The sequence below is a fragment of the Xiphophorus couchianus genome, chromosome 4, assembly GCF_001444195.1.
Source record: "Xiphophorus couchianus chromosome 4, X_couchianus-1.0, whole genome shotgun sequence".
NCBI classification, from domain to species: domain Eukaryota; kingdom Metazoa; phylum Chordata; class Actinopteri; order Cyprinodontiformes; family Poeciliidae; genus Xiphophorus; species Xiphophorus couchianus.
The window spans coordinates 33,681,944-33,754,032 of NC_040231.1; the positions used below are offsets into that span (position 1 = coordinate 33,681,944).

A 72,089-nucleotide genomic window follows, 5' to 3' on the forward strand; every position below is an offset into this window, starting at 1 on the left:
CGAATTAAGTCGCATTTAACCTATTTTTATTGGCGGTTGGCAAAAAACATTTAGTACCATTACCGCCACCTACTGCTATGGAGTGTACTTCTTCTTCTTCTTCTTTAGATTTTAACGGCAGCTTGCATCCAATGATGTTGCACTACTGCCCTCTATTGACTCCTACCACCTACTCCTCAAAGACTCTTAAAAATCCCAGTGTCTTTTAAAAAACGAAAAATCTTCTTTTTCCCCTCAATATTATTCAGCTGATCGATCACCTTGTCAAATTTCAATTCCCTACTAACACCTAGTTCTGTTTTTAATAATCTTCTGTGACTTTCGTATTTCCTACATTTAATCAAAACATGTTCCACTGTTTCTACTTCATCACACCATCTACATAAACCAGTAAGATGTTTCCCCATCTTAAAAAGAGTTCCGTTTAGGAAACTATGCCCAGTTCGTATTCTATTTATAATTATCTGCTATGGAGTGTAATTCATAAGGATTTAATTCATACTATATCAGTGGTGCCCAAAGTGGGTGCTGGAGGGCCACCCGGCATCCTGAATGTTTTAGTTCAGTAGCTTTAGTAGCCCCTGCATCCAATGATGGCTCATTAGAAGCCCTAAGAACACTGACATGCTGAGCAGGTTGTTACTACCACCAGGGAGAGAACTGAACATGCAGGATGCCCCACTGATCTATACGTATACTTAAATCCATCTATCCATCCATCCATCCATCCATCCATCCATCCATCCATCCATCCATCCATCCATCCATCCATCCATCCATCCATCCATCCATCCATCCATCCATCCATCCATCTCTGTCTGTCTGTCTGTATCTCTTTATATCTGTATATCTATATACATATATAGAAATATATCTCTCTATATATCAATATGATATTGTTATCATTTTGATGAGCTTTTGCCCATTTACGTGGATATGCAATATGCCTATATTGGTTATTATATAGCATGTGCCTAGATTGATCTCGTTGGTAGAAGTGCTGTGGGACTCAAATTTGGAGCCACTAGCAACTAATTCATTATTTTAATTATTTTCCAATTTCTTTCAATTTTTGTTTCTCTCCCTAATGTACAACAAAAAAAACTCCAGTATTCTCTTTTTGCATTCTTAATAGTTCTCCTTACTATTGCATGATTTATTTTATAATCCATTAAATTCTTATAAATTGAATTACCTTTTAGTACTTTAAATTCTTTATTTCTTAACTTTACTGCTTCTTTACATTTGTTCGTCCACCATGGTACCATTTTCTTATCATTTTTACATCTTCTTTCTTTATTGAATATTTAGCTGCTTCCACTATTACTTTACAAATTTCAAAATTTACATCATTTATATTCATTGTCATATCTATTTCTCCTAAGTTAATCCTACTCTTGTTGTAATGATCACTACCTATTATTGAATTTTTATTAATGAACCACTCACAAACAACAGTTAGAAAATTTGAAACAATTGTTAAATCAATTATTAACTCATGTTCTTATATTAATTCTTGTTCCACTCTCATCATTAATACATGCAGTACAAGATTTTTCATTTCCATTAATTCTTCTATAACTTGTCCATCTTAACCATTACATTTACCCAATAGTGTACTACTTGCATTCAAATCCCCACACCATATAGCTTTCCCTTTCAAATATCCCATCAATTCCTCCATCTTTTCAAATGTCATTAATTTACATGGATTATAAAAATTAATTATCTTCGATTTTCCTTTTACTCATCATAGTTCAACTACAATATATTCCAGTTCTACTTTCCCTAAAATCTCATATTGTATTCTCTGCTTTACAAAAACCCCACACCCTCCTCCACTTCCCTCTTCTCTGTCCCTTCTTATACTATCATATCCTTTTATAACAAAATCTAGATTTGGTTTTAGCCACGTTTTCTGTATACATATAATCTCTGGGTTTTCTTCAAGTCCATTTATATATCTTTTAAATTCCTGTCGTTTGCAATTAAACTTCTGCAATATTATATGTTTTTATCACCGGGGGCTCCTGGTATCCCATCTGATCCCAACCTTTTATTAATATCTTCCAAAGATCTTTCCCTAAACCCCAAAAACTTTTCAGCTCCTCTTACTATTATTTTAATCTTTTCTGTTTTGTGCTTAGCTTGATATGTGCAATTAATCACATATGCTATAAATAATATACATTTTTCCACAAACATGGTGAGCAGCCGCTGCTGCTTCTTCCTGCTGTTTATCTGCAGTTGGAAAACAACAGCTTGGCTTACCACCGCCTACAGTTGGACTACATTGTCATAGAAGTCCCTTAAATCTAAGTTACGGAAATATTGTCTGCTAATAATTTTAATCTCTTAAAGGATTTATGACTAAATCAATTAAAGCTAGTTTTGTCTGGTTTCTGTTTAGGTTCTGAATCCATTGTTTCATTTGTTCCTCATACTTCTATCAGTCTAATTGTTCTGTATTGTATCTTTACAAATGTGTGTCTTTCCTTAAAATGAACAGAGTCCTGTTTAGCTCAGTGTGTCCAGATCCCAGATGTGAAATGATCTCTTTCTCTCTCTCTGTTTTAATGGGTATTTTATTTCTGTTTTCCCACATGTAAGGATTATCACACATTTGTCATTTAAATTCCCTTAAATTGAGTTTTGTATTTCTACCTGTGAACAACTGACTGAGATCAATTGTTCAAGGACAACTGATCAGTTGTTTATTCCATACCCATTTCCATATTAACTCCTTTGCTCCTCCCATCATTTACACAGGTAATATTTTTATTGTCTATTAATGTATTACTGTTCCATTCTGATTAATATTAGCATCCCATAATGAGTTGTGTTTATTAAACTTACACACCAAAATATTTTCCAATTAAGTTGATTTCAAGTCTATCTTTTGATTCATATAAGAGCATTTTGCATGGATTGTAGTAATAATAATTAATAATTCGGATGATTTCCTTCCTATTCCAATCTTCAACAACTTTTCTAAAAGCCTAAACTGAATTTGCCTTTTTAAAATTGTTACACATCCTTCTACTCCATGTCTGTGACTTTTAGAGCTGACTCAGGGCTGATTGTCTAATTCAACCCCAACAGCAACATTTAACACCTTGGAACATCTAGTTACACATTTTAAACAGAAAACATAGTTTATTTTACTTTTATAATAATTCCTATGGAACATCACTTCAACTGGTTTTCTTATGTCCCAGTTGTAAAGTGAACTTGAAGAAGGCTTTTCTTCTTGAACAATCAGAAGAACTTCCCATCAACCAACTAGAAACTCTAACCTCAGAGCAGGTTAGACTCATAAACAGAGTCTCAGTCTGGGTCTAATTAAATCAAGAGACAACATTCAACATGAGGCTACACTCTTAGAGGACAAGGCTCTGTTGACCATGCTGGTCCACTGACTCTTTACATCTTAATTCCAAATGGAAAAACACAAACAGCAAGTTGTCACATTTGGAACAGTGGTCAGACAGCTTGTAGTTCTTAAAGCAGAGCACAGGAATGTCTTACAGGACACGGCAATAAGAGCAAATATTCTAGAGTCAAGTCAATGGTTCGTGATGCTACAACCTGAGCATCTTCACTCACTTTATGCAGAAAACTATTTTCTTTTTGTGCATGTGATACAGTAACTAAAGACTGAAATTCAACTGACTGAATTTCACACAGAAAACTCCAGTGCAGCTCTATTAAAGAACAAGACATAAGGAAAAATGCTTCTCCTGGTTTATTAGCATCAGCATTATCAAAAGTTTTTTTTTAATCAGTGTACAAAACCATTATTAGAAAATATTCTTACATACATATGTTGAGACATATTTAAAATTGTTTTCTGGTAAGAATGTACTGAATAGAAATGTATCTGTTTAGATTATGATGGAAGAAATTGTTCATAAATTTCATTTTTATGAAGGACTAAACTATAAAATGGGTTAAAGTGAGCTTTGCTCTGTGCAAAGTACAATACCAGTACAAAAATATATATTACTGTTAAAAACTGATCCCTTTATGTGAAACAGAAACATTTTTATTTGCATTATTCATGTAGTTAGTCTGAACACTCCTGAGCTATATAGGTGCATTTTAATTCCACTATCAACAATAAAACATATGCTGCAGAAAAATGATCAAGTATATACATCATACACTCCCTCAAATAAACAGTGTATGTATCTGAAAGAAAAGCTAAGGTTCCCAGAGGAAATCATAACATTTTTCTTAATTTGCTGTTAAAAGAAATCTTCTTTTCTTTCAGGTTATGATTTAGCAAAATGAACTGAAGCAGTAAATGTGCAAAGAATGGTACTGTATTGATTATAAGAAGCTGCATGGGATGCTCTATCTGTTAAAAAAGAGATACATTTGCCCACTAAAGGACTACTTCCTCCAACCTGACCTATGCTAGTTTACCAAACTGTCTTCAGTAAAATACAAACACATCCAGTAAGAACCATCTTTAACTTGTTTTTTTTCCATTAGGGCTTATTTATTTCATATCTAAGTAGACTGAATGAGTTTAACCCAACTTCAGAAGACTGTCAGCCAATATTTGACAGCAAAATATACAGGTCAATCTCAGTTCCATAGAAAGACCAGAGTTTTATGCTCCCAAACCAACTTAATCCTTTTTAAATGTTTTGGGTGCGTTTGGGTTTGCATCCTTTGACCAGAGAATAACTGTCCAATCAGTTAATTCCTAGTTGATTGGCTGTTACTTATTTACCAGCTCATCCTCTTCTTTGTAATTTTCAATTTCTTGACCTCTCTGAGGACGCAGTCAGCCCTCTGGAGCTTCTCCAGAGCTTTAGCAAGCAGATCCTCCGGCATTACCTCAGCGTAACTTCTCTCTTGAGCCTGACTGAGGAGCTCACTTGTATTTTTCATCTCCAGAGCCACTTCGGTCTCAAGCTTTGTTACAGAATTTTGAAAGGGTGATATGCTCCATTCATTTTCAGCTTTGCAGGTGGTTTTCAGCTGACCGGAGCCCAGGGAGTCGGACAGTAGATCTCCGATTGATGCAGACCTGGCCTTGATTGACGATTTGAGAGGTTTCTGGAAAGGCTCTGAGCGCCGACAGGGAGTGACATCTGGTTTAACCTGAAGACTGGCTGATGGCCTTAAGTTAACAGAGATTTCCCTTTCATCTTCAGTGCCATCCAACACATCCAGGCCAGCATGGCTTCCATGGAGAGCAGCCGTGGAAGCTGCCAGCGTGTCTTCACTCACCGAGCCTTCACTCTCATCGTCAGAGTGCTGACCACTGTCTACAGATTTCTCCTCGGCCTTCTTTTTTTTTTCTCCTGGCAGGTGGTGGAGAAGCGGACTCAGGTTGAGGGTCTCAGTGAGTGGGTTGTCTGTGCAGACAACTACTGAGGGGACGCTCTGCAGTGAAGCCTCCTCTCCTTTAAGAGAACGTGCTGAGGTATCAGAAGCAGTGGAGTGTGATCCCTCTGGCTGAGTGACAGTTGACAGATCTTCTGCCAGAACTTTGGGTTTGTTAGAGGTCATTTTGGGTTCACGATTTTGGACAGTTTCCTCAGACTGGTCTACCTCATCATTGATCATTGCTGTTTCGTCCTCACTTTGTTCAGTAGCTGTATCTTGTGTCTGTTGTTTGGGCTCCACAACCATTTGCGAAGGTTTCATGTCCTTGGACGGTGGTGTTGGGGGTTGGTGGTTTGGTGAGGTTGGTAACACTTCTACAGGGTTGCTCAATGACCCACCAGAGCTGGGCTTATTGGGAGGTGTTGGTGGTGGGTTTGTGTTTTTCTTATCATCAGTAGTTTCATCTTGTAAAATCACCTCCCAAGGTGTAACACTGGGTTTATATTCTTTTGATGGAGGCATTGGCGGTTTCACGACCTTGAAAAACATGAAATCGGTTTTATAGACCATTATATTCAAATTTACTTTGAGACAATTGTATGTAGTAGTATTATATGGTATAGATACATAGTATATAGTATTTCTGCTTGGAACATATGAACAAACCTTTTCTTTTTCATCTTTTTTATTAGGCTCATTCTCAGGTACAACACTGGATTTAGCCTCCTTCGTGGGAGGCATGGGAGGTTTGATGGGTTTCTTCTCCTCATCTGTTGTCAACACTGTTTCAGGACTTTCAGTACTGTCTGTTTTAGCAGTATCTGTCCCATTAGGCATCACAGCATCCTCAAGATTAAGATCCAAACGCAGGAGACCATCGGAGGACACCTCTGCCACCTAGAGCAGGACACAATACAAGCTTTAAGAACACTGCAAATTCTAAACTATGTGCTATAAATATTTCCAAAGAGTGAAATATCAGGAGGAAATATCACATTAACAGGCAAATGAATACCTCAACGGTTTCAGGAGTAGAGATACGTTTTTTTCATGGATTTAGTGTCCTTGTGAATTCAAAACATATAATGGGCTGCACAGTGGCACAGTTGGTAGTACTGTTGCCATACAGCAAGAAGGTCTTGGGTTCGATTACTGGTCTAGGGTCTTTCTGCATGGAGTTTGTATGTTCTGCGTGTGCATGCGTGGGTTCTCTCCGGGTACTCCGGCTTCCTCCCACAGTCCAAAAACATGACTGTATAAATTATCCTTAGATGTGAGTGTGGGCGTGCATGGTTGTTTGTCCTGTCTGTCTCTGTGTTGCCCTGCGATAAACTGGCAACCTGTCCAGGGTGTACCCCGCCTCTCACCCATTGACCGCTAACGATAGGCACCAGCACCTCTCCCCATCCCATTGGGATAAGGGTGTAAGAAAATACATAGATGGATGGCATTCATGACTTTGGTATGTTCTCAGTATGTTAAATAGCTATGTGCAGGATCAGGCCCAAACCTTTTGGCAGAGACCAGCTATGTGGTCTAAACCTTTTTTTTAATTTATGTCTTATGATTCTAGAAAACACTGGAGAACAAGAATTTCATTTGCACTTTGATGAAAGAGTCCATCTTTACAGTGCGAGTCCATACCTCTTTCATGTGAATCCTGGTTGGTGGGCGCCGGTTGCGGTTTCCTTGAGGTCTTGTTCGGGTAATATGCTCTAAATTGCTGCTTTCATCAACTTTCACCTATAATAAACATGCCAAATTCTAAATTTTCGAAGACAAATAGAAGGTAAATAAAAAGATATGTGAATAAGAGCAACAGAGAAGTGGGATAGCGAAGCAACAAGATGCATGGTGGATGAGTTTAAGCAGCAGGGGTCAACGGAGTGGAAGAAGAACGGGTAGTGAGGGTGGAGTGGATGGAGACAAAATATTTGTGACAGAAGGACTGGTGCAAGAACATTTTACTAAAACAAAACAAAAACAAACAAACAAAAATCAACTAATAATAAAGCTATAACAATGTTAGCTTTTCTTACATTACTTAGCAGTAGTAATGCTATATTATTTGATCAGTAATTTTAACATTACCTTCCTTTTTCCTTTATCATATCAACAACACTACAAGTACCTAAGTGCCATACTGGACTCTTCTCCTATTTCTCTTTTTCTTTTTTCTTTTCTCTATTATTGTTGTACACCCATTTCCAACCCGTGTATTTTTTATATATCACAATACAAAAAATAACATTTTACTATGTAGTTATGATTAGGAAAGTGTATCCTTCTTTCTGTTTCTAACTAACAGAAAGAAGGCAGAAGTGGAGATGCTTTGGTGACAAAATGAACAGGACTAGAAATGATGTGAGAGACAGCTCAGTTGGAGCAGCTTGAGAGGCAAGTTAGAGATGACTGGGCAATAGATGAAGAAGATAGTGTTTATGGAGTAGTTGAGAAGGATATGCATCCATCAGCTGCGATTACAGATAAGTGGGAATGGGAACAGATTGCTAGGAGGCAAAGCTAAAAGATAAAGATGGAGGTACTGTAAATAAGCATCCCTCACAAGAGATTTCTGTTTACCTCATCAAAGACTTTGTTTTTAGCTCGGCTGATGCAATCACTGAGCGCTTTGATCCAGGCCTCCTTCTCCTCTACAGTCTGAGTCTGGAACTTCACATCATGGATCTGCCAGTGGCATAAAGCAGGCACCTCTTTACATTTAATTCCAAAGCTATTCCACTGTTTCTTAGAAGGGGAATTGGAACTGCACAGCAGCATGATGTAAGGAACACACTGCTGCAGCTGGGACACTTCCAGGAGGGTTTTTCTACTGCCACCATTCAGCCCTACAACACAGAAGGGTTACCCTGGAGAAAGGTACAGGCAGCCAAGTAGCTCTTCACATCCTGATCATTCAGATGAAACAACAGAAGCCTTGGTTGCATTCACTCACTTTCAGTATTCTAGCAAGAACACAAATGAGACAACCAGCTGTATTAAGTTTGATATTTGCCAATTTTGCATCTTCATCTACCGAGCAGGTAACCCAGCAGTGATTAGAAACTACATAGTAGCATCATTAATTTGTGGAAAATGCATTTTCAGCAGCCTCTATCCACAACAACTGTTTTTATTGATCATAAGCTAATTCAGGTTGATACCATTTACATTTATTTGAGGTAACAGACAATATGGAGCTGCCCATTGGGTCAGACTTGCAGCAACACACACTCTGATTGTGTCAATCAGATATTCGGCCAAGTTTGGATAGTTGGGTAGAGCCATGGGATGAAATACGGACTGAACTACACAGAGAACATGAAGGAGGAATCACATGAACAATGATGTCATATGCAATGTCTTTCTCTTTGCCTGCAGTTCTCCACTGGCTGCACTGGGAGTGTGCACCCAGAATATCTCGATCTTGCTGGCTGAGTAAAAACACTGCATTTTCAAAGAAAAAACACTGGCTTCATTTCTGCCAGATGAATCTTGGCAGAAAATATTCTCTGAGACAAGACAGGTTGTCTCTAATCCTAAAAGACTTTTCCTTCCACTGCCTGACGAAAACGCCATGTGAAGAGTTCATGAGAAGCTACTGATCTCAATGTGCTCCTGTTCATCACAAGGGTTCACTGTAAGAGGTTGTGTCTGGGCAGAGAATATTAGTTTAGGATAAAACAGGTTATTGTTTCATTGTGTTTTGCTATGTTTTGATGTTGAAGCTGTATCTCCAGGTGTAGCTGAGGCTGCAGGTGTTTCTAGCTTTAGCTCAGCGATTGGCTTGACAACAGATAATTCAGTGGTGTCAGATTGTTCCATTTTATCTGTGCTTTCCCTTCCTCTCTTCTCAACCTGCATAACAAACATTTAATAAATCAATTAAATGTTGATTTGTTAAATGTTTTCCTAAACTTCATAAAACTTCGCCGGGTCAGTGAGGAGGAAAATACTCTCCAAACCATATGTAGTGCAATATACAATAAAGGAGAGAACAATATGACAACAGGGATGAACAATGGTTATCGTAAAGACAAAAAGAAATTCCATCCATCCATCCATCCATTTTCTGTTCACCCTTGTCCCTAATGGGGTCGGGAGGGTTGCCGGTGCCTATCTCCAGCTACGTTCCGGGCGAGAGGCGGGGTACACCCCGGACAGGTCGCCAGTCTGTCGCAGGGCAACACAGAGACATACAGGACAAACAACCATGCACACACACACTCACACCTAGGGAGAATTTAGAGAAACCAATTGACCTTACAGTCATGTTTTTGGACTGTGGGAGGAAGCCGGAGTACCCGGAGAGAACCCACGCATGCACAGGGAGAACATGCAAACTCCATGCAGAAAGACCCCGGCCGGGAATCGAACCCAGGACCTTCTTGCTGCAAGGCAACAGTGCTACCAACTGCGCCACTGTGCAGCCCCAAAAAGAAATTAATGAATTAATTCAAAAATGAAACATTCATAGGTTTTAACATCTTTCTAGATTTATTTTGCCTATTTCCAATAGGGTAAAAATTAAATTTGTTGAATTTTCAAAATAATATAATTAAATAAGTTTTAAACACAGTGACACAGATTTAGAGGTGACCTTGATGTTGTTGATTAGATGAGAATAAATGTATTTTCTTTAAAGACTAAACTCTACCTTGGGGCAAAAGAACTGAGAATTGATTTAGACTTGGAAGAAATGACGTGTCATATTGTATACATATTTAGCCAATAATAATTGAACATTTTAATATGTTGAATGATTCAAATGTTCAATAATTTATTGTAATACTATATCTTTAAGTTCTAAATCATTTATAACTTAAAGATATAAAGACTTTATATCTTTAATTTAATTAAATAAAATGTTGAACGATGTCATAATTTACAAACTGTTGCCGTTATTACAATTGTCTCATTCATTTTAAATCACAATACATCATTGTTGTTTCTGTCTAATAGTTGACTGTTATTGTTCTAACAGTCAACTATCAGCTGACTGATCATGCTTCAGTTCATCACCATTCTAGATACACTAAATACCATGAACCAATACAGATCGTCATCAACTATTGGTGAAGAGGCCTACACAACATTGAAGCAACACTGAAGCAGTTGCAGGAATTTGACAACAATTCCATGTGTTCTTAATATGTCTGGACTAAGGACCAGTTGCTAGATAGAATCAGTCTCTTAAAAAGTAAATATGGAGGCACCACCAAGATCTCCTCACCTAAGGTTTTGGAACAGAATTCAAACTGGATGCTTTAAATATGCCACACCCAATGAAAATGGCCTACCCAACATGTTAGAGAACTTATTACCATGTTAACTGGTGCTCTGAATAAATAAATGAACCGGTCTTTCTTCCATTGAACATCCTCTTAAAGTGTGTCTTAGCTCACCTTGTTTCCAGACTTTGGAGACCGTATCAGAACCAGTCTATGCTTCTTCTTGAAGGTACTCTTCAATTCATGGCATGTTTCATAGTTTTCCAAGTCCAGCCGCTCCAGGCAGTTCTGCAGATCCTGGAACACAAAGTAAAGTTCTGTATGGACCAATCTGGAGCAGGGTCACCCAAAGCATAATGACATCTTTGGGGTCATGTGACAACACTGAAGCAGGCCACTGCTGTATTGTACCTCATTTTCATATACCACAACCTCGGTCTTCTCCACATGGAGGTAACGGTCTTTGTAGCTCGTCAGCAGGCGGCCATGGGCCTTCTTCACCCAACCAGCCTTACTCAGGAACTTTGGCTTATTTTGCTGGGCAGTGTCCTCCTTTGTACCCTGCAATGATACAGAGGAAGGAAGTCACACATGCACATCAGATGACTAGCAGAGTGCAAATGCAGCTAAACATAGAGGCAGAACGCACTCTATTCCTGTTGTGTGACTAAAGAGCTGAATATTTCACAATTAAATCAACCTCTTACAACTGCATTTTTGGTTTGCTCCAGATTTCAAGCATGAACCTCTTGGATTTCCTAGACCCAATCTGGAGGATCTTCATGTTGGAAAATGGAAACTATTATTTAAAACCATTGTTGATACACCTGGGGCATTGAGTTACAGTTAAACTCAGATTAATGCCAAAAATGTATTGGCAAGATTGTTTAAGACTGTTTATGTCAATTATGATTTCAGATGCAAACAACAAAATTATGGAGGAAATGACTTGAGATGTGACATTTGATTCATATATATATAATAAATATATATAAATTTCAAAATTCAAAAAGACACTGTGATGAACAGTGATAAATAGATAAATGCACAGTGCATTTACTGTACGTTTTAATTAATTCACCTTCCAGTGAATTCACCGTAAATTCACTGGATTTTCACTGGAATATGCAGTGAACTTTCACTGGAGCCGCAGTGGAATTTCACTGGAATCGCAGTGAAATTTCACCAGAGCCACAGTGCAATTTCAGTGAAATCGCAGTGAACTTTCACTGGAATTGCAGTGGAATTTCACTGGAATTGCAGTGCACTTTTACTGGAGCCACAGTGGAATTTCACTGGAATTGCAGTGAACTTTTATTGGAATTGCAGTGAAGTCACCAAAAGTGTTGCACTGTAAAGATGGCTTATAGTGTGTTTTGTTGCAACCTGAAGTGTGAAATACACTTCAGTGGAGTTTGAAAACAACTCCATGGAGTTGTTCACCATGTATATATATATATACTATTCAGGGTATCTTTAAATAGAGTTTAGTTAAAATACATTTTCCTGAAAATCTCCCTGATCCTTTATATCCAAGCGGGACAAGTAAAAAATATAAAGCTCTACAGTTCCAGTCAGAATACTTTGGATGACAAGTTAGAGCAGGACAGCTTAATACAAGCTAATGGTTTCATTCCAACCTGGTAAATAACAGAAGCAATGAGTGGACAAACTGAACACAGCTACAGTTGTGTTAGTGGCTTGATGTGGTCCAATGTCTGGAACTCTATTAGCTTTATATCTCCATCTATGTTTATTAAGCAATGCTATTATAAGTATTTGTGAGCAGCAAATATCTGTTAGTAACTATGCAATGCTGTGGTTTAGCCACATGCTGACAAACCTTCTCAGGAAATTAAATGTAGTGTCTCCTGTACACCACTATCTAAGTCTTCAGGGCAAATGAGCTATGGTGTAGATTAGATATTACAGTGAATTATAAGATGGGCTTGAAATTTTGAAAGGTTCTGGGAACCATATTTAAACAGTTTAGGACTCACCCTGATACTGGGACTTTCATGCTGAAGCACAAAGGAGAAACAGAACAGCCAGAATGTAGACTGGTGGACTGAGCCACTGAGCTGGCTGACCAACAGCGACCCTCAATGCTGGAAGTATGAGGAAGCAAAGAGCTCTCTGACCAGATCATTGGGTCATATAACAGGTAGATAAAGATTTTCTGCATTTCTAATTCAATTTAATTCAGTGCAGTTATTTTATATATGTAATTCCTATTTTAGCCACACACTCCTTCTCTTTGATGACTACCCCACCAGTAGGTGCAGATGTCTGCGAATCTTCAGACTTTGCTTCTCCTTTAGGAACTTCCAAAGGGTATATATCTTTTTGGCATTAGGTCGTCTTACAATTTTCCACTTTTACTGCAAGTATGAGTGTTCCTCAGCGTGGTGAACAGCATTGCAGCCGCAGCAGAGAGGGACACCAAGCAGGGAGGAGAGGCATCCCAAAACTAGAGCTGGAGGATCCAGAAGAGCCTCCGGTCAGTAAGGAAGGACACTGCATCAGTCCTGGACATGCTGACCATGCAACCTACTAAGTCATCATAGCGAACACAGTGGTGCAAAACAGCAACCATTAGTCAAACTCTGGTTGATTACCAAAACTCTTCAGAAGTGATATCACACATCACATTTTTGGTCAAAACACAGGAAGTCCACTCTGCGCTCAAGCATTAACCAACCTCTAGATATACAGGTAGCCACAGACGTTTTTCTGTCTTGTCTGTGGTGTTGTGGTGAGTACTAAAATGAGCGCCGAAGCAGTTGTGCAGTGAAACCGTGAAGCAAATCTAACGGGTGTAACCCTTTCTAAAGGAGGAGCAAACAGAGAGCAGGGTTCAGCAGCGGACATGTGTTTCTAATGAAGGTTTAGGTCAGCAAACATCTGGAGCTCATTGATCCTCCTGCTGACCTGCCCAGCTCACTGTAGCAGACTCCCCTCCAGAATGCCTTGAAGTGTTGAGAAGCCTCACCAATAATGCTGGTAAAATGTTAATAACATAATGTGGAACACAAGCTGCTGGTCATCCAGGAGTTTTGACAATTCCTGCCAGACAAAAGCTTCAGATGCAGTAAAAACTGAAAATAAATAACAACAACAATGCGTTTTAAATTTATGGGTATGTAGGTTACTTCAAGAACCAGATTTTACATCAATCCACTATTTTAGATACACTAAAAACATGGCAAAATGAGATTGTAATTAATAGCTAATAACCAGAAATAGAGTGCCTATCCATTCATCATTTTCTATAAACTAACCCTACACTTAAAAATGTGTAGGGTGTTGTTTTTCAACCCATTTTCTGTTATCATCAAGTTCACACATCTGGTGTTGTTTTATTTCAACAAGTGGACACAGAATATCTTAAACCATTGACCAATCACTTCTTGGATGCCTGTTTGTAGATGAGGATCTGCAGAATAATACAAAGCTGGTGAATGTATTACACTTGCCACTGGGTGTCCATCATGACATAGAGTGGACCTCCAGCAGGAACAGAGGGAGGGTACCACCTGGACCAGCCTATTACAGCCCAGCATAGAAATAAACGGCACCGGCAATCCTGCTGGCAGACACCTGACAGAAGTCTGACCAATTAACCCAAAATGACAGTAACAGAACCCATGCATGAACAGAAAAAACATGCAAACCTGAGGCAGTCAGGCAGGATTTAAACACTAGACCTACTGTATATGTTACAACACTGTTCCAGTGACTGCATTTCTTTAGTAGAAACACAATAGAAAATTCATAAAGTGGGAAGATGCTAAACTTATTTTTTTATATTGACTTCCTGTTTTGTAGAGATGTTACAGTTCATCTTTCAGATCAACTTCCTGCTTTGTGTCAGTGATGTGTATTAATGTAGCCAAATGTGCAGCAATAAATACTAAACAATTCCAGGGAGAAAGAACATGGCTCCCAATCAGAGAAAAGACACTGAGGTCACCAGAAATGATGCTCGACCCACACACAATATAAAGAAATAGAATGCATCATCAAAAATTCCCCTTTCATTCGCAATGAAACCGTGTGTGTGTGCGTGCATGTGGGGGCGTGTGTGTGTGAAATATGGCCTCGGCCTCTTCCTGACCAGTAAAACTTTGTGACGTGGTAAAATATTCAAAGCAAAAGCACTAACCTCATCAGGTAGTTGGTGTTGTGGTTTGTCACAGATCAACTAGTCAGGAAGGAAATCTATTTTTGGAACAGTGCAACATCAGTGAAGAAACATTTAAGAAGAGCAGCGGTGCACTGGGGGCTCTGATCCTCCCTCCCAAACATCCTGGTAAAGGCTGCAGTTCTTTAGTCACCTGACTGAGATGTGAAGTGAATGTAAAGATGGGATGAATGAGGCTGGATGATGGCCTGGTTGTGTTGGTGACAGATAGAGACACTTTCAGTCAGCTGATAGGAACCAGCACTAACTGTCTAAATGACAAACAGTAGCATGTCCTGTCAGCAGAGTTGAAAATTACTCAGTTACACTTATGTGAGTAAGTTATTTGGGGGAAAATTTGCTTTTAGGAATATTTTTACTACGCTGTACTTATCCTTTCTACTTAAGTTCACTGAATGAAAAACAAGCTTGTTCTAACCAAAGATTCACCTGACAGATACACACCTGCAGGTTTTGTTTGGGTTTTTTTTAATGAACTGGATTTGGAAAAATATTTATTTTGCATAATTTTATTATTTTGTAAATATTTATATTAATTATTTGTATTTCTGTCCTGAAAATACCAAAATTCCCACATAATTTTGCTCTATCTGATGATGTAATTTTTAAACATTAAATAACTGATGTTTTGATCATTTACTCAGTACTTGAGTTGACTATTTGCCAAATACGTTTTTTTACTCTTACATCAGTAATTATCCATCCATCCATCCATCCATCTTCTGTGCACCCTTGTCCCTAATGGGGTCGGGAGGGATGCTGGTGCCCATCTCCAGCTACGTTCCGGGCGAGAGGCGGGGTACACCCCGGACAGGTCGCCAGTCTGTCGCAGGGCAACACAGAGACATACAGGACAAACAACCATTCACACACACACTCACACCTAGGGAGAATTTAGAGAAACCAATTGACCTGACAGTCATGTTTTCGGACTGTGGGAGGAAGCCGGAGCACCCGGAGAGAACCCACGCATGCACAGGGAGAACATGCAAACTCCATGCAGAAAGACCCCGGCCGGGAATCGAACCCAGGACCTTCTTGCTGCAAGGCAACAGTGCTACCAACTGCGCCACTGTGCAGCCCTCATCAGTAATTACTTAAGCAAAACTATGCTAAAGTAGTGCTACTCTTACTTGAGTATAATCTTTGGGTCCTCTACTCTCCTATGCCAGTCAGAGTAAGTCTGACAACGTAGGTAACTTTTTAACCATATTTAGCTGTTTTTCTGATGCCATAAGCCTTTTTCAAGGCTGGGAGGCAGAATGGACAGCTGAGTCTTAGTGAGCACATCAGATATTCTGTAACTCATCCAAGGTGGTTCAGCGGTGGTGAAGGGGTGAGTGGGGGGTGGGGGGTTGGTGGAGTGACTGTCAAACAACCTTGAAATTATCAATACAGGAAACCAACAAAGCAACAACAAGCTCACAGAAACCCTCCACTGAGCTTCTTTTCAGACAAAAACTTCATGACAGACAAACAGGAAAGAGAACAGAGGTGTCAAAGGTCAGCACAATGCTGAGTTCTTCAGGAACATGAAAACCAGTGGATGACATCATAACCACTAGCTTCAGTTACTGGAGCAGAAAGAGAGCCACCAGAAGCTGACCGGCTCAAATCCAATCATATTCCAAAACATTGTGTTAATAATCCCTGAGGTTCTTCAGAGAGAGAAGGTTCTGGGTTCGGTTCTGTCCTCACAGCTGTGGGTTTTCAGCTGGGGCTGCACTGAAAAAACACAAAAACGCACTGAATTGTCCTAGCATGGCAGAGCGGCTATGGATGGCATGTAAAAGAACAGTCTTTTTGCCCTCCATCGTTGTGTACACGTGCAAAATTTCTAGATTTAAACATGAACATGCAAGTGGTCACTATTATTCAGTCAAAATGCAAGTGTTTATTTTAATAACTTCTGTTAGCAAAATGTATTATGCAATATTGTGAAGCTCCTTTTGGTTCTAAATCAACTATCACAACATATTGCTTTTACAAACAATATTATAAGCACAAATAAATAAAAACAGAACTTTTCCCTGTCAGAGTTTAATAATAAGTATTTTTTGTTGACTTGGCCTAAATTGGAACAAGCTTGATTTGATCTGTCGAATATTTATAGATAGGTAAGCACTGGGGCAGAAAGCAACATGTTGATTTCACCATTACTCCATAAACGCATCTAAGAAACACTTCTTAAAAACATCTCCAAAAGTGTGCTCCAACTTTTGGAGATGTTGCAGGAGAAGGCTGTCAGACAGCCAAACAGGAGGTTGAAAAAGGTATTATGTGCAGGACTAGCAATAACTGTCTCACTGCTGATTTTATTTAAAGCTGATTTTGCACAATGTATTTTCCCCCACTGGATGAGAGAGTTGTAATTGGAGGTTTAGATGACAAGTTTTTCAGTGTCTGATTATTCTACAGCAATCCAAAACCTGTTTCTTTTAGTATTTTGTATTTTCTAACAAATCTTTACCAGGAGATCTGCGTTTTCAGAATTTGAGCTGCTGATCACTGTTCAGAAATTATCAAGGGACATTTGTATCGCTAATTAACTGGTGTATTCATACTCCAGTGTTTAACTCTCCATCAACTAAACATTACAGGAACTAAAGCATTCCTTGCCTGCACCATTCAACCCAGGACTAGAATCAAAGACTCTGACACAGATCGTTCATGTTGCTCATCCTCTTGTTTTTCCCAGAAACTGGAAGCAGAGTCTCAATCAGACCTCTTGCACACACACTTCCATTGTGCGGTAGAGGCTGATCCCAAGAGAGGGTTAATTGTTTTCTGGCCAACACATAGAGTGGCAGTCTGTTGGCTCTTTTCTAACGAGTGAGGCAGACACGTCACACCATGCACTGCAGGTCAGCGCGCTGCAGAGACGAGACAAAGAGTAGCCTGGAAGGGTCGCATCGCGATTGGTGGGAAAAAGTAAAGCAGAGTTGGGGGAAAGGGAACCACCACAGTGTATCAGTTAGACTTGCCACATTCCAAAGATCAATTAAGTGTTATGGAGACATGCACTGAATGAATAGTCCAACATTCAAACCGTAACAGTCTCAAAGTGAGAAGCCAAGATATTAATAAATAATAAATGAACTTCTGGGTAAAACACACTTCCAAATCAATGTTCCTCTTCTTCAGAACCAACATACCTGTCACTAGTTCCTTTTCACACAGTTTCAATTCAGGCTCATTGTGAGTAGTCAAATGTCAAATCAAGCAAAGTTGGACTTTGGATTGCTATTTTGATTTTTATTCATTCTGTTTGGAATGTGTTGCTGTATTTTCGATTATTATCCAGCTATCAACCCAGTTTGGGCCGAGTTTCAGCTGTTAGGTTCTGTTTCTGCACAAACAGGCCCAGATCATCAGCCCTCCACCTCCATGCTTCACAAGGTGTTTTTACTGATGTGCATTGTCTGCCTACTCTGGTACCGTCTGTCCAAACCTCACTGTTCAATATGTCATGTGTCTCAGTGCTGCTGTCATGTTCTTTTTAAAGAGACCAGAGCAGAAATACAGGTTCAGGCTTTTTCTGATCGTTAACGGTTATTTTTTGATACATGTAATGTTAATTACATCACATGTAATTAACTTCAGGTTCCCTCTGAGTGGAAACCTCTCAGAGGGAACCTCAAGGTTTTTTTAAAAATCATTTCTTTAACTTTTCTAGAACAGCCACTCCTGGGAAGATTTGTAGCTATCTTGAATGTTTCCAACTTGTAAATAATCTTCCTGATATTAGAATATAAAACTCAAAAATGTTTGGAAATGGCTTTATAGCTTTTCTCAGAAAGAAGGGCAGCCTTTCAAAATGTCGTGTCTATGCCTCTGTGCTCAAAGCTCTTCAAAGGTTTTACCACAGAGGCCAAAATAGTGAAGCAAAAAGCTTTTTGTTTGTTTTTCTTTATGTACTAAAGAATAAAATAAATTTTACTGTAATATTTTTCTTTTTTCTTTATTTACCTGTTTTTTCTGAGGTAAATAAACTTGCTTTATTTTGCCAAGTTTATTACATGCTTGAGCCCAAGGGTTTTATTTAATATCATATTAAACTGAAAGCAAAAGCTAGGGTTAATAATAGATGAATAGCTTTTGTTTTCATTTTAGGAGCGTCTTAATTACAAGTATTTTGAAACACCTGGCCTTATTTAAAATTTTCCCCCAATTAAAAATAAAGGTATGTCTGTCACCTCGCTGTAGAGCACCAAATCTGAACTGTTCTTGAAATGTTCTCCACAGAACTATCATTCTGAGGAACACAAATAGCCCCTTAGGCACACTTTGGACACACCTGCTCTAAATAGAACATCTCCTTTTATAGAGGTGTTTATGCCTACTAGTGATCATTTGATCAGTTCATCAGAACAAAATGCTGGTGTCACATGAGGGTGGGGCTAGTTTTCCCAGTTTTCTTGCTGATATTTTCATTTCTGTCAAATGGCTTTTAAGCTACAAGATAAAATGTTACTGTCACCATTCAGTCCTTGCTAGCACAGCAGTGTGCATAATAGAAAATAGTTGCTGAATAAGAACTGTGCCTGGGTTTGAAATGTGGGAGCTCCATGCTGTTGGAGTTGGTTTCTGTCTGTACTTTTCATCTCAGGGTGCGGTTCTGCACATGAAAGTGGATGAAAGCAGCCCACTGTATACGCTAAATGAACCTAGTACGTCTCTGCATGACTTCCCGTTTTTAATAAGTTGCTTCCTCAAAATGTCATGTTGCTGTGTGGCCTGCAGCTCATCAGTTTCTATTCAACAGAACAAACCCACAAGTTCTCTGCTCTTCTGCAGATATCGTCCCAAAACACATCAAATCTCAGTTTGGCTGTTCACTAATAAAACACGGAGCTTTATTTAAAAACTTGTCCAACTCTTCCGGATATATGTGCTTATCATCACGGTGTCTGATGAAGGGTAATCTAGGAAGTATTTGGCACCAACTGTAACCGAGGTTCCCCATCTTGTGCAGGAACAAAACTTCCCCTAAGTTCACCTGATGAAATAAATCGCTGGGCTTTGAAAATGGCAGTTTGCATGCCAACTCAATCGGAGTTTAACTCAAGCCGAAAGTGCAAAAGATTCTAGTTTTTCCATTCTCACACGGCGACACAGTAAAAATGCTCCCTTTTTAAACGGGCATTCCTCCGATCCTGCTGCCTGTCTGGAAGTTTACCAGTGAACTGATGCAACAGGTTGACAGGTGGGCAGCTCCCTCTGTGACACAAAGTGAGTCGGTTTAAATAAAGGAAACAGCCGACTGCAAACAACACTGGGATACATGGTTCCTATTAGAATTCACTTCTCTGGGCCCCAACTTTACAGCTATAAGTTGGTCGCGCCCTGATGTGTGTGCGTGCGTTTAACTTTTGAGGTGTCTATCATCCCAACACAAATTCTTTCAAATCTCTCCAAAGTGCGTCAAAGTCTCAGCCCGGATGATTACACGCTAAAGCAGCGAGATCACTACATGGTAGAGGAGGCGAGTACTCACATCTTCCATGATAAAGCAGCAGGGTCCGTTATGTGGCTGCAGACTAGCCCAAAAATCACACGACGTCGCTCTCAGTGTCCTGCTCAGAAACGCTGTGAAACGGTTGCCTGCTGGTGAGCAGCTGACACATTTCCAGCAGTAGTCGTAAATGCTGAAAAGGGGGAACTGTGCAGTCTATGACACCAAGGGTTTTCCTCTTTTGCCTCGGAGAAAAAAGTTTCAAGAAAGAAGTTTGGTTTCCGGTTCAAGTCCGGTTTTTACGCTCGTGAATCTGTGAGGAGGGGCAACATGGCCAGCAGCCTGTATCTGGTTGCTAGGGCACCCCGTCCCATCGCAGCACGTTAACAGGCGACTTGTTTCCTTTCTCATCTAAATGAACGACGGCTTGATTGTTTCAGACAACAGCCATAACAACAGCACCAACCACCAGGGACTTTCTAGAAAACACTCCTCTCAAAGATAGCTTACTAGAAGTGAGCATTCTAGCTAAAAGTTTTATTTACTTATATATTTATTTATTTATAGAAGTCTGTATTTTAATAATATCCATAAGATCAAGATAATATAGAAGAAAATAATATAAGATGAGATGCTATTAGCTCTGGTTTAATTAACTTCCTGATAGAATTGACTGGCCTTGACATATAAAAATTGATAGTTACTTAACCGATCAGTTATTCCGTTTAAACACATGCAGCTTTTACATATTACAGAGACCAGCATGTGATAACCAGGTGTTATCCTTTCATAAATGGAACAAAATGCAGATTATAAAAATAAAGCTTGAAAGCAACATAGGAATGTTAGCTACAATTATTTGATTACTTCATGGACTGTAGAAATAAGATTAATGAAAAATGCTTTTTATATTTTTTTGATATATATCGATCTGTTGGTTAAAAGCATCCAATGTATTTTTATAACTCCTAGGACAAATATGAACAAATCCAGCCTAGATGAATTTAACAGGTTATGGATTTGTCTTAACATACCGTGTTTGGTTTTCAGCCCCAAAAATGGGTTAAAGTGAATAATATACAAAAGCGTATGTGTGATGAGTAGAATAACCATTAACCTGGAATTACATTTTTTTTTAATTTGTCCTTTTTAAAAAGGGAAATAGGCAGGATGCAGAGAAGTCCATCACAGAATGAAAACCTTGAACACACCCTCTGAAATTCTGTGAACTGCAAATATAACGTAACACTATAGCAACCTCTTCCTCACATTTATTGGAAGGATGGTAGTAATTAAGATGGTCCTCCACAAAATCAACTTTATATATCACTGATCCCAGACAAACCTCCCTAACTGGTTCAAACCTTTTATAATGTCTTTATGAAAGAGTTTGTGGTGTGGGGCTAAGTTTCAAATTCAAGCCCACTGCATTTGGTTTGGAAGAGAACTACTCTTCACACTGAACTGCAATGGGTCCAATAACATTTTACATTCAAAGACTCATTATTTATTATGAAAATGTATTTTCTGAAAATGTTTGCATGCAGCATAATACCTATAATCTTATTCAGAGTAGTGGTAAACCTTAAACTGGTGAACTTAATTTCATAACCTTCAATAAAAGAATATTGTTAGATCGAATGCTTAGAACAGATAAATGTCTGGATGTGCCATAACTTTTGTCAGTTGATCAGAAACAAAACTGAAGTTATTATATTTGGACCTAAAGAGGAACGATGTACAGTTAATGCAGAACTTCAGTTATTACCACTTTGAATGTTCCTTAACAATCTGATTAAATTATTAGCGTCAAAAATGTCTACAATGTCTGTGACTCATCCTGAGGAAAAAACAACACTCTTTCCCCAACCCCAAGTTAGAAAATAGTAAAATTGTAAATGGCTTGTATTTGTACAGCATTTTATAAATTCCAAAGGACCCCAAAGCACTTCACACTAGTCAGTCATTCACGCACGCATTCACACGCTGATGCCACCACCAAGCTATTGTGTAGCTTGGTGGTGGCTACTGGTTAGTAACCACAGCTGCCTGTTGAAGCAGTGCTGCTCTTACTTGAGAACAGTTTTTGAGTACTCTCCCACCTTTGTTCTAAACTGAGTAAAACTTAGTTCTCTTTATTACTGCAGTTCTTTCAAATTGCTTTTTTGTGATGCTCAGAATTTCAATAAGCATCTTTCTATATTAATATTTAGGATGTAGCAAACAGGCACAGTGATGGGGAAACAGGGATTCTGTACTGTAAGGTTTCAGGTCCTCTGCTTGAATTTACAAGCAGGGAGGAAGTTTGTTTTGGCTGAGATACAATTTAGCAATATGAACCATTTCAAATGTATTTGTAAAAAGCTTCTTGCAACCAGGTTGCTATGTATTGCAAAGTTTTTGCTCAGGTCCCTCTTGAAAATGAGATCTAGATCTCAACGGGGTTTACCTGATTAAATAAAGGAATAATAAAAAAAAAAATATGTATGCCTCTGCGAACAGATACATTTTATTGGGATAATGATGGTGACTGTAGTAGGAATTTGCCCTGCAATTGGCGGGTTGCCAGGTCAACACCCACTTCTGCGTTGTGTCATTGGGGAATACACTTCACCTGCCTTGTCTACTGGTGGTGGTCAGAAGGCCTGGTGGTCAGAGGACCTGTTGGCAATGGTGAATGGCAACCTCGCTTCTGTCAGATTGCCCCAAATAAAAATAAAAACAAAAAACAAACAAACAAAAAAAAAAAACAAGTAAAAATAAAAATCAACCAAGTAGGAAGTTACTCAAGTAAGAACTTTATGTAAAAATGTATTTGGTAAAAAACAAGCTACTTAGGTACTGAGCAACTGATCATTAAATTGATGCAATCAGACAGACTAAATTATAATATAACAGCAAACAGTCTCATTTGAACATAAACTGCAGGTGTGTATATGTCCGGTGCATTTTTGCCTAAAACATGTTTGTTTTTCACTCTGTGAAGTTATTCCAGAAATTTTACTTAAGCAACAGTAGCAACTCTTCATAATAATATTACTCAAGTAAAAGCAAAAAATAATAATAATAAAAAACATGATGCATATTAATCACACTGAGTACCTCCAACATAACAGCACAGAAACACTCTAAAGGCTTGGAAATGCATATATAAATGTAAGAAAGTTTTTGAAAAGTGCTCTTCAAAAAGTCTTATTTACAGTCACTGGAATTGTTCTGGACTGAATTTGTGTGTTTGTGAGGCAATGTTGAAACAACAGACAAAGCAATTCCCCATTGGATACAAAGCTATGTTTCATGTAGCAAAGGTTTGATGTAAGGAGGTTAGGGTTAAGGTAGGGCTACCACAGAATTTTACACCACAGAATGTAAAATTCTCTATATTCCAGGCGTTTAGTCAACACAGAGAAGCCCTGATTCAATTAGACACCCCAATTTACTTTGCATGGATTGATGAAAGTATCAAATATTTTAGACCCTGAATAAATATGCAGTGTTCATCTACTTTGTAATTTAAGAACAAACAAAACTTATGGTTAATTTTGTCAAATGATATTTAGCATTTAAAACACATCCAAACTGGTGAGTTGTCTTTTATTTCCTTCAATGAATATATTGATATTAAATCAATATATTAAATCAGTACGTCCCCGACTTTTGTAAGACATTTTTCCCACACAATATTACAATTGCCCATTCTGTAGTATTACGTTTAGAGTAGGGCGTCACCGAGGACAGCTATTTGGGGTCCTTTGGTTCTGCAACGTCAGGGATAAGCATAACCAGCATCAGCCACCAAAGTTAAAGGAATCTGGTTACCAGTAACACTGAAACAACTCAATTCATTAAACCGGACAGTAATGAGAAGCGAACGTGAGCAAAAAATGTTTTAAAAAATTCACCAATCGAATGTAGTGCTTTAAAATATGGGGTATTTATGAAGCTGCTGAGGGCGACAGAGCGTGTGAACGTTGATCATGTCGGACGCAGCTATTGAGGAAGTTTCAGTTTTATCGTCCATTTACTGCAGAGACGGAGAGTTCCAAATTGTTCAACAGTCTGGTACGTTGGTTGTTCTTGCTCTGATGGTATGGCAGGCTGTTTTAACATAAATTCGGTTTTGTCTGATCATCCCTAATTACATTCTAGATATCTAAAAATGTATTTTGACTACACAAAACTGCATTTTGACTCTCCGGAATAGGAATTTAAAATATCTGCATTTACACTCTGAGTGGTAAGAATAATAACTCAAAATGTCTTCAAATACAAAATTAATTTCAAGATATCTCAATTACTTCACCGGATCTGACGGGACACATGTCCGTAATTACAATTTAAGTCATCTCGAACGTAATTATGACTAGATAAATGTACAATTTTAGATATCTGAATTAAGAATTCTGTATAAACCCCTTTGTGCTGCCACTGAGCTGCCCAAACAGTTGCCTGCATAATTTTATGTTTTCTGCGCAAAATTATATGCACAATGTAGAAAGGGCAATGTTGGATATGAAGAGACAGAAAACTTCATGGACTTTAAGACTATTTTGGTTTAACCAAGTAGGAGGGACGGCCTGCCGTATCTCTTATCTAAAAATACATTTAAGATATCTATATGGTGTCTTTCAAGATATCCTTAATTAGAATTATGATGACTAGTCAAAACTACAATCGAGATATCTTGTATTTACTTGGACTTTATGCATTATGTCATAATTTAATTGTAGATATCTGACATGTATGTTTCAGATAATCAGCTATTCATTATATACCTTGAATTGAAGTCTCCATGCAACAATGGCAAATATGACGCAATTTCGACTAGTCAGAATGTAATTAGAGAAATAGAAATAGGTATTTTGTCTAGTTAGAGACAAATATAGTTGGAGGTTTCTTAATTTAAGTATTATCATAAACCAATTTCAGATATCTGGGGGGTAAAACAGAAGTTATGTTAAAACGGCCTGCCATAGTTGCTTCGTTCGGGTTGACGTTGTTACTGCAAACTCGGGTGTGCCTTTCACGTCACGCCCGAGAAAGGCAGAATCAGCACGAGCCACGAATTGAAAGTGCTAATTCTCAACTTGAGAAGGTTGTAGAAGTGGGAAAAATGTGGGTTGGCAAACGGCTATTTGCAAAAGAAGCTGACGATATATTTTTTAAATAATATTTGTTGAAGTACAAGAAATGAAAGGGACATACTTAGAAATATTTATTTTGGAACACAATGTGCCCCACTAACAGAAGTGTAAATAATAGTGCATTACATGTTCATTACATGTATTCGTTTACGAATTCTGCTGTGGTAGATTAAATGGTAATGAGGGAAAATACAGGTTCTGAAGGGTAGGCCACATTTTTATCAAAAATGCTAACTTTTAAAAATGTATTTATTTTTTTTAATTTGAAGTAACTAAACAGTTTGGCGGTTGACAAAAAGCCAAACCGCCAACTTGGAGTTACTAGGCTACTAGTTATTGGTGAATACCGTTCCAACATTATATTCTTTTAAAAATATAAAAATATCAACAAAAATTATATTCCATGATACCTATGATTCCTTAACCTTAAATCATTATCTGACTCAAAGATTGCATACTAATAGTACTCTCCCATATGAGCATTTATTATAATCTAAAAGTATCTGCTCTTCCTGTTTGTCTACAATAGTTGCAGTAAATTGTTGCATGTATGTTAATTTTTGAGCTGTTTTCAATTTTATTTTTCATTTTCTCTTCAAAGCCGTTATATTGAAAAGCAAAGCTGATGTTCTGTGTATTTTTTGTGTTGTATTTGTTGTTTCCTCGTTTACTCTGTTACAAAGAGGTTTTTAATCTCAATGGGTTTTTATTTTGGTAAAATAAAGGTTAAATAAAAAAATAGAATCCAAGTCTGACAGCCTTGTCTTTTTGTAGCACAGGATGGGCTGGTGGTCCAGCTCAACTGCACTGGTGGGAGAGGCGGGAAGCTGAATGTGAGTGCAGTGTTCCATCTAGACCCCAGCTACCCTTCCTGTCCTCCTCATATTTCTATCTCCACCACCGGCCTGTCTAAGATTCAGTGTCACAACATCAGGCAGAAGCTGATGACTCGAGCTGCAGAACTTCCCCCAGAACCAATGCTGCTCCAGCTGGTGGAATACTTGCAGGTAAAGGCTCATAAAAGTAAATAATACCTGAATGTTTTTAGCGATAGTGTCCAGATGTATTGTGGTCACAGCAGGAATGTGTGGAACAGACAGAGGACCAGACAGAAGAACAGGACGGAACAGGGGAAGAGAAAAACAACCAGCAGGAATGGACAGCGGTTCTGCTGCTTGACCACATCAGATCTCGAAACCGATATATCGGACTCCTGGAGCGCTGGAGCCAGCAGCTGCAGCTCACCTGTAGACTTTTACTAGGACGCAATCCATTGATTATTCTGCTGGGGGAGAGACCCAACATCAAGGTACATGGTATTTTTTTCCTGAATCGACTTTAAATGTAGACTGACACTATGCCATATTATATTATTTATTCAACAAATTAAAGATAAACTGAGAAACAGTGGGAGAAAATTAAACTTATGCTTTGAATTTCTGAAGGAATTCTAGATCATTTGAGTAGCCAGGTGCTGGTATTCAGCATTTGGAAGTGAGAGATCCTCTCTAAAAGAACCAAATTGTTGAGAGATTGCAGACCTGGAGCCTCATGCATAAAGCGTGTGTGCGCACAAAAAATGTGTGGCGCCATATTTTACGCACAAGTTGGCTTGTATAAAAATTAACTTTGCATCAAAGTTTGAGTAAATATACACACAGGATTCAGAGGGAGTGATTGATCAGAGATCAGATTGATCTCCTGGGAAATGTTGATGATGGTTTATTAGCGTTTAGATTGCCTGGACTGATCATCCTGGAGCTCCGAGCAGAACTTAAAGATGGAGTCATGCGGTACCAGTACCGGTCCAGCTGCAGTCATCCTTCAGTTGAGCCGCCCGCTTTTTGAATGCGCCTTTATGGACAGAAATCTTCTCTATTCTGTAAATGTACAACTTATGTACATGATTCTACTATTTAGAATAAAATAAATAGTAGAGAGACAGTCCTTCCCACTCAAAGGACTCTCTGACACGCTGTCATTCTTTAAATCCCTGTTCTACTGTTCTAACAGGCATTTGCACAATTTCTTTATTTCTTTTTTTAATTTGGATTTTTTTTCTTTAAAATGTATTATTTTTGTCTTTGTGAGGTTACCTTATGTTACCTGAAAGCACCTTTTAAATAAAATATATATTTATTATTATTATAAATACTTGTACTGCTACAAACAAGGACGTTGCCATGGTCATTGCTTCACGTGGTGGCAGACTTCTGGGTATTTTTACTAATTTACATATATATTTAAGGGTGGCAACAGGGCGGACCAGCAGCTGCGCTCTATTTCCCTCATTTTAGGATTTGTAAAGGAAAGTTGTGCAGCCACATGCGTGCGCACGACTTTGTGGATCCAATTTTCTTTGTGCGCCGCATTTTCATAAATTTTTTCGTACGCCAAGTGTTATTGTGAAAACTGCCCACTCTTTTATGCATGAGGCCCCTGTTGTTGTGTGTTAGCACTGAGCAGTAAGGACTGCTTTTTCTAACTGTTGTTAGAAAAGGTAGCAATGCCATTTCCAAACAATTTAAGTTTGTAATGTAGAGTGAGATCAATGGTTTACAACCAGAAAGCAAAATCATTGAGGGAAACCTGGGTGGAAAACAACTAAACATAATAAACAAGTTATTAGCCGGGTAGTGAGCTGAGTTAGCAGATTAAATATTGAGGTTCATGTTGGTAAAGTTGTGGGGGGAAAAAACTGAGTATGGCTTCTTTAGAATAGCTGAGAGAGAAATAAAATTTGGGAGATATTTGTAAAGTTTCATCTGAACAATGAAAACGTGTCTCAAACAATGTCCTTCAAAGAATAGAGACAAAAGTAGAGATGTCTATGACAGCACCATGTTTGAAGAATATCGTCCTCATGTGACCCGTCAAGGAAGGCAGTGACGGGTCTACAGCGACTACAGAATATGAGAACTGGAAGAATTTAATATATTAAATGATCTTAAAAACTAATCTGAAGATGAGGCAGAAAAAAAATATTTTTTTACTTGTCTAAAAGTGACGTCTTTTCCCCCATGTCAATATCCACTCTGACTGCAAAAACTTTTCTTCAGGAGTTTTGTCACCATTTAAAGACTGTTAAGGTGGATGTGGACTCTTCAGGTAAGAAATGCAAAGAGAGGATGATGAAGGTTCTTGCTGAGACCCCATATTCCTCCCTCTGTCAACATAGGTATGTCTCATAAACCTGCAACAGAGAAATCCAGATATTTTGTGACTCTGTGTTTAATGTCTCAGTAGTATTTACACTTCTCTCATGGCCTTCCTTTCTCTCAGTCTGCAGGGATTCATAGTGAAGGACTACAAGTCATTATCAGAGCTGACTGCTGTCTTTGAGGAGCTGAACCTGGCTGAGCTTTACCAACAGATGCTGCCTACATTAAGCGGTTAGGAGAAGAACTGTCATATCTGCTTCTTATGTCTATTTATATTGGATTCACAGACCTACATCTAATATTTGCTTTTTATTTGAGCTGTTCATTTTATATCAATAAGTTTGTATTGCTTTAAACGTTTGTCCTACCTTTTGTCCTGCTAATCTAGTCTTTGTTACATTCAAAGACATTATCATTAAACGGGAATTAGAACATCCCTCCTCTTCAAACCTCTATCATTTTGAATGTGTTCTGTCTGATACTGTAGAAGTCAGAATTGTTGTTTGAGTGTTACTGAAAGGCCCAATAGATTTACCTTCACAAGTGGAGTTTTATATAATTATAAAAAAGTTGATTAGAAATAGCTTTGAGCTCATTTCAAATGCAATGGACATGAAAAGAAAGAAATGGTCCTTGGTGGGTTACAAGTCTGGGTTTGGTGATTGCCAAGAGAATGGTACTTGTCTGACTGCATTGTGCCAAGTGTAAAGTTTAGTGGAGAGAGGATTATGGTCTATGGTTGTTTTTTAGGAACTTGGCTTGGCCCCTTAGTTCCAGTGAAAGGAACTCTGAATGCTTCAGCATACCAAGACATTTTGGACAATTCCATGCTCCCAACTTTGTGGTAACAGTTTGGAGCTGGCCCCTTCCTCTTCCAACATGACTGTGCACCACAGGACAAAGCAAGATCCATAAAGACATGGATGGAGAGTCTGGTGTGGATGAACTTGACTGTCCTGCACAGAGTCCTGACCTCAACCCAATAGAACACCTTTGGGATTAATTACAGTGGAGACTGAGAGCCAGGCCTTCTCGTCCAACATCAGTATGTGACCTCACAAATGCACTTCTGGAAGAAGGGTCAAAAATCCCCATAGACTCCTAAACCTTATTCACAGCCTTCCCAGAAGAGTTGAAGCTGTTTTAGCTGGAGAGGGTGGGCCAACGTCATGTTGAACCATATGGATTAGGAATGGGATGTCACTTAAACTCATATGTGAGTCAAGACAGGTGAGCCAATACTTTTGGCAATATAGTGTATCTGTCCTTATCTGTCCCATAAAGATATTATATCTATGTTATTAAGATCTAATGTGAAAACTGCTGTTATGTGGTGCAGGGTGGCTGTTGGTGAACCATGTGCACTGTGTGAAAAGGCTATACTCCTGAACTCAGCTGTATGTCTCTATCCTATTTCATATGAACTTTCTGTTTAAGTAAGACCAGTAGTGCCAAAAAATCTTTTTTAGAAAGAGTTCTGTCATACTTCACATATTCCTTTTATCTTTTTGCTTGAATTGTTTTCTTTTCCTTTTATGTCTATTTTTTTGTTTGTATTTTTTTCCCAAAACTTTCTTGTTAAAGCTGTTTTTATGTTGATGCACTGCTGGTGGAAATTTAATTTCCCAGTTGAAACTTCATTAGGGATTAATCTAAATTGTTTCGCCCAGGAATGATTAGGGGAAGTTGAGCCAGTGGTGGAGTCATTTTATGTGTCTGGTGTTATTACAATTTGTCAGCAGTAGAGGGAGTAGTAATGCTATTTGTCACTGTCTCCAGATCCATCTAATCGTGGTTCAGTTCTATGAAGGGGAAACAGAACATTTTTTTGAACTGCTTATCAAAGTGAATGCACCTGTATTATCATGTACAAGATAAATTTGACCTACACTTATATATATGCACACACGCACACGCCCCCCCCATATATATACAGTATATATATATACTGTATATATAGATAGATAGATAGATAGATAGATAGATAGGTAGGTAGGTAGGTAGGTAGATAGATAGATAGATAGATAGATAGATATGTCAATGTCAATGTCAATGTCAAATTTATTTATATAGCACCTTACAGCAGACAAGACTGCACCAAAGTGCTGTACAAAACAACAACACAAAAACAACAACACAAATGACAAAACAGAACACACATCATTTAAATGCCAGAGAGTAAAAGTGAGTTTTAAGAAGCGATTTAAAATGGTCCAGGCTGTGGGCAGATCTAATCTGGAAAGGTAAGTTATTCCATAAAACAGGAGCAGCAACAGAAAAAGCTCGATCTCCTTTCCTCTTAAGTCGAGTTCGAGGAACTGTAAGTAATAACTGATTATTTGATCGTAGCGTTCTGGACACAGACTGGAGATTTAAAAGGTCCCAAAGATAAGGGGGGGCTAACCCATTTAAAACTTTAAAAGTTAACAAAAGAATCTTAAAATCTATTCGATAAAAGACAGGCAGCCAGTGTAAAGATGCCAGAGTTGGCCTTATGTGGTCATGTGGTCAAGATAGATAGATAGATAGATAGATAGATAGAATTTCAGCTGACTGGATTTGAAGAGAAGTGAGTGGAAAACCACAGAAGTGCAGAAAGCCGACAAGATGGGAGCAGAAAAACTGCAAGAAAAAAGACTAACAGGCCTAACAAGTGGATGCAGCAAAATATGCCAAAATAGGCCATATGTTTGCCACCATAAGTCCTACTGTGACATCTGAACTGTCTGGAGCTTAACCCACTCAAGTCTGGGGAGATAATGGTGTACATCTGGAGAACACTCCAGAGGATAGTGAAGAATTGTCCTTTACCATCCTCAACAATACTTTGAGGATTCTTTACGGGTTCTTAGAACTTGCCACAGGAGCTACTGCTCATCTTCTGCACAGCCATCATTCAGTCAGTCCGCTGTTTGTCCGGAAGCTCAGCAGGGCTGAGCTTCCCTCCACCCAGGACTTGTTCAGGTCAAGGGTCAGGAAATGTGCAGCTATTATCTTTGCAGACCCCACACATCCTGGATCCTATAGGACCTGCCAGGCAGAACAGACCCAACTAAGCAGGCAGGACAGTATTAATAAAAGGAAAACTCCTAGTTTAATCTGCCAGTGGAATTTTGAAGTTAATAACTGTACTGCTGGTCTTTTTCTTGGGACTATGTGTCACTGTAAGAATAGAAATAAAAACTATTATGCTATTATTGGGAAAGACCTGTAAATAAAACGAACTTTTCAAATATTTGAAAAGCTAAGAGTTTTTATGGACAGAAAAGAATTAATGCATACAAAACTAAAATATTTTCACATTTCATCCTGTGCTTAGTAAGTTTATTTCTGCAATATGTAAAAAGCTTTTCACAGTTTCTACAAGTGAGTAAAGAGGTTCCTTTTAATCCAGATACAAATGCAGCTGTGAGGAGGAAGTGAGTGTTCCACCTTTAGAGATCATGTTGCTTCTCTGTTGAATAATGTCGCCTACATACAGCGAACCAGAGGGACTGAAATAATACATGGTGCTGTCTCTGAGTGGTACTAGATTTCTGCCACTTGTCAGAACGGGGTTTTTTCTGTTCTAAAGTGATAAAGAACAGCTTTGCGGTTATACTAATGTACAGTAAATATGCTAGGTAGGTTGAATTGTTGAGTTATGCAAGGCTTTCAGCTCTCTATAATGGTACAATACTCAGGAATGTTGTGTAACAGATTTGTCCCCCCCCCCGCCTTTCAAAGTGGACCCATAGATACTTTCACTGTCACTGGTCCATTTGCATCCATGCACTTTAACCTTCCCTTGCAGTATTGCAGTGATTAATTCACCTCTTCAGTAAAGAGAGGTAGTGAGAGTTTTTGTCTCTTTTTTTCAAACTTTTTGATTATATTAAGTGTGCCATTTTTCAGTTCAAATTTGAAACTGGGAATTCTGTTTTAGCCTTTGCTTGTTTTTGGCCTAATAAAAAGAATCCAACCATTACCCAATGGATGTTCTAGTCCTGGAAAATAAAATAAACAACAAAGTCTTGTTGCTGCATAAGTTAGTTGTGTGTGAGCAATAAGAAGATTTTACATCTGCCTTACCTGGGCTGCTGGAGAAGCTCAGAAGGTGCCAGTCAGATTGAACATCACAACCTCCTCTTGTTCTTGTCAGTTTACATTTTACAGTCGGAAAGCTGTAAAATGTCTCAGCTGAACTGCCCTGTTCCCTGGTTTATAATTTTATCTTCAATTATAAAAACAAACAAATATATTTTTGATTTTTTTAAGGGTAAAAAAAGCATTCTATGAACAACAGTGCAAATTTCAAAGTGATGTTAAAAATAAAACCTACGGGGCCCTGAATGGTGTAACAGAACTTGCCACAGGAGCTACTGCTCATCTTCTGCACAGCCATCATTCAGTCAGTCCGCTGTTTGTCCGGACTGTTTATCCGGGGTTTCAATCAGTTGTAGTTTTTCTCATTCTCTCTGCTTGTTTTCTAATTGCTGTCAATAAGAGCCCCTAATGCCACAAATTATTATGTTTATCATTATTGTTATAATCTGTTGATTTCAAATTGATAGGAAAATGTATTTGTTTACCAGCATTTTGTTAGTACAATATCTAGAAGCAGGACATGGACGTTGAAATGTTTCTTTTCACCTGAAGTTCTATTGAAACTTTAGGGTCAATTTTTCATGAAATAGCCAAACAAATGTGATTGGACTGCTGACTGGCTGTTGTTTGGTGTCCTAAGGCATCATGCTACTGATTTTCTAGTTTAGACTCATTAAACAGATGACCAAATGATTGTGGGAAAGTTTAACAGAAACAGAAGTGATATAAAACTATTAAAAGGCTCCCAAAGAGGAGCGCTTTTAATTTTGTCAAACAGTATGTTTTAAATGTGTGTGTTTGACGTGTGTGAATGCATGCCTGTCAGCACATGGGCAGTGGTGTGTATTTGATTTTAGGATCTTATGAATAAAAAAAATAAACGGAGTCCTCCAAACATATGGCTCTTTATTTAACTGCAAACAAATATTATGACAATAAACCAAAAGAAATATCTATTAACAATGAACTGTTTTTGCTCTCTCATTTTTTAAACAAATCAATGTAAAGAAAAGAATGGTTTCTCAATCTAACCTGTTGAATTTAAATACAAAATACAAACATTTGTGATACAGAGCAAATCTGCTGAACTACCAGAACAATACACGTTCTTGTTTTTTATTCAAAAAGGAACAGACAGTCATGAAATGTTCCTATTTGATACAGTAAATGTTTAACTTCCTTGAGAGAGTTTACTCTATTCACATAATATCCAGTTCAATAACAATTTTGTTCAACAGTTGTTATTTATAGTGTAAGTTTGGTCAATAATGACTGCTATTTTTTATTTATTATCAGTGTTTGACTCATTCACAGTACATGCTTCCAGGCTCCAGACCAGCGCCTGGCTGTGGGTTTTACACTCAGTCAGCTTCCTCCTAATCACAAACAATATGAGAGCAACAGCTTTGCTAACAACAGCCCCAAGATCACATTTCTTTACAAGCAAGCCACAGAAACTGAGAAGGTCTTTAAGTCTTCGGCCATTTTTCTAGATATTTTTTTTTCTCAATTTTATTGTTCCACAGTCACACTTTACCGCTGTTCATCATAAAGTAAATAAACTTTTGCATTTCATCAGGCCCTGTGTGCTCAGGCTTAATTAGTGACCGCGGTGAGCCCCTTTAATACTGCATATCCGTCAGAAAACAGAAACGGGATGTTGCACACATCTAGGAAGGGAGGAAAATCTTTGGTCAATATTGGCAGCATAAAACAGAACTGGAAAGATCAAATCAGATCAGAGAATAGTAAATATGGTCACACTCAACACTAGAACTTTTAAATAATGGTGCTTACTGAAGTATTTTTCTGATAAATTAAGCGCCATATGTAGGATCTATCTGATGACAGTATTCAGTAAATCCATAATATTCAGCTTCCTGATTCTGCCATCACAGGGAGAACAAAAGGGAAAATGTTTCTGTGGTCTGAACTGGAACATCAGGGTTAAAGAAAACAGAACGAGATCAGTTCCACTTTACAACAGGACAACTTACATTAATGTAGACGATTCTTTACACACACACTGATTGTACTTTAATGAGTAAACATTGACAGGAATGTCGTTTCATTTTACACAACACATGGATTTTTAACTGTATATTCTTTTTGCATGATTTCTCCTTTTTTTCCAAACATACAGTATTTTGGTGGATTGTGTTCATATTTAAAAAGTGCTAATTAGTAAGTCTTCACTCTCCCCCCCCCCCCCATCACCTGCTTGCTGCCATTTGAACCCAGATCTTTATTCGTGTTCGGCGGTGGCCCCTGAGGTAACACAAAGGTTCTTGTGTAGGTTTGGGTTCTGACTGTGTCTGTTTCTGCTCCGTACAGAGGAGAAGGATGTGTCACATCCTGGGACCTTGCACTTGTGAAGCAGTCGCAGATGGACTGTCTTGTAATGAGCGCGGAATGTTCCTTTGTTGCTGTATACTTTTTGGCAGACGTGGCATGTGATGGGAGACCCACCCCCATGATGTCTGTTTTGTCCGCTCCTGCTACAGCCTGTGTTCCTGTGTCTTCCCGCTGCCCCCTCCTCACCCTCTGGCCTCCTCACACCCAGCCCATCACAGCTCTCATCGCTGTCCTCTATGGGGAGGGCCTCCTCATCCTCATCCCCTGCCTCCTCATCACTCTCAGCTTCATCTGAGTCCCAGGAAGACTGAGCGCTGCCGCTGCCACAAGGTAGGACAGAGGTTGAGGTGCTCAGGTCAAGGATCGTTCCATCATTCCCATTTCCACCTCTGTCTGCTTCTCCTAATCCCTCCAACTCTTGTAGGGGGGATGTCTCAGCACTGCTAAGTGCAGCAGGTGCCTTGCTCATAGGAAACACCAGTCCCATGCGGTTGTGTCCTCGGAAGATGACTGAGGTCTGGCTGGTTGGGTCTCGGTGCAGCGCGTCTTTGTCCTGCTGGTTTTGTCCAGGCTCCAGGCCTTCAGAGTCTCTGTCTCTGCAGTGTGATGGGGAGTAGGGGGAGGCGGCTGGGCTGAGGGAGTCTTTGGTCAGCAGCTTATGATGTAGATTCAGATTTGCACTGTGTCTGTAGAAGAAGAAATAAACGTCATTATGGTGTTTCTGTAGCAGCTGGAGAATATTTCCTTACTAAACCCTGTGCAGATGAAACAGAACTAGTTTACTTTAGTTTAGTTCTTTTCACTGCATATCTGCAGCGATGGGTAAGAGGCAGGATACATCCTGGATGTATCACATTTTATAGATGTAGATTAATAACATGTTTCACATATTACAGAAGTATAGCATATTTAAATTGACTACCAGATGAAAAAAACAATTCAATATATGTAATATCAATATGGCATAATGTTTTTCTTTTATTTGCACATATATAGTCATGTTCAATATACTAGAATATATATTCTAATGGAGTCTGCACAATGGTGCAGTTGGTAGCACTGCTGCCTTGCAGGAAGAAGGTCAATTCCCAGCCTGGGGTCTTTCTGCATGAAGTTTGTGTGTTCTCCCTGTGCATGGTGGGTTCTCGCTGGGTCCTCTGGCTTCCTCCCACATACCAAAATATGACTGTCATATTAACTGGTCTACCTAAATTCTCTTTAGATTTGCATGTGTGCATGATTGTTTGTCCTGTCTGTCTCTGTGTTGCCCTGCAATGGACTGGTGACCTGTCCAGGGTGACCCTGCCTCTCGCCCTTTGACCTCAGGAGATAGGGCAACCCCACTGGGGATAATCATGTAATATAATGGTTGGATGGATGGATGTGTTCTAATGAGGCCTGTCTGTCAGATTAAACGTACCTTTTAAAATAACAACCTTTTAGCATATATTAGACATACTTTTTCTTAAGCCCACATAAGTTTTAAAAATGTTTTTTATTGGTCTGATCTATTACTCTAATCTTAATGTGGTGTTTTACTAGGCTGAAAGCAGAAAATAAATATACATCCATATGTGAGAAATGAATATTATTTTTTCTATTGTTCATTTAATGAATTGAGTGGCTGAAATAAATGAACTTTTCGGTCATTTTCTGGTTTACAGACCTGGGGTTAGGGTTAGGGTCAGGACCTCCAAGTACATCCAGTCATGTGCAAGGCAATATTTTCAGAGTGTACAGTTTTCTTAGGCCCTTTCAGATTGCCCTTTCAATCCACAATCAACTCGTTCTTTATGGGTTGTGAGCAGGTTAAAGGTATTAACACAAAACAGTAGGTGGGGGTGAAGCTAACCTACCACAATTACCCCTCTAATGCAGTTTGGAACATAATGTCAGAGTCTTAATGTTCAGGAAAGGAGCTGTCTCTGGTTTTTAGTGAACATGAGGAAGAGAATTGTGTTTTGTGGAACATTTGGTCAGTCATTTCTTTGAAATATGTGTGTCCCCCCTTTGGTGTGCCTAAATGCTTTATTGTTCTTGTGCATTGAGGACAGGTTGCTTATGCTGTGACATCACTTTCTATTTAAAATTGTATTTTTCAACGATCAGTTGACCTTCTGGGTTAACTGATCATTGGGACCTAAACTGGATCTGGTCCCAGATCAGTCGATGATTAGCTTTATGTATCAGAAACTAGAATTTGCTGTTGTAAGTTCAACTGTTCAGCATACGCAGATAAGCTAATCTTTAGTAAAGATGCATATGTTGTATAAAATTAACTTTTGTCGTTATTATGTAATTTTGAAAATATTTCTGTGGTACTTAACCTTTTCACCTACTGTTAAGAATTGGAAGGAAACTGTAGACCACAGAGCCAAACAATATAATGTAATGCAATACATTAAAAATAAACAAATCCTATGCCTACCAGCAAGGAATATTGTGTTTTGTGCACAAGAACAGGGAAAAAACTAAATGAGAACCCCAAAACTGAACCCATTTGAATTCTTTTGTTGGGAGGCTAAGAAAAACATAGAGCTACTTCACCTGTCTCGGCTTCTTCGGGACGGGAAGGCAGCATTGCAGCCATCCACTGTGCACATGTGCATCTCCTTCAAGTGGATGTTTTGGTAGTGAATCTTGACACTATAAGGGTTTTTAAAGGTCTTACTGCAGATCTCACAGTGGTGTGGAGGGTTAGCATCAGGTTCAAGGTGAGACAGTCCTGAGATCCCATAATCTTCTTCACATCTGTCAAGTCCTTCCTTTTCATCCAACAGGAGACCACGCCCATTGGTCAGCCTGTGCCCAGATTCATCCCATTTATGCTCTGGGATCTTGTCAGCTATTTGCAATGAATCTGAATGTCCTATGTCAGTTCTATCTTCAGTGCAAGTGGATTCTTTACTAGCTGAGATTTTGTAGCTAGCCATGGGCCTCTTTTCCAATAGGGATGGTGAAACAGTGATGACCCTCGTTTCTTTTTGCTCTGGTCTGTCATGTTCATCATTCCTTTCAATTGAGTTTCCAGCAAAGGTTTGGTCTATCAGATGCTTGCTACCATCCCTTTCCTTTTCTTTATCCATGTAATCTTCTCTTGCCTCTTCAGATTTTTCATTGCACATATGCTCTCCTTCATGGTTACCCCCAAAGTCATCCTTTTCCCTACATCTCAGAGGAACCTCCTCCTCAGAGGGGCTTCCCTTATCCATCTCCTCATCCTGCTCTATTACCTCCTTCTCTATTTTTATTGGCATACTTGACTTACGTGATTTTTTCTTTGGTATAGGATCTGTCATACAAGGTTCCGGAGCTGTGATGGGTTTGACAGTTACAGAAGATGATAAAATTGGAAGAGAAGGTAGTGTCCCTGGGGTGTTAGCGAGTTCTGCTGGGGTTACCAGGCTTCGGTAGAAAGGCAAGACTGGCTGTACTGTCTTCAAGTTAGGGAAGAGGATGCCAGTTTGGCCCATGCTGGAGAAAGAACTACTGTGGAGCTTAGGAGCAGTGTCCACATGACTCACCATGTAGCTGGGAGCAGACTTATGGCTTTCCGAGGAAGAGATGGAAATTGTATTGCTATATTCAGCTCTCTTTTCTCCTTGTGAACTTTCATCAGCAGACAAGCTCCCTCGTAAATCTTTGTCTCTGTTGTTCCGGTTCATGGGCATGTGTAGCCGGGGGTTTGGGTTAGCGCTGTGCCTATTGCGACTGCGCAGCGAGCTGAAGACCATGTTGCACCCCTCAATGGTACACTTGTGTTTAATCTTCAGATGAACTGCATTGTAATGAATTTTCAGTGTGCCTTTGTCATAAAATGTTTTCTCACAAGCGTTGCAAAATACACGCCCTTTTTTCAGAGAGCCTCCACCCCCCGATGCCCCTCCATTGCCGCTTCCATTCCTGTCCAGAGAGCGCAGCTTCCCCTCAGGAGACATCTGTGGGACATCAGAGGTCATAGATGGCGTGCATGGTGTCGATGAGCCATCTGAGTAGTTGTCACTGGTGGAGAAGTCTTCTGCTTCAATCTTTGCTGTTGTGGAGTGTGTGTCCATTGTTCTTTCACCGGTTTGGTCCAAATCAGAAGCATATGAGATGGAGCTAGAACCTAGCAGGCTGCTCTCTGAAGGATGTGAGAGATGGAGGGGGTTGTCCCTGCCAATATTGTCTCTCACATCATCTTTTCTCTGAAGCTGCTGCTCAACTGAAGCACCACATGGGTGCTGCTGGTGCTGTTGATGCTGTTGGTGCTGCTGGTGCTGATGTTGCATTGCCCCTGGTGGTGAGCCTAAGAATGGTGCAGGCACAGAGCCTAGCAGCTGGAATGGAAGCATGAAGGCCATGCTATTGATGAAGTTCTCAAAGTGGTGCATGCTGTTGCCGCTAATCTTTTCAACCTTAGTTGCGGAGAGACTGGCAGTGGAGCGAGGAGTGTTCCGCTCTATGAAGGTGCGGATGTCTGAGTTTGTGCGGGTGCTGGGAACCAACACCGCCTGCCCCTCCTTGTCCTGTAAAGCCATAAGCTCCACTATAGACTTGGTTTCACCAAAACGCAGAAACTGCTGCAGAGTAGCAATCTCCTCCTCAAAGGTCATGATGGCCCACCGGTCCAACACTTTACCAGCAACATCCTGCAGACAGAGAAGAAAAATGAGGTGCATGAAATGTGTGAGGATGTTATCATGACATAGATTGAATGAGAAAGTAAAAGGAGAGAGAGCAATTTCATCAGCAGCATTAAAGCTGTATGTTGAGTTGCTCATACATATTCACAGAGCAGCTTGTATGACACACCTTATAAAATAGATTGGCAGCAAGGCTGAAGGAAGGAAGCAGAACAAGTGTGAATAGAAGTGAGCGGTGCAGAACCCTGAGAGCCCTCATCACACAACCTGCTTCAGGTCTGTTGTCTTCATTTAGTTCTTCACTTTTACCTGCTCTGAATCTGCAAGAAGTGCAAACCACCTCACTGGCACACTGCTCCATGACACACACACACACACACACACACACACACACACACACACACACACACACACACACACACACACACACACACACACACACTCCAAAATCCATGCAAAACTAAAACTGTGCATACACATTCTACTGCATGGAGTGTCAGACACAGTCTCAGTGATCTAGCAGGTCAGGCCAGCATTAATCACATGTGACTCTGAGAGGCTTTGAAAGTCAAGAGCAGCTTCATGCCATAACCAGGATTAATATTTTATCACACAGCATTCGTTGGGTGTCTGTCGAGGATTCGGACTCTACATTTGCTATTAAATAAGCGAACATAAATGAAATGCAGCCCAGCTTGAATTCTTGATGATGCACAAATTGAAGTGAGATCTTGTGCTGTCACAGAGCCTGCAGGCTGGCTCTCGGTCGGCTTGGCATCAGCTTCACTCAAATTCTGGAGTAAAAGACATAATATTTACAAATCTATCTACTCAGTATGGAGACTTGTCTGAAGTGAGGGTAGCATAGCAATAAACAGGCAGTGCCATATTTCTGGGGTCGAGGGAGTTGTTGCAACCAGTGGCTACATTTCATCTCCAAAGGCTTTCCACCTCCCCCCCTCCACCCCCATTTATCAGGAAGATTTCAGTCTCATTTGCTGCCTGGCCTCACGCTGCTCATTGATGCTTCTCAGGTGTCAGACAAACCATATAATCTATCCAGTCCATCTGGAAATTATTTGTACTTTAAGCAGAAAATGTGTTTTCTTAATTTCTCTCTCATTAAATACTCTAGACTGCATGAACTGCATGAGTGTTGTTGTTTTTCCTAGGTAATCTTAAACACTGCTCTACCGGACTACACCAAAGAAGAAATAAAGAAAAACAATAAAGAAAAAATTAGTTGTGATGGTTCTGTTCAAAATGTTACAGTATGCTCTTATAATGATAATTTGGCCATTTAAGAAGTTTTTAGCTTTGAAAGGAGACCTGCAGACTAGTTTTTGGAAATGTGGATGACACAATACACAAGCCAGAATTCTTGTGTATTAATTATTTATTAATGTACTATTTATATGTTTTATTAATATTTTTTTATTGGAGCTGAGATGACTCCTAACTAATTTAGTAATCGATCAAAAGTTAACCAGAGTATAAAGAACAGACTCATATATATATCTTAAACAGAATTTGAAATGGGTGAAACTAAACTAAAGCTCGTTTATCATAGTTTCACTCATTTCAAATTCTGTTTAAAAAATGTCCTACAATCCAAAATGATACTGACCAGATCAGCCTTACACTGTAATGACATTAAGCAGGAAGGTTTCAGCTTTTCATGTTGATGTCAGAAGAATTTTTAGCCTGCAGATGCATCCTTTGCAAAAAATGATCAAATCTTCACTAAAAGAATGCTGTCATTTCGTTTTAAGCTATAAAAATATTTATCTTCTCATTTAGAAAAATATTGGAAATGTTTCTTTATTTGCATTTTAATAGAATAGGATAGAATAGAATATACTTTATTGAGGACAAGGAGAAATTACATATTAGTTGACAATGTACTCTATCTAAGGTGTTAAATATTAATAATACAAATATGAACATACAAGAGAAAGTTTATAGAAAGATACATATACCTAAGAGTGATGTAAGAAATTCAACAAATAAATAACAAGTATACACATGCAAATATGTTAATCTATTAATAAATATTTCTAATCTTGTATAAAGAAGTGGTTAAATGAAAAATTAGCAGAATGTGTCATTTTAAAAAATCTGATAAGCATCAGAATAATCGATTACTAAAATCATTGGTGTAGCCCTAGTTTTTATATTATCATATATTTTTAGAATCACAACATACCTAAACCCAAACAGATGACTTAAGATTTTCTAGTTGTACCAAATGTCACAAAAGCACATTGTTTTGTTGTCAAGTTAAAGGTAGTAAATTGTACAATAAAACCAGCTGAAGACAGGATTTTTAACAGAAACAAATAGCAGCAAGTTGGTCCAGCTAATCAGAGCAAACCTCAGTGGGAACATGACATATGTCTGTCTGAATTCATCTGAGAATAATCCACTCACATATTCTCAGTGGTGTCATTTTGACTGATTTTTCGTCTTAAATGAAAAAGATCAGAGTCTCAGAGCCTCTCCAGCTCCGCACAGCCGTCTCGGTCTGCAGACCCTCCAGAGACAACCTGAGGCCGAGAGCTGCTCCCATCCTTTCTGGTTGCTAACCTGAATACAGCTAACACCTCCAGGACTGCAAAATTTTAACAACACGTATCTGTTTCTGGTTAAACAGTCTTGAGAATAGAACATAATAATTATCCAACATAAATTCAAATTCCACTGATAACATTTTCAGTTTTCTAAAAGTCTCTCTTCACCAGCAACCTGGTCTGCTACAGACATCAAAAGATTTAAAATAAAAAAATTAAAATGCGCTCCATCAAATACACAGAGTTATATTACAGTTACAATTGTATTACAGTTAGTAGCCAGTTATTTAATAAATAAGGATTATTGATTAATTGATTTTTCAGGGGAAAACTCAGGTTCAGCTGTGAGTTACACACCGTCTCATTGCTGTGTTCAGTGCAGTCGTTCAGCCCAGTTTTAACCGTTCAAATTATTTTAATGGAGAAGAAACCAAAAGCAATCCACACCAATTAAAGGCTGTGAAAAAGCAATTTTTAACACATGAACAGTCGCAGCTAAAATCCATCAGGCCTCGTTAAAACTGAAACATTATTGGACAGACAGACAGAATGAATCAAGTTCCAGATTTCATGAAGAGGTTGTCTCACCTGGAGCACGTATCCTCTGATGTAATCCTGCAGTGTCCAGTCCAATGCGTTGAGGATCTGGATGACCTCCTCCTGTTTGAGGACAGAGAAAAGGCGGTCCAGGAGGATTTTGAGCCGGATCGGGATGGCTTGGGTGCCGTACAGCATCAAGCTGCAGATATCAAACACTACGTTGGAATGCACAATCTCCACCTGGCTACTCTGGAACATATGGTGCACCTTCAGCTTGCTCAAGGCTGGAAAAAATGGACCAGATTTTATTAGATTAGACTGGATGAAATGGTTCTGCAATAAATACTGTCATCAAATAAAAGTAAAGAGAGACAGAGAGTACATTTTAAGTCTGGAGGTGGGAAATCAGTTCATACCAAAACATAAACTGCCAAAGCAAAAGTAAATTCATTGAATTTAAGAGAGGAACTAAAGGTACACATTAAATTTCTACTTTGCCACTGAATAACTAAGGAAGTTTTTTGTATAATTTCCGAACCCCAGTGAAAAATAAACATCGATAACAAGACAATGTTAAAATGATAATACAGTTTGTTAACATGAAAAACTTCATGTTTAAAAACTACAGTTTTTAAATTTAGTGATTTGCATCACTGTACAAATCAACAAAGCTCCAACATCCTACAGTGTACTGTGTGAATCAAGACAGATAAATGGTCTCAGCTATGGGGCCGGCCCCTTACAACTCAGGGGCCTCTCGGGGGAATTGGAACTGATTTTCCTTTTTTTTTTGTAGTAATAATTTTTTTGTGATTATATTAACAAAAACACACAATTTCATTATAAAATTGTGATTTTTTTAAACAATAATATATATTTGATAATGTATGTAGAAATCATTCTTTATATGGACAAGAAGCAAAAAGAAAATAGAAATTGCTCTGGACGAAGCAAAGTGTAGCACAAGGGGCTGGTTTTTACCAGGCTACTGTCTTTATAGTGAGTAGAAACAATGAATGAGTGAATGGATCTCCCACAAGGAGTTCTTAATTTCCTGAAAATAACAACCACTTCTAAATGGACCTTATTTAATTGTGTCCACAAAATGAAAGAATTTTATACCAGCATGAAAAACAAGTTTTTTGTTTTTTGGTTTATTGTTGATTTGAATGCCAGATCAGGCCGTCTCCTGCTTTTAGTCCTTTTGACTTCATGTAATTCTGAACAGCATCAAACAGTTTCAGGAAAAGAAGACAAGGAATGACATGGAACTGTACTTAGACTGCTGGTCATTTTATTTCTTTCTATTTCTATGCACTAAATCAAACTAGAACATAACAAACCATTCTAACTGATTCCATCATCACATTTTGTTTATGACAGTCCAGAAATACTAGACAAAATCAAGACAAAAGATCTTAGTAGAAAAATAATCCATCCATGTCCATCGTTTCTCTCTGCACACTGCTCTGCTCTGAGCTCACTGTAAATGCTAAACAACACATCTCATCCATTCTCATCAACAAGCCCAATAGATTTTTTACTTTTTTCATAATCTTTTTATAGTCAGGCTGTTTGAACCTTAAACCTATTAATTTCATAATACTATATGGTTGGTGAGTTCTGTAGAGTCATTTTTAAAAATACAGCAACATTCATATGGTTCTATCCAGCATCTAATGAGATTATGTCACATATAATATTAGCACAGTAGACGTATGGGTTGTCACATATTACCAGTAAAATCCCACAAATACTTCTCATAAGTGCCAAACATGAAGCCCAAAAATGATCAGTTCTGATGAAACTGTGGCTGAACAGTCAAAACAACGAAGGATTTAAAAAGAAAAATGCATTAACAGAAACAAACCCATGCTTCCACCAACTTTTACTGTCACTTTTGTTTACTTTCCAATTCTTGCTCAGAGTCATTAACTAAATTATCTACAGTTTTACATCAGCATTATATTAAATGTTAAATTGTATTCTCAAAGAGTTTGTCCTTTCATTCATGTTGGGTTCATGGTGAATGTTTCTACCTGCTGATGTGTTAAGTAAGTCATTCAAGCTGATGGCACTTTAAAAAAATAATAGATCTGAAAACAAAACCAAACTATAAATTAGAAGTGTATTGAATGTGTTCTGGTGAGAGAACTTGCTCCAGCTCTTACCATGTGCTACCCAGCCATGTTTGCAGTTTTCACACTGCCTCCTCTTCAGCTTCCCAGGCTTGAAGTTGTCACAGTTACAGTTTACCAAGGTGCAGCAGATCGCCTGTAAATTATAACAAGGACAACAAAAAGGGTGATATACAAAATCAATATGTTTTTGTCTTTGTCTAAATACTTCATTATTGCTTTTTTGTTGATTGATTTAAAATGAATCCAGAAGGCACACGAATAAAGATGGAGGAATAAAACATGACAGCAGTCCTTTCCTGCTTTTCCTATAAAATGTGTGTGTATATGTGTGTGCGACAGTAGCGGTTCTCACTCTGCAAAGTGATATGTAAGTGACTAACAGATTGACTAACAGAAGAACATAAATGCTTCATGTCATTTGGTTTCCTGTTGTTGGTCGCTCATTTCTTAGTTTTCTGAGGACGGAAGAAGACTTGTTTCAGGATTTCTTCAGGACCTGCAGTCTCTGCAGCAACAAGCAGACACCAGACCCCTGGACATGCAAACATACATGCAGAGCATTCTGACTTTCAACCTTTCTGCCAACCTGTTTTATGGTTAATGCTGAAATTTCAGGAAGTTATCTCAGAAAAGCTATGCAGACAGAACTGAAACAAACAGAAATAAAAGTGATGCATATGCATAACAACGATGAGGCCATTGTGTAGCTGGACCAATGCAAACAACTTTTCCAGAACTGAATTCTAATAAAATAATAATAATAAAAATAAAACATGTTTTATTTTTTGCATTAGAAAAATATGCCAGACCAGGAACAGAGATAGCATCATCATACTTGAGATCAAAGCTGCTTGTCTTAGTGGTTCATGCTGCAAACCTTGGGATGACTATACTCCAGCACCTCTCTCCCTCTGCATCTATAATAGATGATCAGTTGAGTTTTAGTATACATGAGCAGAATGCTTAGCTCCTTGCTGGATCTCTCTTGCCAGGCAGAGAAGGAGTAAAGTGTGGGTGATGGGTTGCGAGCCGCCCCCTCCTCATTTAGTCAGTCACTTGGTTGTGTGATTGAAGCCAGGCTTGTCTTTGTAATCTGGAAGCACATGATTTCACCTTGCACCAACCTCTCATCATTAGTGCGAATAAAACTGACCAGGGATGAAGTTGGTGGCAGGTGCCTGGCCTTGATACACCACCAGTAACCTTCGGTCGTCAGATGTCCGCTGGCGTTGCTATTTTCACCATCACTTTTTGCGTCGGGCCTGGAAAGCCGAGGTTCCTCAGCCCAACTGCTGAGGTGTAAAAACACCTTTTCTCATCTCACAGAGCCTTAATCCCATCATTACAGAGCGGCCAGACCTAACACAGCCCAAATAGACTAATCCTGTCCCTCTGTGGCTGCACACACACCCTGCCGCTGCTCCCCCCAATGTACATCTCAATCAGGTGCTATGCACTCCCACACACACACGCCTACACCCCCCCCCACACACACAGGCCCACATACACACACATAAATTATAATTCAGTGTGCTTGCAGTTATTTTGTCTTAATTAGTGATTCATTTCATGAGTTCCTTTGCAGAGGAAGACAAAGAAGGAGAAAGAGAAGATGAAGACAGGGATGATGTATGGCAGCCAGTGCCCTGCCCCGTCTCTTTCTTTTTGCCATTGTCACAACAAAGCCGTATCTGTTCGTATGCATCAATGAAGCCAATGACAAGAAGACTAATTGCACAAAATGATGCAGGTCCTTCAGCACTTTCACAGCCAAAGCTAACATGGTGCAGTGTTCTTTACATCACTGATGTACATCAGAAACCCCCCTCTTTTCGCCCCCGCACTCCTATTCACCTTGATCACTTTAAACATGTCTGATTAACAGTACTACCAATCACTGACATGTCTACAGGTTGTTTAACAAACGACAATCAGTGATGGCAATAAATCTGTGATGAATGAGGGAAAAACCGCAACAGTGCAGAAGTAGAACGGTTGGGCCAAGTATCACTGTTAAGCACAAGTAGAGTCGATAATTCCTAGTCCATGCAATATCCTAGTGGGTGTACCACCTATTTCTGTCTACGTGTGTGTGTGCACGTGGGGGTGTGGGCGTGGGTGTGTATGTGTGTATGTGTGTGAGCGAGTGGACACTGAGAAGTGTTCAGACTGAAATCCTGTTCAAGACGTGGAGAAATAAAACACCATTTTGTCAGTACTTGTTTTGTGTTTCATGCTATGTGGAGTCATGGCCTTGACCTTAATGAATGTCTTTGTCTCCATAGTTTTTGTTGTGAAATAAGTTACTCAGTATTGGCCGATTTCACTCCAAAGGCTTAGAATTATCTTTTTATCTAAGATGAAAAAGTATCCAGAATTTTTCTGCCTCTATGCTGCTAATCTTAAAGTTTTTGGTGGTTGTGTCTTTGTTGGAGGCAAAAGCTTCCTTTCTGAGAGACTGCACACAGGTCATAATGTGTAGGACGGACGGCCGGATGGATGGCCGGAGAACATGGTTGATTAAAAACTAGTGTCGAAGGTGGAAAAGGCAGGGATGGCATAAAAAGTCCCGGTGTATTCATGACCCACCCCTAGCTGCATGTGTCTATTAAAACCACTGTAAGCAGCTTTAGAGAGCAAAGCGAGGTAAAACAGAGAACGCTGGGGAACGGACAGGAACTTGTTGGCATAATGTGGTGGAACGCTAATCAATTAGCAGCAGCTTCACACCTTTGTCTCTGTGGGAAAACAAAGGTGATGAGGCCAAAGAAAAAATGACCCCAGAGCAACTGGCAGTTCAGAAGAACAGGAATACTGACACAACCACACACATTTACTGCCAACCTATTGGCAATTAAACATGCAACAGAAAAATTTAATTATATTTTAAAATATAAATTTTTTGATATTTTGTACAGCTGCAGATTTTTGTATAAAACATGGAACTTAATGTAGAGTTCTAGATATTTTTACATATTTCTACCATACATAACAAGTTATAATTGCAATATAACTGATTACTTGTGAAGGAGGAGGCAACCCGACAAATTATAAAACCAAACTGTTTTGAGTGATGATATAAAATGAAAATATAAAATATAAATATAAAATATAAAATGTTAATTTCTAACGCATGTTATGTTATGTATTAGAATGTGTTAGAAAGCTCATCCAAGTCCTGTTAAAAAGTCTGTATAAAATATCAATTATATATTTCAATTTAAATAATTTTAAATAATGTTTACATTTTAGTCAGACTTAAAATGTCATTTAAATCACCTACAAGTCATCATATTATGATCTTGTGGAGAAAATGTCTATTTTTTCTGCATAAAAAATAATTATATGATTAAAAAAAGAAAGAAAAAATACTTTCAGAAACATTATTATCATCCTTTAAATGAGAAGTGGAACTTGCCACCAGAAATTTATTGTACTGATATGTAAAGTGCAGCTGAAGTCAAGTTGTATTTCGTTCTACTTTTGTCATAGTTAGGACGCAGTAATAAAAACCCTCTGCTTCACTGCAACCATTTTAATTTATATACATAAAAAGTCATGCAGCCTGTCTGTCTCTGACCTGCATAACAACTACATAAAAAATTAGGAAAAAAAGTCATCTAATACTGTAATGGTAGCCAAAAAGATAAAAAAGAAAAACAAAGAGAAGAAGACAAAACCAGTGAAAGCATGAGCAGCAGCAAGTAGAGACAGGCTGCATTTATGTCTGTTAAGAGTCCATACAGCCTAAAAACAGCGTGAAAAACTCATTATTTCAAACTCATCCTGCAGTCAATCACCAGCCGACACGCACAAATCAATCTCTACATGATCCACAACCAAAACAGACAAAACACAGCACAGGTTTACCTGAAGATCCATGAGAAAAACGCTGCCCTCTGTACAGAAACAAGTTTGAAGGAGACAAAAATGTGAACGTGAGGATGGAGGAAGCAAGCCAAAGTTTGGATGGCTCTCTGGTGTTGGTTGCTTGCTGTTAGGAACGCAGAGGGAGTGTTTGGCTCAGAGAGAGAGTAAATGAGGGGAACATGTTAGTACACTGAGTCTGATAGAGTTTGGCTTCCAGCTATGCTCTGATTAATATCAGATCTCCCCCTCTCCACGCCTGCCTCTTGACAATCTTGTCACATCTGGCTGACAAATCCTTACAAGCCTTTTGGTGGCAGCGTAGAGCATATGCAACGAATGGACATACACACACACACACACAGTGTGGAGCTTAGTGTGTGGGTTTTGGGGGTGTTACAAAGTTAGTCTGGGGCCAGCAGGGGCAGATCACAGCTCAAGGAGACGCTCAAGGGGGTAAAAGGCTGGCGCAAATATGCTCCCAGCCCCCCACCACCCTTCTCAGACGAAACATCACAAAGCTAAGGTAGCTGATGAAGTTCACACTGACATCGGCCACTTCGCTCATCCACACCAACAGAACCTATGTAGAAAACGCAAAGCAAGGACAATTTCCATCTGAATGAACAAGGGCCACAAGTTTGAGTCCTTCTCTAGTTATCTCTCTTTTATGACTTGTGTGTGTGTGTCTGCGTTTGTGTATGTGTGTACAGCGGAAGAGAAGACTCATTTTTAGAAAATAGTGATATTAAAAATAAAACATAAAAGCTGGAAAGAGTGAGAGCACAGCAGGAATAAAAGATGGGAGGCAGCAGTGGCAACATTTCACACACATATAACGATTATGTGAACTGGAGCAAAATTAAACTTTCACTCATCAAAGTGGAAAAGCCAGCCTTGTGACCAGAATGCATTTTCTTGTGATTTTATGATTTTGGAGGTCAAAGGAATATCACAGAAATTCTGAAAAATGATAAGTATTCCTTCACTTTCATCTGGTATGTTGACAATAAAGTAAAGAAAAAAATATCATATCTTTATGACATTTCTAAACAAAATGTTTTTCAAATGAAGCATATCTGGAATTTAAATTATAATATTTTACATTTGTAATTGAAGAATTAAAAGTGTTTCGGAGAAATCAAAGAAAGAATATTTTATTTTCAGTGATTATTCCAACCTTTTCTTCTAAAATCTTTGTTCTGATATACACTAATCTGTCAGCAAACATACATGCACATAAGCAGTGTCTCACTAACACGCAGATAACTCAGAGATGTTGTATTATGTCTGCATTCAAACATTTTAAACACATTCCAATAGGCTGCGCTCAGAGGCCAGGAGGCAGCAGGAGGTCAAGTGGCTCTGCTTCCCCAACTGCAGGCCGACTGAGAGACGATCTGGAGGATAACGACCAGACACAGGTAACAAGTCTGTGTGTTACACTCCTCTATCTTACAAAAAAGATTCCTTTTCAGCAGTAAGTCTGTAAACACTGACCTGAACTGGTGCTAACCGTAGAACATTGCCATACTCCCCTAATAAAGAAATACATAACTACAAAAGCATGTATTACACATTTAGTGAATGAATGAATGGAAAATACAGAGCAGAGAGAGTAGATTAAATTTAGTCAGAGACAAAAAAGAACATTATTGTCCTTCTTCTTTCTGTCATCTTTGGTTACTTAGTTTTTTAAACAAAATGTCGGCGAGCTGAACTCAATCTGTACATAACTACTCATCTTATTTTTTTGTCTCTTTCTGGTATCTAAAATTTTACAAGAGTAAGAGCATCTAACACAGAAAGAATTTAAAATTTTTTAAAGACTTTAAAAATAAAGTCCTCAAAGTGAGCTGCATCAATTAGATGCTTCCTTCTTTTTATTCTTTTCTAGTTAGAGAAGTCCCTATTAAGCTGATCATTTTAAGGAAGCATTTGATATTTGATAAGTTGGCATAAGAACAAGTTTTTAATAAATAATGTTCTTTGTAAAGAACCAAAACTGAGTTCCAACACTGATGTCAAAATAATATGCAGTAGTACACCTCCTCAGAATCGCTGACAGATATAAAATCATCTGATACAAAATGTCTAGATTTCTCCTGAGACCTGTCCAGACTACACCATTCCAGTTTATAACTCAAGCAAATCCTGATCATGTGTGCAGGCGTATTGAGAGGTGCCAGAACTGACAGAAAGTGGAAATGAAAAGCAGTTCGTCTCTTACCTCGGCCATTGTCATTTAGTGGGATGTTTCCAAGGATACGGAGGAGTTTGCCATTCTCTGAGAGTTCCACAACGGAACTACCTCCAACTCCTCTGTCCGCACAAGTACGAAAGCAAAAGAGCTATCACTTCCAGCAGCTTCTCCTTCAGCAACAGACACACTCGCTCCCTTCTTCTCTCATAAGAACATACACACCCTCATGCACGCACACATACACACACTCATACACAGCCATATGCGCTTGCCCAAAAGAAAAAAAAAAAGTCACTATGCTTTATTCTGGAAGCACAGATGCACATGTGCCTTCTCTGTGTTTCGCCCCTAATGTTGCAGTGGACTCCCACTAAACTACTCGAGATGTTTAGTGTGTGCATGTGTGTGTGTGTTGAAACTGGGCACAGGGGATTGGAATGAGATCCTCCCACTCAGCATTCTCACCTCAGGAGCTGCCTGCTCCCTCCCTAGCCTACACAGAATACACACACAACTGTACACGCACAGAGGTGTGTGTGTCCTTTCACGCGCGCAGACTCAGACATGTCTACCCCCTCCGAGTCACAGGGCAGTCCCCTCACAGCTGGCTGGAAGAGGGCATGACACTCATCTTTCACAGAGATTTGATCAAAAGGAATCACAAAGGCTAGAGGCTCTCCTAATGCAGCCAGGGGAGACCCCCTCATTCCCCCTCCCTTGCCCCCTCTCTCTGAGTAATGCCCTAAATCAACGCTGCCCCTCTCGATGCACACAGCCCAGTGTGTGTGTCTACGTTCACCTTAACACAGCTCTGTGAAGAGCCTCCATAACAAGTTATGCCTTGTGCCGTCAGGAATGTGTAGGTGTCTGTGCTGAGCATTTTTAAGCAAGAGGGGGACTTCACACATTACCCACACTCCATCTCTTATCTTTACGAAAATGTGTACTATAGCTCAGGAGCGGCCCAGTCTGCTTTTGGGACAGAGAAAATGATGTTGTCATATATTGTCATGTATAACCAAAAGATGTCAGCAACTGTTAGAGAGTCAAAAAAAAAAGTTTAACAATAAAAACCAACAGACAAAAAAAAACAACTGATAAAAAATCCTAATACATCTTTCATATATATATATAAAAAAACTACAGTATCCATGGCAACAATTCGATTTTCTGTTTGGTGGGCTATAGTGAATGATTGTGGAACATGTTACAGAGCACATTCATAAATGATGACATTCTAGCTGCATGTTTATGTCACATAAACCAAACTGTAATAATAGTATAATTATCTGAATTAATATATAATTCAATATTGAATCATTATTCCTCCACAAATAAAAAGTGAGCAATTAAAAATGGAAAGAGACTGTGGATCTGGATGACAGGGTTGTGGTGTGGAGGATGGATCTTAGTTCACCTGAGCAGCAGGAAGTATTGTTGGACATGAACATGTCGAGTGAAACTGAGAACTTTGAACTGAATCAAACAATTTTTATACTACCAACCAGAATGAATGTAGCTCCTCCTGACACCAACAAACAGCAGTCTGTTTGGGAGTATACTGCACTTCTTAGTGTAAACATTGGGGAGAGGGGGTCTGCATGTACTCGTTTATGTTATCTATTCAGGACCTTTTTGCTATCTTCCTAATCTTTACAGACCGATGGGCCTTATGGAGGCCAGAACCCGATCCTAATGTAGTGGACCCTTTGATAAATTTAAGTGTTCATGGTCAACCATAAACACTAAAGGATTAAGACGGTTTCTTTTTGGTTCACTTTTGTTCTTATTGAATACTCTGCAGTGACCAGCACAGGAAAATGCACCTTATTGCAGACGTGTAGTGAACTGAGCTTTAACAAGGTCAGGGTTTAATTTAACAGGAACACCAACAGAAAGTAACCAATATTTTATCATAAAAAAAATTTGGAAAGTCGGTTTCTGTTTTCTGAACAGAACCTTAACTCATTACATCATAATTTATCTTGAATATTTGATGTTCTTCTTCCTCTAAACTCTGAAGTAAAACTAAAGTAATATAATATATTAGAGTCTGATTCCTTATTCCTTAATAGCAAGGATATAGTTTTAATTTCTTATTTAAGAAAGGAGTAAAATAAGCTTCCTGAAAAGTTCCCAACGTTAAAGATAATAAGTTCATCTCCTGTAACGTCCTTCCCTTTTATTGATGGGTTTCCAGGTCAGTTTTCTCCTCCTTTCTGCCTTTTTCCCCCTGAGCAGCAGAGGGAAAGCTCAGATGATTTCAACCATTAGAGGCAACTGCTAATCCACAAATTACACAGCAAGTTTGGACAAGTATGTCTCATGTGCTCTACTTGTGGAGGCAAAAAAGAAGGGAGTGGGGGCTGGGGGATTCCACTATAGCTGAAAATCTTAGAAAAAAATGCTTGAAAAAAAAAGAGAAAAAATTATTTGAAAGGACTTTTCCTCATTTAGAATAAACACACCCCATTTACAGGGAGATATTTGCTTTGACAAGTCTAATATCTTTTTTGCCAACTGGGGGAGGCTTAGTGCCTTGCTCAGAGATACATAAATCAGCTGAAGTGCTGTGAGGTAGAAAAGAGACTTACTTATCCACTTTCTCCACCCACCTTCTTCCTCAGAGCAAAACTCTCCAATCAGAAGCCTGCTTTTCCCACCTCAAGGGTAGCTACACCCCTTGAATTCACATTCAAAAATTTGCCAAGTAGCCTTGCTACCAGATAAAAATGCAGCTAATGGCCCTTAAAGTCTGACATTAAAACTACATTACTTTCCACAGGAGATCAAAGGTGTTCTTATTTGTGAAAAGCCCTAAATGTTATGAGGTTACATATGAGGATAAGAGATATCCCGTCAAGGCGTGTATCTTAAGTTTGGAAAGCCCTCCACTCCCTGCGGTTGTTCATGCAAGCAGATCTACTTACTGGCCTTGTATTTATTCCATACCTAGGGGATGCATACCAAACACAGCCCCAGACCTGGCCTGGATTAGGTCTGTGCTTCTTGTCAGATTGCTGCTCTCTGGGAGGGAGTACCACAGACGTATTTGTGCCTTGGGGGCTGAGGGTGAAAGCTACAACTAAAACCACAGCAAATCAACTCCATGTGCAGCAGAACAGGTCACGCTGCCTACTTACATATCTATCATTAGCCTTCCTGAAGGGCACAGGAGAAGTGGACGGAGTACTTGTAGAGATGAACAGAAAGCAATACACACACACACACACAGCTTCACACTTTGTTTCGGGGATAAAGCCAAGTAAGGTCTTCACTAGGTTAGGCTTCCTGACCTTTATTTAACAGATCTGTCATAACTGTATGATATTTTATTTGACTGGTTTACCTTCAAAATGCTATAACAACCACTGAAAAGACAGAATTAAACTGCACTTCATGGAATTTTTCTATATTTCCAAAGATAGAGAAACGCAGGGGATGTTTGTAAAATGCGTTACGGTTTACAAATGATGAGGAGAAATATGCATTTAATTAGATTTTATTTTTGTATTTATAATATTAAGAGAAAAAAAATTATGCAGGTGCCTAATTTTGGGGTTATTATTTATGGTGTGTGTGTATTATTTAGTTATTTGAATGTTTTCCTCACAACTCAAAAATGTCATAAAAATTGAAATGTGAACCAGCCTTTGCTCTGGTAAGCAATGATGGAGAGAAATTTTGATTTAGTTTTATTTTATTTTCTTAGTTAAAATATTAAAGAACATGATAACACCATGGCTTCATATGCTTAATGGCTTCATGCAAGTAGTACATAGGTTGGATAAAAGAATTAGTCATAATCCTCAATAACACGCATGACAGCATCATTTATATATAGGAGATGGAAATAAGTTTGATGAGCATTTGCAGTACATACATTTTCTTCATTACAAATATGGTTTATTCATCATTTCTTTCTCAGGAGTTTTTGACTACCAAACACAATTAGAAAATCAGTCATAACTGAGCATATAAAAGGTAGTTGAAGCTGAACTCATCTTACGATAGTTCATATACGGTGGTACAGAAACTAACCAATGCCTCCCACAGTGGTAACAGATAAACTGAACACATGATTTCCTCCTGGCTCTGAGAAACTGGTGGGTGTTTTGTCCCCTTCAGGCCATGTCTCCTAAGGTTCTCTGACCAAATCAACTTGCTTCATTGCCATACTCACTATGCAATCTTACCTGGCCATTTTGAGACTGTGGCTGGGTGTGGCCTTCTCCCTTGTCTCACTTTATAGAACTCTGGCTGATTGAATAGTGCTTGTTGGTATCTTGAAGGCTGCATTACATGCCACTGTGAGACAATTTATTGAGTATGTTCATAAATTCGAAGAAAGGCAATGCCCCCTTTAACTGTTGTCTAAACCAGTGGTTCCCAGACATGGTGCTCAAGTACCCCCACTCTTTATGTTTTAGGTGTTACTCTGATCCAGAGCACCTGATTCAAATGTTTGCATGACCTCCTCTGCAGCCCCCAAATGATGCAGAAGTCTGTTAGTCACCCATTCATTTAAGGTAGGTGTTTGGAAGCAATGAGACACCTAAAACATGCAGTGCAGGGTGGAGGACCATGTTTGGGAATCACTGATTTAAATGCTGCTTATCATTGGTTTACATCACTGCTCTATCTCTCTTACATATGAAAAGGTAGAAGAGAGATCATTGGCTGTAAGAGTCCAAGAGAAGTTTGTGTTTTAATTAACATATGGACACGAACACCATTTGCACCAAGCTGTTTTCTCCACATATATTGAAGAAAATGGATTATGTGCTTTCAAACGAAGGTGAACTTAGATTTCTTTTTGAAGGCCTGTCAAGGTGTATAGAAGAAACCGTGTCTCCTAGAGACACAATTTGGATGTTTTTCATCATCCATTTTCTTCATCTAAATTAGGATGGTTAAAATCAGTAAAATTTGCAGTTTGACCCACATGCAAAAAACCACAACTACTGGGAGGGAGGAGAGAGAGAAGTTAGTGTAGTGCCAAGAATAGTGATGAAAATGTTTGAAGAAAATACATGATGCTGTCTCACTGACTCAATGAGTGGAAGCAGCTTGGAAGAAGGGAATCCAATAGAACTGGAGGTAAGGTGTAGTCAGTGTTCCTGGATGGAATATGGGCCAGAAATTATACAGATTGGAAAGCTGGCATTAAGCTCATGAGAGTATGGAGAGAAGGTTTCCTCACCAGCTAAATGATGACTCTAGGAACCAGGTCAGAAATTCAGCAGGTCTGAAAAGATGTAGAATATAGGGAACATGAAACTGCAAAAGATGAATCAAACTTAAGGTTTTATTCTACCGGGAAAGGCTGACTATTACTGGCTGTCACGTAGCTCCTAAAATACTCAGAAGGAGATGAGAAGATTATTTTCAGGTATGACTGCAGCCCAGAGCCAAGGCCACATGCTCAGGTGGAAACCTGCCACTGAAAGACAGAAGGAAACAGACACACCAAGTGCACTCACAAGCCAAAAGCATGAATTCATTCATTTTGAAAATTATCTAAATTAAAGTTTTTCCTCATTTGTTTTAGGTCACATAAAAAGAAAAGGGGATTATGTTTTCTTTTCATATTTTGAAATTTAAAGAATCCAGGGACCACTTTCTTTTGTTGCTTTGTCATCTTGGGATTCTAATCAGAAATTCCAATAACCAGAGTATATTGTCTCACTTCAAGGGAGAAGGCCTCACCCAGCAGAAGACTCAAAATGGCCAGGTAAGATTGCTTACTCATGGCGATGAAGCAAGTCGATTTGGTCAGAGAACCTTTGGACATGGCCTGAAGGGGACAAAAAAAACAAAACAGTTTTTCCATCAGGAGCAGAGCCAGGAGGAAATCCTGTGTTAGAACCCAGAGTACAAATGTTGGAGGTAAACTTTGGTTGACTGGCTGTGCATATAGGCTGTTTGGGTGTTTAGGTGTTGGAGTGCCTTTCCTCACTTTAACTGATGGTAAACGGAGGGAAAAGGATCAGTAATTACCTCATCATTCTTTAAAAACTATATTTACCAGGCTCGGGCCAACACAGCAAATGGCTTGAAATTTCCTTGGCATTCCACGCAGTTTTTCAGTGCAGACCCTCTCCCTCTGCTCCTATAAATCACAAAGAGCAGATGTTGTACACCAAGAAGCAACCATTAGATTTTAACCTCATAAAAAATGTTGGAGACATTTTTAGAAAGCCAGAACATAATGAGACTGATCTATTTGATTCTGTAAATATGTGATGAATAAGATGCAGATGTATGTTTGTGAGATGGTAACAGAAAACCTTGTTACAAGAAAAAGTGAGTCCACTTCCACCATGCAGCGTGAAGGGAGGTCAGAGGTGTGTGTGTGTGGGTGGTGCAGTGCTTTCATACAGATTGGTTTTCAACAAATCCCAGCACTAGTGAAAGCAGTGTTAGCCTCTGAGTGCACTTCACATGTTAGCAGACCACACTATTCTCACACTTCATCATAGTAAGTTCTTTGCTTTTCAGATACTGAGTAAAATGAACAGTGTATACATTAAGGAAACACAAATGGTTCTAAAAGTGGCTGAACCAAGCTCTGAAAACTCCTAGTAAATAACATGTTGCTGCCAAATGATATGATCAACGTATAACAGCATTCCACCCAGTACAGCTGGAATGACTTAACGAATAAGTTAACAGGAAATTAGGGAGAGGTTTAAGTTTCAGGCCGGGCTTATTGCTTCTGAGGAGGCTTAAGATGCTGTAGTAGAAGGTGTTTGACAGGTGTCTTATAGTTTGATGGTGTCTGTTCTATGTTTCCAGGATGCTCCTCCTCACCCCTCAAACACATTAAATTTTAAATAGCAAAACAATAATGATATTTTGGTAACACTTAAAATTCAACAAATTTTTTTAGAGCACTAGTAAATAAATTAGCACACTGCTTAAGCTCTTAGATAAAGCAGTGTTAGAACCGAGAGTACAGATGTTGGAGGGAAACTTTGGTTGTAAAAGCTGAACCTGATTACCACTCTGCATCAGGAAACAATCTGGTGTGTTTTGCCTGCTCTTAAGGCTCCACTCATCATTTTCAAATAAAGTCAAATTTGACATACTTTCGCTAAACTTTTTAAAGCTTTAAGACACAATCAGTATGGAAATGTTTCACGTTTGGACTTCCAGTTGATCAGATGAGCTTCAGGATCAAATCTTGGTAATTCATATATTTAAAAAGTTTGTGTGTAACCACACGTGAAAGCTAAAAAATTAACAAAGCTATTGTCAGATATAAACCCTGATATATTATAAAGCTTCTTTGGAATCAGTTTGTGATAAAATATTGCAATATCCACTGATTCAGTGACAATTGGACTCTGTTTTAGTTCTGTCTACACTGCCGTCACAGAAGTCTTGTGGAGTACAAGGGGCACTCCTGAAGACCTTCTTTGAATCTGCAGTTACATCAGCTACCATCTGCTACTGGACTCACTGCAGGTGGTGGGGCCGACGGACTATGGCCAAAATAACATCACTCCTTTACAATGTCTCCCACCCCATCCATGAAGCTGTTGCTCTAGAGGAGAGCTTCTTCAGGGACAGACTGCTGTATCCTAGGTGCACAAAGCAGCATTACTGCAAATCCTTCCTCCAATGAATACATTTACAGCAGTGGCCTGGGCCTGGTCACTGCTGTTGTTGGACATAAGCGCAGATGGCACAAAATTATAGCCTCACTTCTGTCAGCCTGCCCCAGGCTACCATCAGCATGTGAATGTGCCCGTTATAATAATAATAATAACAATTATTATTATTATTATTATTCACTCCTTGTGGGCAAGCATCTAGTGCCCGTTGACAGTCACTTGAGCTGTGTCAGTGACTTTACACCAATCCCTCATACCAAGCATGTATGTGGTGACAGTGGAGAGGATAAATCCCCATTAACAGGAAGAAACTGACAACATGTTTGGCTCATCCTGCATTTGTTTCCAGGATGTGTCTGTTTGGAGTGTCTTGTTCATTCGCTTTTTTAAAAAATTTAAAGTTTTATTAAAATAAACAAAAGTATAAATGTCTGCTTTCATAGAACAAATATTTAAAATTAAGGAAGTATAAGGCTTCTCATACAAGGAACATTGAATGCAAAAGGATTTATCATATAAAATATTCCTATTTGCTAAGCTACATTAATATATGGGGCTGCAGCTGATAATAGATTAAAGATTTACTTGGGAGCCAAAAGAATCAGCTCTTATTTGGGAGTCGAGCCAGAAGAGCTGGCTCACTGAAAAGAGACGAAATTCCCATCACTATAATAAGTTCATATTTCAACCATATAGTTTTAAGTGCTATAAACTGCATATTCTACCTAGCTATAGCAGTCATCAAGTGTGCATTGATAAAGATCTACTAAAGCACTGACCATCATGAAAAATGGATTTGTTGAAAATGATCAGCTCCTGGAAGAAAAACTGATCAATTTAAGAAACAAGATAAGTTAATTGACAAATAAAACTGATGCTGAAATTGTGCAATTATGTTCCCAAAGAATGTGTTTGGAATATAGATGCTATAAAGGTGGAACTGGAAACTAAAAAAGCTAGGACACTGTTCACATGGTGTAAACTTTGTCCAACCAGAAGCATTTCTTACACCTCACCCCAATTTATAACAATCAGAGTTTCTATTAGCAGTAATAATAAATTTTATTCTCATAATGCTAGGTAATAATAAAGAATGCTAACCTGAAACCTATCTTATACTCACATAACCAAAAAACAACATTTGTATTGAACTGGGGCTCAGAATAAATGGCTCGGCTGTTAAAAGCACTGCTGATTCAAAATGTCATACGAGCTAAATGCTCCATTGCCACCTCTCATGTTTTTGTACACTGTTCTCACCCATCAGGGCCTTGCCGCCTGTAGTGACAAAGCGCTTGGCTAATAAGTAAAGCTGCCCCCCTTCCTCACATACTTTATCAATCCACTTCTCCATCCTCTCCCAGGAGTCTAGTATTGATTAGGCATGTTCACATTAGAGGGAGGGGAGATGCTTTTATGATAATCCACCCACCCTACCAGCCACTCATAATGGCTGCATTAGACGCTCAGCCCATACGCACCCGACACCTGGCCAGCTCTCTCTTCAGTCCTACTTTTTGCATTACAACACTGTTTAATGGGCTTTTTAAGGGGGAGGGCCAGTGGAGGGAGAGGGGAAGGGGAGAATGGGGGGGTCCAAGAGTTTCCAGTAGACGAGGATCCAGCAAGGAGCCACAGTGGAGGTCTAGCACGATAGTGATAGATGGCACTATGTTCAAGTGGAGGGTGGAGGAAGCTGGAAGTGGGGGCCATTATCTGTTACTGTATGCCCACTATGTCTAGCCAGGTCACTCAGCTGGATGTCTGATTGCTAACAGACTGGGAAGTGGAGCTTAGCACGAATGTGTTCTTACCAGACCCAGACAAGGAGTCAATAGCTTTCTCTGCTACTAGATTTCAGTCAAAACAGTAGAGATTTCTTCTAGCAAATAAATGAGCTCATGGTCATTTTGAAGATTTATGTATTTTGCAAGCAGGGTATTTTGACTGAAAAGTGAAAAACCTAAACACTACGATAGGAAATGCTCCATCCTTTTTCACCAAACACAGGAGGGAGAAGCAAGGCTCACCAAAAAGAAGGGGGTAAAAAAGAGACAAAAAGCCACCTGGACACCATCAGTCTCACCGAAGGTAAACATCTTCGACATTCCTCTTGGAACGCTGAACTACAAGGGTCAAAGGTTGCAATGACAAACGAGTGACCCAGAGGTCCAGAGAGGCCAGGAGAAAGCCTCTGGAACCTCTCAGCAAGGCAGAGACAAATTCTCCAGTGCAGGAACAATGAATAAAAAGATAACAGACTACAAGCTCTTGTAGTAGATTTTCAAGATGGAACCTGTGTGTAAGAGACCAGACTCAAACAAGGCCAAAAAGTGTTCAAAATTTTGAAAAACATTCAATTTAATAATGCCAAAATGAGTTAAAACATCAAATGTCAATGCAAAATAAATGACAAATAACAGATTTGGGGAAAAATGAGGTCAACTGAACAGTAACTGAAAGTAAATTGACCTGCAAACAAATAATAAAAGGCTGTTTAAATAGGGTAATGTGTAACCCTATTGGTTACAGATTACAGGTTATTGGTAACCTTGTAATTGTACCACGTGGGCCTTTTGGTATCATTATTACCAATAGTAACACATCTTTAGTGCTGGTAGTCTGCTGCCTGTTTGTGGCATGAACAGACATGGCATGTGTTTACAACACAGTAGAAACTGACTGTTGTTTCTGTCTTAGCAACAGCAGAGCTTTTAACAATCTTTTACTGCATTTTAACAGTAATATTTAGACATTATGTTGTCCCAAATTCAGCACTTGAGCTGCAGTAAAAGATTGAAATCCTGCTAAGAGTACTCAGCATGCTGAATGTTGAGTTTGTTTTAAATTGTACGGTGTCTTCTTTCCGCAGTAATTACAGTTCCTTTTGCTGTTTTTTTTTCATACAAATCCTGATGGGCACTTGTTCTGGTGGTATTTCAATTCAGGACTTTAGTGATAAACTTAATGTTTGTGCACAGAATAAAAAAAAAGATAAGACTTGGTATTTCTAATTTTTGGTTTTCACTTGATTTTGAACCCTCCAGTGCTGCAGGTCTGGTGGGGGATGGGATTCTGCCAACAGGTTCATAAAGATGCCTTTGCTGCTGTGACACATTATGGTCTCCCTTGGGCTTTTGGGCTCCACAAGAACTTAAAGCAGAGGTAAGAAGCACAGAAAGACGGCAGAGTCTGAGAGGAAGATAAGAAAACTGGGTCTGTGCGTGTCTTCACAGTGTTTAGTTGTGATTAGTTATAGCAGCATCTCTGTGGTGGCTGTGTATCCATGTGCCACTCAGGGCATAGTGGTGTGTTCCTTTTGCTATCCTCATGACCTCGGACCTAAACACACCAATTAACCACAGCTAGACTTTCTACTTTTCTTGAAACTTTGCTCCAAACAAACTGCGTCTGAACCCCCTGGCAATGTTCATCTTTGATCTGCTGCTTTTCACTCTGATCTACGGGATCCACCAAATGATTTTAGCTGTGAGTAACAAAATAAATAAATCAATGTGTTAAAAAGATTTTCAGTATTCTTGAATAAAACATACACAAATGTATAACCTTTTATGATATGACATTGGTGCCTGCAGTATGTTAACTCACTGACTTTGTTTGAAGTTTACATTATTTCACTTTCAGAACATTATGGATGAACTGGACATGAGTAATATATCTAAACATGAGAGATAATTAATGAGTTAAGTATGAGTTAAGTGAAATTCTCTGATAAATAATAATAATAATAATAATAATAATAATAATAATACACACAGCTCTGATTGAAAAAAGACTACTTCATTTTCTGAATGTTCATACTTTTGCAAACCAGGTCTATACAAACAAATAAATGGATGGTATCAGTTGGTCCAATCGGTTTCCCAGGAAATTAGTGATGTGAAGTTCAGTTCTTTTCAGAAAGCCGGTTCTTTTGGCTCCCAAATGGCACTTAATTTGTTATTGACTATAGCCCCATACTTTATCCAAACTTGGTAAATGTGAATGGTTTCTATGTTGATTAATCCTTTTTGGATTCAGTGTTTTTCATAACGAGTTTTCTTGCCTAATTTTACGTATTTTTTCTGTTACTAGAACAGACAGACTTTATCCTTTATTCTTTTTTCACATAATGATGTGATTCAAACTGCACATGTGACTGGAAACAAAGTAACCAGAGCTACTAATAAGAAAACACATTCTGCTGTGAGCAGGGTGGAGCCACTGAGAGTGAGAGCTGAGTGGCTGTTGGCACTCAGCTTCAATTTAAGGAGTTTAGATGTAGCATAAGCTACATCTCTAAATGAGATAAAATACATTTTTCTAAATATGTGACAGATTTTTCATCCGTCCACCTCTTGCTAAGCTTTGCATGTAGAAACACAGTCAGGCACAGACTACAGACTCACCATGGTGCCTGTGTTGTGACATGAATGTGTTGAGGCTGTCTGGATTTGTTGCAGCGCTGAGAACCAGAAGCGCCTGAGGACCCTAAAGCATGCGATGGCAGCCTGTGTTGGGAAACAATTAGACAACAAGTCATTCATCTTGGGTCAGGGACTGATATCCAGGTTATTTTAAGTGCTGAAAATAGGGAGGGTTTATGTGCTGGTTATTAGTTGTTTAAACTAAGCTCCTTTATATTTTAAATTATAATTAAAGTAACTCACAAAGTTTGGGATGAAAAAAGAAATCCCTCAATATCACAGTAAAAGAGAAACATGTTAACAATAAAAAAAACTTTTAAACTAAAAATGTCAAAGGATCATATTTTGAAAGTGTTCTTATGAGAAGACAATGTTATTAATGTCCATTTGATGCAATTACTTTGTTGAGTGTATCAAGTTAAGACATATTAACACTACCCTTTTTGCCAGGATCTTTGTTGTATATTGCCACTTTCTAACAAAATTATTTTCAGTTGAAATGACTTATCAAATTATACTATAAAGCTGTAAAACAGATCCTTAGTACTACAGGGCCGCCAGGTTTCAGGTTGCCATTCTGGTCAGACTGAAGGACTGGAAGGGGGCTGCACAGCTCAGAAAAGAACTTTCTACTGATCTTTAACTTGAATTTATGCTCCTTTGAAAACATAAAGAGAAAAAAAAAGACCAAACAACTTTGTCTTAGAACTGACATATTCAAGCGTTAATTTGCTAGACTATCTCAATGCTACCTTACAAGTATTACACCTTGTATTTTGTCCTTGAACAGATCACTCAGTGCAGGCCTCAGTCTGTAAAAACCTACAGACTTCAAAATCAAGAAATATGAACACAGCCCACATAATGGAGATGTGTATGTGTTATAGACTGGAAATGAATGTTTTCATTGTGTATGCATTGTACATTTTTGATTAACCTTAGCTTGTTCATTTTAAAAGATAGAATATTTGACAGTATTCTTCAGGAATTATACTTTTATGCAGTGTATTATTTCAAATAAAACTTGGCTCCAGTATTAGTGAGACAGTGTGAAATTAATACTCCAAGGTAGCGAACTGGATCGTGGAAGCTTGTTTTACAAGTCTCAACTGATCAATGCTTAGATGGCTCATAACATCTTCTCTTAGGCTATCATTTCTACATCAGAGCAAGGCGGTGCCTCATTAGGAAGGCTGGTGTTGCAGAACAGAAGACCTCAGAGTTTTCAGAAAACAAGACAGATTTCAGGGAGGGATTGCAGAACCCACCACAGCCAGTTTTTGACTTTGTTCACCTTACTAAAAGCAAGGGTAAATATGTTCCAGAGCCTACAAACTTGAAAGAGAAAAGGTGATCCCAGGAGTGCACAATAAATTGTTCACTCTTCTGTTATACTCACACTGTCTTGTGGAGCCCAGAAGCTGGGAAGCTGGGAGGTATTTATTCTAGATCTAAGAACAAGCATCCAAGCATCAGAATCTGACACATGTAGTAAATGAAAGAGGAACATGTTAGACTTCATCTGTTTTCTAAATTCTTGTGGTTTAATGTCCTTTATAAAGAAACCAATTAGGGCTTCAGCTTTGAATTTATAAAAGCAGCACAGAACAACAGCTTTTAGTTTTAGGTGTCTTACTATACTTTATAATCTACTAAAACGTGACACAATACCGTTCCCTACAAAACAGACTAGGTGTGTGCAGTGTTTGATGATGTGGTGAATGTGCAAAACACAGAAATGAGAGGCAGAGAAATGCTTTATGTGTGTTACTCCCTCCGCTAAGAAATATATTATTTACTCTGGATCTTCATTCAAATAGAAATTAAACTCTGGGTTCTAATAGAAGTCATAACAGCTGTAACACCACTCACCAGTTGTTTCATAGGACCACATTTATGTAAAACAAAAATCTGCACCCACATATGTATGATGTCTGCATGACTCGTTGAGGTGGGGATGACAAGTCCACTGGGATGGCCATTATTAATCAGAGCAAGATGTGTATTTTTTTTATCTCGTTAATGATCCCGACAGACCTGTTTTACATGAACCCTGGCATGCTTTTCAGCAACATACATCTGTTTGTGTCATGATCAATCTCCACTTCCTCTTTTTCACAGCTGAGCCTCTGCAGCAGACATTCAGATAGGACATAATTAACCATTTTTTTCTGAGGTTCAAAAGTCAAAGCTGTTCCACTTTCATCTTCTGATATGTCAGACACAAGTCATGTTTTTTTTTTATCTAAATGTATTTAGTTTCAGAATCAAAGGAACTTCACTAAGGACAAAGCAATATGAGGTCTTAACACTATACCCTGAATGTGTGTGCTTATGTCCAAAATTACTTAAAATTTCCTCTAACTGGGAGCGATATCAGTGTCACACCTAAGAAGCATATAGTCAACTGTTTGAAGCAAAGCTTGGCTTTAAAGAAAAGAGAAATTACAAAGTTAGGAAAGTGTAGAGAGTACTCAAATAACAAATATAGATACACATATATAAATATTTATATGTGTATGTATAAAATGTATATATAAAATGTTATTAGAAATTGCTTTGGGGTTGTTTCACATTGCACTGAGATGAGCAGAAAAGAAAAATAGAAACAAGAAAGGGAGAGATTGGGAAGAAGTTAAATGAGAAAGGCGATAACAATAGAGGAGTGCAGGGGGAAAAACGAGAACCAAGAAAGCACAGTGGTAAACAACATATATCACATCAGTTTGCGTTCACGAAACCAGGACAACTAATCAAGTTAAATGTCCAGATTGATGGTTTGCTGTGATTATTTTGCAAGACAATCATCTGACACAGCATATATATTACATTTCCGAATATTATCAACATTTAATTCTTTGTATTTTGAGCCTATTGTCTATTTATAGATCACTATAGCAGGCTATAAATAGGTTATCCTCACATGTCAGCTAGCTTAGGATGACCAGACATCCTCAATTTCTTGGGACAGTCCCCGTTTTAAACTACCTATTCTCAGAAATATACATGAATGAGACAATAAATGCTGTGTGCAGACTGTTATTATGATAACAGAGGGTAGAAAGTGCTAATGAGCATGTTGTGCCCAACAGGAGTTGTAAAGGTAGCTGGTGGTGCAGCTAACATTACAGACAGTAGAAGAGTAGAACATGCTGGCATTAAAAATTAAACACAACAACAAGCTAGAACAAAAGAGCAGAGCGCCAGCTACTGGCCACTGAAGGGGAACTTTACTGTGATACGTTATGCGTCTATCGATTTATTTTGTATGCACTGATCTTTGTTAATAAAATCTTGGTTTAGCTTGGTTTCTAACTATGAAGCAAGCAAACAGAACAACAAAAGACAAAATGAGAGCACAGGGAGCAGCTGAAATTTGAGTCAGAGAAAGTGGAAGAAATCGTAACGAGGTGATAAAAATACAACTAATTGTAAAATAAGATGTCTTAGAATTAACTGGTGACCTTCATTACATAGCTCAATATGAGTTTGGGCATATAAAGATCCCTCAGAAAAAAGATGCAGGAGTTAAAGACAGAGAAACTAAATGAAGAAATACAAGGACTGGACATGAAGAGAGAGATTTGTTCTGTTCTATCAGCTTATAACTCCAAATAAAAATAGTTGTCTTTGTTAAATATAACATTTTTGGCATTTCATCAGCTGAGGAAACTTGTCAATTAATTTTAAAAACTTTGGTGATCCCAGTTCCTCACCTGAAAAAAATTCTAAACTATATATAAAAATTCCCTTCTCACCCACCGCGGGTGGTTCTTATCCTCTGAGCTAGGGTCCTCTACCAGAGGCCTGGGAGCTTGAGGGTCCTGCGCAGTATCTTGGCTGTGCCAAGGACTGCACATTTCTGGACTGAGATGTCTGATGTTGTTCCTGGGATCTGTTGTAGCCATTGGTCCAGTTTGGGGGTGACTGCCCTGAGGGCCCCGATGACCACAGGCACCACTGTGGTCTTCACCTTCCAGGCCCTCTCCAATTCCTCCCTGAGGCCCTGGTATTTCTCTAGTTTCTCATGCTCCTGTTTCCTGATGTTGCAGTCGCTTGGTATTGCTACATCTACCACAATGGCTTTCCTCTGTTGTTTATCCACTACGACAATGTCTGGTTGGTTCGCCATTACCATTTTGTCTGTCTGGATCTGGAAGTCCCACAGGATCTTAGCTCTGGCGTTCTCCGCCACCTTTTGGGGTGTTTCCCACTTTGATCTTGGGGTTTCCAGTCCATATTCTGCACAGATGTTTCTGTACACTGTGCCACTGTACACTATACTGTACACTAGGACAGTTACAAGTACCTAGGTATACCACAAGCAAATGGCAACCTCGATGAGGTCACAAGGAAAGGAGCCACAGCTAAATACCTCCAACGAATAAGGCAAGTCCTGAGAAGCCAGCTCAATGGCAAGAACAAAATCCGTGCGATAAACAGCTATGCCCTGCCAGTCATCAGATACCCTGCTGGAAGAATTAGCTGGCCAAAGGAGGAGATAAAAGCCACGGATATTAAGACTAGAAAACTACTAACAATGCATGGAGGGTTCCATCCCAAATCCAGCACCCTGAGACTGTACACGAGCCGCAAGGAAGGAGGCAGAGGACTAGTGAGTGTGAGAACCACAGTCCAGGACGAAACAACTAAGATCCATAAATACATCAGGGACAAAGCCTCAACAGACAATGTGCTCAGTGAATGTCTCAGACAACAGGGAACGGAGGTTGAGGTGCCAGAGATACCATCATGGGAGGACAAGCCCCTACATGGGATGTACTACCAGCAAATAACCCAAGTGGCTGATATCAGTAAATCCTACCAATGGCTGGAAAAAGCTGGACTCAAGGACAGCAGAGAGGCCCTCATCCTGGCCGCCCAGGAACAGGCCCTAAACACCAGAGCAATAGAGGCCCAGATCTACCACACCAGACAAGACCCAAGGTGTAGGTTGTGCAAGGAGGCCCCTGAGACAGTCCAGCACATAACAGCAGGGTGCAAGATACTGGCAGGGAAAGCGTACATGGAACGACATAACCAAGTTGCAGGCAAATATATATATAAATATATATATATCTGCTACTATTGCTTTCTTAGCTCACATACCAGCCTCCTCTCACTCTGAATTACATGAGATAAAAACTTAAGGAGTATCTTTGTGAGTCTCCTGGCACATGAGAGCTATATTGCAATGGGTCTGATGAGGAGGTGTCTTTGATAACCACCCTTCCGCACACAGTGGCCTTGTATCACATAAACTATGTGAACCCTCTTACACTCAAGTATGGGGCTAGCCAGGGGCTGGTGAGGGTCTCTGCTCTCTCCTGAGGTCTCTCTCCCTGAAGAAGTCTGAAATATGAGAAAGTCCATCAGTTTATGACATGTTTCAGAGCCCAAGCTGTGGCTAGAGGTGAGTCCAACTATAACTATGGGAGAATTTTACTGACATACTGTAAGTCACATTTTCAGTTTGAAAGCAGAGTTTAATTTCTTTTATCCAAAACTTGTAATACTTGTACTCAAAAAGTCTGCTCTCTTTCAAACATTCCCTGTGCTTTCTAATCTCTGTGCTCATGCTCAGATTTTCTCCTCTTGTGCAAATCTTCCGTTCCCAAACCTCCCTTCTCGCTTGCAAATTCTTTTCTGCTCTTTCTCAACCAAAAAAGTATTGTTACCTGGTGACATTCTAGCCAATAGAATGAAAGTGTTATAATGGGCAGCGGGAGTCTCCCTAGGTGTGTTGGTTTCCTTCCAGTGGGTGACTTCATTTTGCTAGGATACAAATAAATCTTGTGACATTCTAGAAGCACAGCAAATGCGTCCCATAATCAAAGCTGAAGTATTACTGATTATGTGTGAGCTTTTTTTTTGGTAATGATGTTTTTTTTTGGTCAGGCAGTGAATATGCCCTGTCTATGGCATTCTTTTCTGTGTACTACTTTAGAGATTAGGGTGGTCTTTTTAACTGTTTAACTCTTTTCAGGTTTTACAAAGTCTTGTCCCCTGGACTGAGGAGGTGGGGGTAATCGGTACACAGCAGGAGTAAGAGTTGCTCAGGGCAATGAAGGAGGAGAAAGAGGTGGTGACTGTAGTGGGGGTGGTGAAATTGGAAAAGCATGTGGAGAAAGATGTGACTGTGGGAAGTATCCAGATATTTCCAGATGCCCATGCACAGTGGGTCTGAGGGCCACAGCAGAGCCACCCTCCCATGGGACGTGACTCACCTGGAAGGAGGGCCAAGCACTGCCAGATGTGGAGGAAGCCGTCTGGGTCCCTCACACTAAGCCTGTCTAACACTGTCTTGATTGTGCTTCAGCATATGCTTCCAGTCAAGGGTGAAAAATGCAGGCACCAGCACATGCCAGAAGTCTTTCAAGCATAGCCTAGCAGTCAGCCTGCAGCCGTGCACCACTCTGATCTACACACACGCATGCACACCCCCACACATTCCCCCACACAAGGATATAAGAACCTGATTCACACGCACACCCCCACACGCACGCACACACGGAGCAGAGTTCCTCCCAGTCATCCAGTCAGCGTAGTGCAGACACGTCACCACACAGCAAGTCAAGGCTGGTTAAGCTGTGAAGCGGCTAAGAGGGACCCAGTCCAGACACCCAACCCTGGGGATAGCAACGCACAACACACTCATCCAGACACACATATGGCCCACCCCACCTACTAAAAATGGAAACCAAACATAGAAAGGTGAAAACGAGGAAGAAAAGAAGTGACTTGATGGTCTCTCAGTATTCAAAGGTTAGAGTGTCAAGTAGGATCTGAGCAAACACTAAATTGCTCAGAAAACACTAAATTAGTTGCCTGAGTCAGAAGACGTAGTTTAATTTACCTTTTAAAAATTTGCATTGCTTCAATTGATTAAATTATGGCACTACGAGTTTTATACAACTATATTTCAGAACAATCTACTTCAATGTACCTTCATAAGAAAAGACAAGAATTCCTCCTCATCAAGCATGACTCAGCAATTCAAATAAATCAGGAAAGCAACATGTTCAGAGAAAAATCATCCAGCTCCACTTAACCTGACAACTATCAACCCCTGAAAGAATTTATCTGATTTAGTAGCGATGAAGAGTCCCTGCAAAATGTTTGTAACTGTGTGTAAGCCTTGGAGGTTCCTCCGAGAGTGTAGAGACTTGCAGCTGGTGAGCAAACATCTCTTTCATACTGAAGAATCCCATCCAAATCCCCCCCACCTGCAGCTACACACACACACCCATACACAGATGGCTACCTGCAGCCTGTAAAAGTCCAAGAGCCCTGTGTAGGAATGTGCATGTTGCACAATGACCTCATTGTGCCATGATATGGCTTGTCTGAGCTTCACTCTGTGGCAAAGTCACACCTGTTCCACCTATGCCAAAGGGCTGACAAAGCCAAAGATACGTCAATCAGCATTCAGAGCACACAGAAATGAATAGCGCAGAATGAGAGACGCATGCATATACATGCAAAGACCCACTCACACTCAATGTGTCCCTGTTTCTGTCTACAGCAGAGTGGCTCTTAGACTATTGGTGTCTAAATAAGCTGGGACATAATGTTGTTTCACAGGTTTTGAAAACAATTATAAACACAACACAGCAAGGAAAACAGATAATTTGCCTCCTATGAAAACTGTTTTGCCAACATACAGTATAAAGTTCTATCTTTTCATTTTAATGTATACAATGTACGGCATGTTAAGCACAGGGACAAGATTTATATTCATTAATAGTTAGGAATATTTGCCTTCTGGGTGAAATCTCAGAGAAATTTCAATAAAATGCACTATGGCCATTACAGGTAAACACAATGTGACCTTCTATAAACCTTTGAATCCACATATCCTACTGTTCAATGTTTCAGTAGTTTTTGCTCAACTTGTGTTTGAGCCATGAATCAATCCAAAACATTTTCTGGTTTAGTCAGAATTAGTTTTCAAACAGTTCTCTTCATTACGATGTTCACATTCTGGCATCATGAGGCCAAGACGACATCAACAGCAGCTTGCTGTTTAGAGATTTCAAAGAGAATGTTCTCAGATGGAAGTGGCTGCTGGGCTTAGAGTGTCACAGAGTGTCATCAATAGGATGCAACAGAGATACAGTGAGACTAAAAGACTCAGAGAGGTATTGAAGTCCTCTGGACACATCCCACACCGATGACATACAGTGTCCTATAGAACCAGATGATGAATGCCACTCAACTAAGAAAAGTTAGTGTAACATCAGACCATTCAAAGCCGTTCACATCAGCATGGTCTATGGAGGGATTATCTGTAGTTATTGATAGGCTGATTAATTCTGTTAATACATTAATAACCATAATATTTACTCTGGTAAGTAATATTAAACACTAGCCGTCGAGCAAAAGAGGCTGATAATGACCTGATCATGATTATAAGAGGAGCCTGTTGCCAGCCCTCCAGTGTCTGAGTATTTGCCTTCAATGGTATTTCAACCAGCCTTTGTGTGTTCTGAAACTCTGTGTTTTTCTTTGGTGACCATATACTTGACTGTTGTGGTTTCCTTTAAAAGTGTTTTTCTCCACAGCGATATTGACAGAAAAATACTAATATGGGAGCACGGCTGGAAAGGGGAGTAAAAAACAGTAGTGTCCTGGCTAAAACTGTAAACTTCACAAGGATATTTTTGCCTGGTTTTTGGAGCCACAGACTTGAACCATGCGCGTGAGCCAGAACGGACTGTTGAATCAGAGTTGGAGCAGTTTTATCCATGGTGAGGTGAGTAACCGATTCCTCGTGGTTGATGATGCTATTCTAGCCATCATCATTCCCGATGATGGCGGGAATAGCAGACTGCTATTTTGTGAACATATGCTAACTAAGCTAACAGACTGCTTTGTGCCTGTAAGAGACTGAATACATGAAGTTGGTAAATTAATTTGCCAGCCCTGTTTGTAACTTTTTAAATAAATATATATATATATATGTGTGTGTGTGTAGGCGTGGGTGTGTGTGTGTGTGTGTGTGTGTGTAGTTCTGTGAATGTGAGGTTTCACTAAGTGTGCTAAGTTTCCTTGTACACATCTATTTGGGTTGTGGGATTTATTTGTTGTAGCACTTGATATGATTAATACCCAATTA

At 39.2% G+C, this 72,089-nt stretch overlaps 3 protein-coding genes across 5 annotated transcripts; 1 reads left to right on the forward strand and 2 right to left on the reverse strand.

The window, feature by feature from the left end:
* Positions 1-3,722: 3,722 nt before the first annotated feature.
* Positions 3,723-20,582, reverse strand: plekho2 (pleckstrin homology domain containing, family O member 2). The gene is made up of 7 exons (XM_028014875.1): positions 20,276-20,582; positions 10,986-11,135; positions 10,749-10,871; positions 7,927-8,031; positions 6,988-7,086; positions 6,010-6,240; positions 3,723-5,880 (listed from the first exon to the last, which is right to left on the reverse strand). The coding sequence occupies exons 1-7, from the start codon at positions 20,282-20,284 to the stop codon at positions 4,738-4,740; spliced, it is 1,860 nt and encodes a 619-aa protein (XP_027870676.1). The 5' UTR covers positions 20,285-20,582; the 3' UTR covers positions 3,723-4,737.
* A 3,391-nt stretch (positions 20,583-23,973) lies between these two features.
* Positions 23,974-42,933, forward strand: rwdd3 (RWD domain containing 3). Of its 2 annotated transcripts, none has more exons than XR_003595167.1 (6): positions 23,974-24,295; positions 26,152-26,384; positions 26,456-26,686; positions 28,437-28,555; positions 28,660-30,526; positions 31,315-32,505. XR_003595167.1 is itself a non-coding variant. In XM_028014920.1 (6 exons), the coding sequence occupies exons 1-6, from the start codon at positions 24,211-24,213 to the stop codon at positions 42,813-42,815; spliced, it is 798 nt and encodes a 265-aa protein (XP_027870721.1). In that variant the 5' UTR covers positions 23,974-24,210; the 3' UTR covers positions 42,816-42,933. The 2 variants fall into 2 exon arrangements, 1 of the variants encoding a protein (XP_027870721.1); XM_028014920.1 differs by lacking the exon at positions 31,315-32,505 and adding an exon at positions 42,796-42,933 and having other exon boundaries at positions 28,660-28,769.
* On the reverse strand, positions 33,511-51,318 carry bnc1 (basonuclin zinc finger protein 1). 2 transcript variants are annotated; one of them, XM_028014847.1, is made up of 5 exons: positions 50,953-51,318; positions 44,886-44,988; positions 42,763-42,998; positions 37,527-39,610; positions 33,511-35,665 (listed from the first exon to the last, which is right to left on the reverse strand). In XM_028014847.1, exons 1-5 carry the CDS (start codon positions 50,965-50,967, stop codon positions 34,870-34,872), a joined length of 3,234 nt encoding a protein of 1,077 aa, XP_027870648.1. In that variant the 5' UTR covers positions 50,968-51,318; the 3' UTR covers positions 33,511-34,869. The 2 variants fall into 2 exon arrangements, with proteins under 2 accessions (XP_027870648.1, XP_027870649.1); XM_028014848.1 differs by lacking the exon at positions 50,953-51,318 and adding an exon at positions 48,726-49,740.
* Positions 51,319-72,089: the final 20,771 nt, after the last annotated feature.

Coding starts and splice junctions, on each gene's coding strand:
- bnc1 (XM_028014847.1), bottom strand. Junction 42,999..44,885: donor ACATGGCTGGGTAGCACATG/GTAAGAGCTGGA, acceptor CATTTTTTCCAG/CCTTGAGCAAGCTGAAGGTG. Junction 39,611..42,762: donor TCAGAGGATACGTGCTCCAG/GTGAGACAACCT, acceptor CTCTGTCTGCAG/GATGTTGCTGGTAAAGTGTT.
- rwdd3 (XM_028014920.1), top strand. CDS start 24,211: ATGTCGGACGCAGCTATTGAGGAAGTTTCAGTTTTATCGTCCATTTAC. Junction 24,296..26,151: donor CCAAATTGTTCAACAGTCTG/GTACGTTGGTTG, acceptor GTCTTTTTGTAG/CACAGGATGGGCTGGTGGTC. Junction 26,687..28,436: donor GGGAGAGACCCAACATCAAG/GTACATGGTATT, acceptor ACTTTTCTTCAG/GAGTTTTGTCACCATTTAAA.
- plekho2 (XM_028014875.1), bottom strand. Junction 10,872..10,985: donor TTGTGGTATATGAAAATGAG/GTACAATACAGC, acceptor TTTGTGTTCCAG/GATCTGCAGAACTGCCTGGA. Junction 8,032..10,748: donor CTCCAAAGTCTGGAAACAAG/GTGAGCTAAGAC, acceptor TGCCACTGGCAG/ATCCATGATGTGAAGTTCCA.